The sequence below is a fragment of the Equus caballus genome, chromosome 11, assembly GCF_041296265.1.
Source record: "Equus caballus isolate H_3958 breed thoroughbred chromosome 11, TB-T2T, whole genome shotgun sequence".
NCBI lineage: Eukaryota > Metazoa > Chordata > Mammalia > Perissodactyla > Equidae > Equus > Equus caballus.
This window is the reverse complement of record NC_091694.1, coordinates 868833-939111: the sequence shown is the minus strand read 5'-3', so window position 1 is coordinate 939111 and position 70279 is coordinate 868833. Positions and strand designations below refer to the sequence as shown.

General features: G+C 52.6%; 1 protein-coding gene and 1 pseudogene across 3 annotated transcripts; both read right to left on the bottom strand.

Annotated features, from left to right (window-relative positions):
* Positions 1-18658: 18658 nt before the first annotated feature.
* On the bottom strand, positions 18659-21530 carry LOC100057153 (cardiolipin synthase (CMP-forming)-like; annotated as a pseudogene).
* A 1556-nt stretch (positions 21531-23086) lies between these two features.
* SECTM1 (secreted and transmembrane 1) lies at positions 23087-41511 on the bottom strand. Of its 3 annotated transcripts, XM_070226771.1 has the most exons (8): positions 41397-41511; positions 30622-30767; positions 30113-30427; positions 29119-29151; positions 28751-28902; positions 24648-24735; positions 24272-24405; positions 23087-23495 (listed from the first exon to the last, which is right to left on the bottom strand). In XM_070226771.1, the coding sequence occupies exons 2-8, from the start codon at positions 30707-30709 to the stop codon at positions 23388-23390; spliced, it is 918 nt and encodes a 305-aa protein (XP_070082872.1). In that variant the 5' UTR covers positions 30710-30767; positions 41397-41511; the 3' UTR covers positions 23087-23387. The 3 variants fall into 3 exon arrangements, with proteins under 3 accessions (XP_070082872.1, XP_070082873.1, XP_001490633.1); XM_070226772.1 differs by lacking the exon at positions 29119-29151; XM_001490583.5 differs by lacking the exons at positions 28751-28902; positions 29119-29151; positions 30113-30427; positions 30622-30767; positions 41397-41511 and adding an exon at positions 25968-26268 and having other exon boundaries at positions 24648-24968.
* Positions 41512-70279: the final 28768 nt, after the last annotated feature.

Sequence of the window (70279 nt, the reverse complement as noted above, 5' to 3'; positions counted from 1 at the left end):
ATCTGGTGATCAGGCCCCACTCCGATGTCACCTTCCCCGTTCCCTTCTGCACAGCACCCCACCTCCTCTATACCCTTTGCTTCCCATTCTAATCCTCTTGTCAAACTTCCTTTCTTCTCTGAAGCTATTGAACACCCCCCTTTAAAGTTAAACTCTCGGAGGGTCCGAATAAACCCCATATTTCTTATGTTCCCTGGACTAAAGCTGAAGTGTACACCATAGTTAAGCATTTCCCAAAAGCAACTGAAGACCCCCCATAGATTTGCTAAATTTAGTATAGTTGTTCAGACCAGTCAACTGGGGTTTTCGGATTTATCTCAAATAATCCACATGCTTATTGGTGAAGGTCAGGCCCAACATTGGATGAAGCTGGCCTGATAAGAACATCCTGAAAGGGACTTAGAAAAACAAACCTCTACCTTTTGGAAAGATGCTAGAACAGTCACTGGAAATCTCCAGCTACTCTGATCACAGTATCTTTTCCCAAGCCTGTCGATTGGAACTAAATTCAGGCTTGTGCACAAAAGCCTGATGAACCTGTTCATAACTATTACAGTGGGCTTCAGATCGCTTCCAAAGAAAATTCTGTCCTCCTCAGGGATGTTAAATCCACTCTAGTAGCTTTTAATTCTGTTTGTTAATGGGCGGAACGAGGACCTTTCCCTCGCAGTGAAAAAGACTCAGGTGGAATGGAAGACCACGTCCATTGTGGGTTTGGTCAGTCGAGCAAATTTGCTTACTCACACCCTAGAAGATTTGCAACAAAAAAAGAACCACAAAAATCCTTAGTTTTCAGCTTCAACCTCTGCAGGCCCCTGGACAGAACCAGAAACTTCCTGGTCTCTGTCATTACTGTAAAAAGCCAGGGCACTAGAAAAAGGGCTGCTGTAAACTAAAAGACTCCAGGAGTTTTCAGTCCCCTAACCAACCGCTCCAATACCTTCCTTTTTTTTCTTTTTTTTTTTTTTTTGAGGAAGACTAGCCCCGAGCTAACATCTGCCAAGCCTCCTCTTTTTGCTGAGGAGGACTGGCCCTGAGCTAACATCCGTGCCCATCTTCCTCTACTTTATATGTGGGACGCCTACCACAGCATGGCTTGCCAAGTGGCGCCATGTCCGCACCCGGGATCTGAAGTGGCGAACCTTGGGCAGCCGAAGCGGAACATGTGCACTTAACTGCTGAGCCACCGGGCCAGCCCCTCCAATGCCTTCCTAATCCCCAATGATGGGACTCCGAGGAACCACAGGGGCTTTTCCCAATGCTTCTCCCTAATCAACTTGGGGAAACCACTCTCCAGATTGGGGGTGGCTCTTTCCCTGAACGTGCTGACACTGGAGCCATGCTCTCTGTGCTCAGCCCCAAAGTGTTACTAAACAGCCCCTGCCTCAGAGTACTGAGACCGCTCAGGTAGGGAGGGGGTCTCAGACGAGCCTCAACAGGCCCCGTCTCTAAACCAAACCCTTTTGTTTGGGCCTTCTGAGGGACACGCACTCTTTTCTCCTTAGTTCCTCCGCTCCTATTTGTCTGTTAGGCTGAGATTTCCTGGGGAAATACCATACTGGTGTCTCTCTCGCCCAAAAGGAGGAAATAATTCTAGAATTTGATAGCAGCAGTGACAGCAGCAACCAAAATAGCGAACTGGACAAATTCATTGACCCTACAACATCTTTTATGGGCTCTATCTCTGACGATGTTAAGACTAATGTTAAGGGCACTAGCCGTCTATCCCTATTAGATCAGTCATGACCCTCCTTACGGGCAAGGTCTGCAACTGACATCGACAGAATCCGCAGTGCACCTCCTATGAAAATTCAAATGGATCCTTCAAAGCCTCTCCCTAAAATCAATCAATACCCTATAAATAAAGAAGCCCTCCAGGGCATTGGGCCGGTAAGAGAAGATTGTAAGGCCCAGGGGATATGGGGAGGCCCCTGTATCCCCTGTACCAGTCCTTGTAACACTGCGATTTATCTGCGAGAAAATCCAGTGGCCAAGGATGGAGATTGTCCAGGACCTCCAAGCAATAAATAACATTGTCCTCCCTAGGCACCCAGTTGCTCCTGACCCTCATACACTGCTGGCATCTATCCCACCCGAAAGCAAATTCTTTACCATGACCAACTTGTGCAGCATGTTCTTCATGTCCCAGGTGAGGAGGACAGCCAGTACCTGTTCACTTTCATCTGGGAAGGAAAACAATTCACCCGGACAATGATGCCTCAGGGCTTTACTGAAAGTCCTTCTGACTTTTCACAAGATCTGACTGTGGGTCTGGATGGTGTCCTTTCCTACAGGTTCTGCTTTGTTGCAGTGTGTAGACAATTGGCTTCTTTGTTCTCCCCCTCAGGCCTCCTCCTAGGAAGACAGCATCCGCTCACTAAAGCTTTTAGCCCTAAAGAGACACAAGGTCGCCAAGGAGAAACTGCAGTGTGCCCAAACCCAGATTTGGTACTTGGGCACCTGATTTTAGAACAAGGGCTATTCCTAGATCCAGACAGGCCTCATGGTTTCCTGAGCTTCCCCAAACCCCAAACTAAGCGTCAGCTCCAAGGTTTTCTCAGGCTGGCTGGCTACTGTCAAAACTGGATTCCAAATTTTTCTCTTACGGCCAAACCCTTGTACGTCTCACTAGAAAACAAGAACCACAACCTGAGATTGTGGGGAGAACAGGACGGCACAGCCTTTGAAGTCTTAAAGGAGAACTTCATAAACCCCCTGCCCTTGGGCACCCAAACTACCAGCTTCCCATAGATCAGAGTGTGTGTCAATGAACAAAAGAGCAGGAATCTCTCCTTGACACCAGAGGAGTTGGCTGACTCCACAGCCAAGGCAATTTCAGCTCAGCAACGGTCGCTTGACTCATGGGTCAAGGCAGTTTTGGATAATCATATAACCCCTGATTATCTACTTGGTGAGCAAGGAGGCATCTGTGCAGTGGCAAACACCTCCTGGTGCCCACAGACAAATGCCTCTGGGAAGACCCAGTTACATGAGATTAGACAGCAAGCACAGTGACCACAAGCAATTGCACCTGACAATCCACTGTCTTTTGATTGGTTCAGCTGCTTGCCTTCAGGTCTGGGCTCCTGGTTTAGAACCGTCCTGCAGACTGGCCTTGGAGTATTGGTCTTAGTCTTACTCTGTACACTTATTGTGAAGTTCTGTACCTATAAAATGAAACACCTACAACCTTGGAGAAACATAGACTTTAGATGGGAAATGCCTGAGAGTTCTCCTTCCTAACCTTCCTTTACTCAAATGTGGCCTAAATGGTTTCCAACTACTATGCACTTTCCCTCCAACATGGGACACGACAACCAGGAAAGGTCCTTCCTGGCACAGAGGGACAAGACCACTACGTGCAGTGAGCCCGACTGTTGATCAGCAATGCTTTCGGAGAAAGATCTTAATGAAAAGGAGTGTAGAAATTAATAAAAGAAACCTTAGCTAAACTGGAGTGGGGAAGGCCTGTAGAGGGAGCTCTCATGCCCCATCTCACATTGTCAACTACACCAAACAGGAAGAGACTTAGTCTTGCATCTCTGACAGGCAGTAGAACTACTTCCCTACTCAGCAGGAGGATGGAAGATTTCTCTCCCCACCTGGGAGCAGCCCAGCCAGTGAGAAACGCTTCGGCCCCACCAATGAGAAGCCCCTACACTTTGGACTCCCAGTTCCCCCCAGTGAGCTTGCACTTATTACACCCCCTCTCTACTCTCCCTTTTCCTTGTAAAACAGCTCCCCTCCTTTGTTCTCTGGATTTGCCTATGGTCTGCCATAGCATGCATGTCCTGAATTGCAATTCTTCTGATTATTCCGGAATAAATTCACTTTGGTAAAAGAACTGGTTGTTGTTTTTTTTTTTAAGTTGACACTGTCCACCCCTGTGGACCAGAGGTATCTACTGTTCTGGCTATTTCCACTATAGTTTTGTCTGTTCTAGGAGATCATCTAAATGAATCATACAGTACATACTCTGTGTAAGGCTTCTTCACTTAACATAATGGTTTTTGAGATTCATTCATGTTGTTTCACGAATCAGTAGTTTCCATTTGATTGTTGAGTAGTGCCCCATTTTAAACACATCACAGTGTGTCTGTCCACTCTATTGATGGATACTTGGGCTGTCTCCAGTTTTGGGCCGTCATGAATAAAGCTGCTACAAACATTCTTTTTGAAGTCTGTGTGTGGACATGTGTTTTTATTTCTCTAGGCAGTTACCTAGGACTGGGTCAAAGGATAGGAGTGTGTTTATTTTTACAAGAAGCTGACGGATCTTTTTTCTACCATGGCTGCTTCTATTTGCATGCCACTAGCAGTGTATGAACGTTGCAGTTTCTCCACATCCTCCTCAGCACTTGTTTTGTTTTCTTTTTTAATTGTAGCCATTCCCAGAAATGTGAAGTGGCATTTCATTGTGTTTTTAATTTGCATTCTCTTGATGACTAATGATACTAAGCACGTTTTTCTTCTTTAGAGAAGGACTAATCTTTGGCCACTTTTTTAAATTGGTTGACCTTTAAAAAATTTCCCCAACAGTGGCATTTTATTAGAAATATACTAGGGGCCGCCCGGTGGGGCGCAGTGGTTAAGTCCACACGTTCCGCTTTGGCAGCCCGGGGTTCGCCCGTTCGGATCCCGGGTGCGGATGTGGCACTGCTTGGCAAGCCATGCTGTGGCAGGTGTCCCACATATAAAGTGGAGGAAGATGGGCATAGATGTTAGCTCAGGGCCAGTCTTCCTCAGCAAAAAGAGGAGGGTTGGCAACAGATGTTAGCTCAGGACTAGTCTTTCTCAAAAAAAAAAAAAAGAAATATACTATCACAGATAATTTCCAGGAGGGCATTTTAAATGTATTATACAGAAAAGGAATTTTCAAATACCCAGCTCTGTGCTTAAAACTCTTGGTTAAGATAGCAAAAGTGTGGTTGGTCTAATGGGACCACCTAAACTTCTGTGTTGCAAATAGTACTGCTACAGACAACTTCTAGGACTCTCATAATTCTGGGCTGCACCCCTCCCTCTGCTAGCTTTAGTCGTGTTGCAGGGAGGGTATTTGACAATAGCAATAAGTAATAAGGTTAATAAGTAATAGTAATAAGGTTAGCGTACATTTTACTTAATCTTCTATCATGTAGGCAATTAAAATGTTACATCTGAAAAAGCACACATTCCAATTTCTGCCTAGAGATGTAATATGTTAGCTTACATCTGGATGCCTTTGCTTCGTGTCCTTCAGTACATGACATCTCCCAGTTCACCCTCGTGGGCTGCTTGGCTCTCCTCCTAAAGGCCCAGAGATAATAAACTCCAAACCATGGACTTGATTCCATAAAAGACAGTTGGTATTCACTGAACAGAAAATAAAAGACACACCCTGCTGTGTCCATGCTTTGGCTAGCCCTTTTTCGAATGTAGTCAAAAAAGCAAAAGTGATGGGGTCAGCCTGGTGGCGCAGTGGCTAAGTGCACACGTTCCGCTTCGGCGGCCCAGGGTTCACCAGTTCGGATCCCGGGTGCGGACGTGGCACCGATTGGCAAGCCATGCTGTGGCAGGCGCACCACACATAAAGTAGAGGGAGATAGGCACAGATGTTAGCTCAGGGCCAGTCTTCCTCAGCAAAAAGAGGAGGGTTGGCAGCAGATATTAGCTAACGGCTAATCTTTCTAAAAAAAATAAAATAAAATAAAAAGCAAAAGTGAGTAGGGTGGATTTTTTCAAGGGGGTTGTTTGACTTTTTACTACAGAGCAGTGGGAGCTCCCTATATATTGTGGGTACCAGTCCTGGTCAGATATTAGCTTTGCAAATATTTGCTGCCATTCTGTGGCTGGCTGACTGATTTTCTTAACGGTGTCTTTTCAAAACAGACATTTTTAATTTCAATGAAGTCTAATTTATCTATCTATTCTTTTACTGTTATTGCTTCCTGTGACCTTCTAAAAAACCTTCACCTGTCCCTAAGTCAAGAAGATATTTTCCTTTTTCTCTAAAACTTTATGGTTTTAGCCTTTACATTTAAGTCTATGACTTGTCACAAATTAACTTTTGTACACGATGTGACAAATGGTTCATTTTCTACCATATGGATGTCCTGTTAGTCTAGCACTATTTGTTGGAAAGACTGTCCTTCTCTACTGGATTGCTTTGACACTTTTGTAAAAAGTCAAATGGCATGTAAACGTGCGGCTATTTCTGGAATTTGTGAGCTGCTTCATGACCCGTCACTCAGTCTTAGGCCAGTACCACACTGTCTTAATCACTGTGGCTTTATACCAGGTCTTGAAGACAGATGGTGTGAGACCTCCAACTTCAAGACTGTTTTGGATATTTTAGGTCCTTTGCATTTTCATATACATTTTACAATCAGGGTGTAAATTTCTACAAGAAATCTAGCTGAGAGTAAGATTGGGAATCTTGATCAGTCTGTGCAGAATGTGATCTGAACAACATTGAGTTTTCCAGTGCATAACTACCGTATATCTCTTCACACGTTTAGGTCGTCTGTAATGTCTCTCACAAGTGTTTGTAGAGGTCTTTCATCAAAAAAAAAAAAAAGTATTCCTAAGTATTTCATGTTTTTTAAAATCTATTTTTTAGATCCTAATGTTTTTATTTTACTTTCAATTGTTAGATCCTTGATAAAATGCTAAGTTAGTTCTACCAGTTTTCCTTTTTGTAGATTCCTTAGGATTTTCTACTTAATCTCACCATTAAAGATGAGAGTTTTATTTATTACTTCCCCATCTTTTTGCCTTTTCTTCCTTACCCTTGCTTTTTGCAATGGCTAGAACCTTGACTAAAATAGGGATTATAAGGGTGAGACTGGGCATCTTGCCTCATTCCTGATCTTTCTGGGAAAATGTAACGTTTCACAATTAAGTGACCTTTTCTTAGCTTGCTGTTGCACGGTTTCTTTGTCTATCCTTTCACTTCCCGGCACCTGAGTCCTCGTATTTAAAGTGCGCCTCTCGGAGAAAGCGCAGTTGGAGGAACCACCTCCACCGGGACCTCTCCTGGGCAGGGCTCAGCGTGTTTGGTTTAGCTTCCCTCGGCGGGGGGTACGTTTACCTCCACTTTCAGACGAGGGCACGGCCGGCCTGGGCCTGGGCCACCACCTGGTGGGCACACTACCCGCCTGGTCTTCCACCCGCGCCTGGAGTGGGGTCGGTTCTTCTGCCCCCACCCAATCTGGGACCCTGCGAAGTCCTCATGAGAAAGTTCCCACGGACTCTGTGCCCCTACGAACCCCGCCAGGGCAGCTCCCCCGCACCGGCCTCCCCGCACAGGGCACTGGGCACCCCAAGGGCGCCCCTGACTCCACCCCAAGGACTGGGTTCTGCGGGCTTTGAAGCGGCCGCACTCGCGGGTCGCGGTGGGGAGGGGACGGGGGGGGGGGGGGGGTGGCCAGACCCTTTCTCTGCCCCGGGCTGGGGAGCTGGCCTCCGAGGAACCCCGGCTGCGGGGGTGGGGGGTCCGCGGGCGCACAGCCGTCCGGGGGTGCAGGGCCGCCCCCCACTTCAAAGGCGCCCCCACAGCGGCCGGAGGGACCCGACCCCCGCTGCCTTCGCCCCTGCTCGAGACCAGGTCACTCTGGCCGCGACTTCCCGCTCTCACTTCCCACGGTCCCCTCTCCCGCCTCCCCCAAGCCTTCCCTGTCCCCTCCTTCCGCCTGCCCTCCTGGCGTCCCTCTCCGAGGACCACCCCCTGGCGGGCGCCGGGATCCGGATGTTCCCTGGTCGCCCCACCCCTGTCGCCCCTGCAGCCGGTGACTGAGACCATTGCGGGTGCCTGGAGCTGGGTGGAGCTGGACGAGGCCAGAGGCACTCTCCACCCCTGCTGTCCCCCGGCTCCCAGGCAGGAGAGAGGACTGGGGGAGCGGAGGGCGGGGCGGGCCTGGAGGGGAGCCTGCCCACCTCTCCGTCCTGTCCCCTGCCCCTCCTGCCCCCACTCTCTGTCCTGAGCACCCCCAGCATCCTGCGACCGCGCGCCCCGCCTGCACTCCTGTTTGGTTTCCCAGTTCCTTCCTGCGTGAACCCTTGTTTGCCATCGGGGGCTCTGAACCATGTTAGTTTTGGAATGCCTTTTTTAGCATTCCACATAGTAAGCATTTGTAACTCTTTAGGACTGGTATTTCATGACTAATTCTTAGAGGTCTTCCAAAATACAAAGAACACAAAGTTACTTTTGTTTTTTTTAAAGAGAATAAGGAGCATCCTATCTTGCAATTACCACGTGAGCCCACAGGCCCTGTCACATTTTTTCTATATTTTGAGACATTTTGCTCCTTCATCATTCCGGGAATCCTTTCGTCATTACCCAGCAACTGCTCCCCACTGTGACCACAATGACTACAATAGTAAGTAAACGGAAGGATGACGCCATCAGCGGAAGGAAACCCTCGCTGGTTCCTCAGTTTCCCACAGGGCTGCCCAAAGTACCACCCTGTTTCAAGACTGGAGTAAGAGGGGCCTGCAGACCCAGCTCTCCCGAGACCCAGGTGAGGGTTCAGAATCTTCCGTTTGTGCCCATCAAGGCACAGAGAAGGAACCTGACAGAGAGAGAGGAAGGAGGAGGGACAGGCAGCCGGCTCCAGTGATGGCGGGAGAGAGCCGATCTTCAGAGGACCAGGTCCCAAACAGAGCATCCTCACGCAAGGGTCAGTGAGGGAAGAGGACGTCTCTCACCCAGTCAGTCCTTCAGCAGGACAGACATGTTCACCACAGCTGGGACCAGCGCCTGGACCATCTCGTGTGACTAAAAGGACCCAGGACAGTATTCATCCATCTTTTATGATGTCTGTGCTTCAGAACGTCCTTGACACAAATACAGAGAGGGTTTCTATGTTTAAATTCTTATTAAAATTTCTAATAAAGATTTTTATCATCCTTTTACTTTTACCTTTGTACATTGTTTGTAATCTGGGGTGAGGACCGCCCTCAGCGCCCAGTGCTATGCTGGGCCAGAGATGCCTGACCCTCCAGGCCCCTCGCCTCTGACCCCCAGGGCAGGGGTGTAGGAGTGTGTGATAGGGAATGTGTGTGGAGGGAAATGGGGGGGGTGAGGGGTGTGGTGAGTGGGTGGCTGGGTGGCGAGAGTGGGGGCCAGGTGTTGGCCTGAAACAGCTGAGAGGGGTGAGGTTGGGGGGAGAGTCATATAGGGCTGGGGGGGCATTGTGAAAGGGGGAGCAGGTACACATGCATAGGAGGTCTGTGGGGGGACATATTGTAGGGGGTAAGTGGGCTTGCCAAGGGGAAGTAGGCTTGGGGGACAGGCTGTGTGTATGTTTCTGTGAGGGGACAGGCTGTGTGTGTGTTTCTGGGAGGGCAGGTTATGTGTGGGGGCCGGCTGAGTGTCGGCACAGGAGGCTTATTTTGAGGAGAGGATTCCCCTGAAATACCCCTGCCTGGGCAGATTTGCGTTAGTGAGCGCTCTCCGCATCTACCAGGAAGTTGTGGGCTGGGATGATGACCTTTAGCCACGGAAACACTCAGCCCTACTGTACGCAGAAGCCGTGAGGTAAGACGACCCAGCAGAGCCGAGTCTTTACCATGACCTGGAGCCACAGCAAGTGTCAGCTGCCAGCCTTCCCGAGAACTGTGCTCCCCCACTGTGCACCCATTCTCCCGAGCCCCGGCAGGGCCCCCCCAGGGCTGGCCAGGTGTTCCAGCTGGAGCAGCATCCCCCAGGAGCCCCTTCACAGCCCAAGCAGGGTGGCATCTTTGAGTGACTCTGCTCAGTGTGACCCCCAGCTGTCCCCAGGCCTTTGTCCAGGGCAGTGTCAATCCCCAGAGGGGAGTAGTGGGCAGACAGGTCGGGGCAGGACGAAGTGTGTGGAAGGAGACCTACCTTTTTTGCCCTGTGAGCATGTCAGAGGCACCCAGGGCCTCAAAATCTCCATGCAGCCGATGCTCGATGCTCGTCAAAGCAGTAAAAGCAGGTTTGGTTCAGTAACTCTGCCAGTGGGGAAAGCGCTGAGCTCCGTCCAGACTTGCGCAGAGCTGACGGGGCATTTTAAAGGGAGAATGAGGCCGAAGGGAGCCAGGACGGCTCAACAGAGTCAGGAAGGTGAAAAATTACGAAAGCAGGGAGGGGCTGGTAGATGTGAAGCCCATCTGGGCTTGCCAACTGCGCTGGTCCAAGTCAGGTTCCTGCCCTCCCACAGGGGCTGGGAGATGGGGCCCTCTTTTCAGGTGTTGGCTGGAACCCCTCTCAACAGCTGGATGAAGAGAGGTGGTCAGAGGCGAGGGGCAGTAGGGTTCTGGGCCCTGGAGCAGAGTGTCTGGGAAGGGACAGCAAACCGTCCATTCTGCAGAGTGCTGGCTGCAGCCTGGGGAGACAGTCGCCACAGCGGGAGAGGTCCTCACTTCCCTCCAGAGGGGCCGGGGTTGGGGGGCAAGCTGGAGGTCTTGGAGATTGAAAACCAGATTGAAAGAGAGAGGGCTCTCCCGCTGTTGTTAAGACCCTTGACATTGGTGACAGGCCTTAACGCCCAGGACTTCACCATTACAGAATTTTTCACACCCAGATGGAGTCTCCAGGAATGGAAAGCCTGGAGTGGCCTCAGGCCCTGCAGGCAGGTCGACTGCAGGGATGTTAAAATCCCCCAACACTGTCTAAGGAGCCAAGCTCTGGGCTGAGTGGGTCTGGGAGGGTTGTTCAGAGGAGCAGAGGCTCCAGGAGGCCCTTAGAGGTTTAGATGAAATAAGAGAGTTGCTCCCGGCATTCTGCCTCCTGCCCTCGGCGAGGGGTTGGGGGCTGAGGGGGGGTGGGGGTTGTTGGGAGGGCAGGTGGAGGTCAGGGGGCACCATGAGCAGCTGGGCCCCACCAGGGAAGCCTCCAGCCTGGATGAGGTGGGTGTTCCAGGGGGAAGTGGACGCCCTCAACATGGAGCCAGGCACACCTGCTGTCCTTCCTTTCAGGCAAGTCTTGGGGCCACCGCAGTCGCCCAAGCTGCCCTCGGAGACTGAGGAGCTGTCCCGAGCGTGCAGCCTCGTTCAGGCTGGGCTTAGACCCCTGCAGAGACTGCTGTGAAATGAACCCAACAGTGATGCCCTGAACCCCAAGCCCCAACACCCCCATGGCCTTACTGCCCCAGGCCCCGGTGGCCCCCAGGGCCCCATGGTCCCATCCCCAACAGTCCCATTCTCCACGGCCCACTGCCCTGACAGACCCACACCCAGGCCCCCACGCCTCGACATGTGCTGTGCTCCGACCCTCCACCCGTCACCAGTCTGCGGGGTCAAGTGCCCTCTCCGGTGCATCAGCACCTCTGATCGTGGCCGGAGGCATGAGCCTGTGTGGACAGCCCAGGGCTTGGCTTCTGGCATTGCCTGGGGCACCTGGCCCCTGTTTCTTCTCTGTGAACAAGACCTTGTGTGTGAGAGGCTCTGCTTCCCACACCGTTGACAACACTGTATTACGGATTTCTGAAACTTTTGCTAATTCCCGTGTGAAACTTGCATTTGGTGGCGGTGCTTTGTGTTTCTGTAGTTGAGAGTGAGCCTGAGCATTTTCACGCGTATCTGCGTCGTTTGTTTGAGACCTGCCTGCTCATTTCTCTCCTTCTTGCTGATTTTGAGAGTTCGCTCAGTTGAGGAAATTGGCTCCTTGCCCTCTGCCCGCCTGGCTCCCCGAATCACTGACTCTGCAGGGTGAGCCCTGCTGGTCCTGACACTCCCAGCCTCTTGTTTGGTTTTTAAAATTCCCAAACCCTGGACCCCCAAACCATCACGGAGCATTGTGGGGTTGCTCATTTCTCTGGGAGGGGTGACAGCCTGGTGAGACCGTCTTACTTGTCCTCGACGCACAAGCAGCCTGCTGAGGAAGTCTCCTCGAGGCTGGGGCGGAACTCCATCTCTTGTCAAAGCCCTCTGCCATCTCTGGGCCTCAGTTTCCCCATCTGCTGAGCGGCTGGACTCCATGAACTTGGCGCTCCCTTCCAGGCCTTGGTGTGTCAGCCAGGAAATGCTAGCTGTGCCGGTTCCCTGCCACTGCCTGGATCCTGCCACCAGAGGGCAGGCGGCCCTCCTCGGAGCCCAGGCCGCCCTGTGCTAGGCATCATATGGCTCCGCAGGAAGGCAGTGGCCGCTGTGTGAACACGGATGGGTTAGGGCCCCATGGTTCCTGTAGGGGCTCGGATCCCCGGCTCAGCCACCATGCTGTATGAGGCTGGTACTGGGACACTGTCTGGGAGCTCATCACCTGTGGGCAATAAGGGCCGGCCCTGAGGATTCCAGCAGACAGAGGAGAGGGAGTCGCAGGCAGGGCACAGTCTGGCAAAGGTGTGGAGGGATGTGCAGGGTGTGCCTTGGTCACAGCCGCCCCTCAGAGCCCCTCCCTTGTTCGGACCCTGCCCCTGAGTCCCCAGGAGTGGATGGACAAGCCTCAGGCCCGGCAAATGGTCCTAGGAGCCACTAGAGGGTGGCCAGCTGATGTGGGCGGTGCCCAGGGTGCTGGGCAGAGAAGGCAGGAGGGCAGGGGCCAGGACCAGTGGGCCGGGACCACCCAGCAGTGGGTGCAGAGAATGGACTGAGTGCGGCCATCGGAGCTCCATCCAGACACCGGGGAGCAGGGATGGTGACATCTTAGGGGCAGATCTGACTCAGAGCGGGCTCTCTGGGTGAAGAGGGGGAGGTTTTCTCCTCTGGGTGTCGGGGCAGCAGGGGACCCTGAACAGAAATAGGTGAGTCGAGGAGGGGTGGCCTTGGAGCCCTCACGCTGGAGTGAGAGGTCTAGGCAGGGGTCCCGCGTGCTAGAGAGCTGACCTGGGGGACACACAGCGTCCCAGGGAGGGGATGAGAGAGGAGACGTTGCCTCTAAGCAGCTGTGGGATGCCTTAGCCTTTAAGAGAGCCGGAAAGTTCCATCTGACCAGGATAAAGTGGGGATCTAATGGGATGGGGAACCCTGGAGAGGCTAGAGGGTGTCCCAGCCAGCGGGGCACCTGGTGGGAGCCCCAGACCAAGGGGAGATGGTGGTTTTGGGGATAGAGAGAGCGTCCGAGGAGAGGCAGGATGTGGTCTTCCTGCCCCCTGTGAGAAAGAGGAGAGAAATAGAGAACCCGGCCTCTCATGGCATCAAACCGCAGGCCCTACCTGGTGGACTCAGCCTTGAGGAGCTATGGGTCTGGGCTGGGTCCCCGTGGGCAGTGCCCAGTGTCATGGGTGCCCTGAGGGGTCACAGATGAGGCGGGCCGTGTCCTCTGGCCTTTGGGGGCCTCTCCCAGATCCCCGAGCAGGCCTCCTCCATCTGGTATCCCCTGAGCTCAGCTCGGCTGCGGCCCAGAGGGCCCGCAAAGACCCGGGGACCCCGCGAGCTGCATCTGGCGCAGAGTGCCTGAGAACCCCCATGCCAAGCTGGCTGATCTCTTGTCACAGCAGTGCCCAGCAGTGTGCCAGCTTTGGGCAAGATGATGACTCAGAGGAACCCACCACAGGGTCTCCCGGAGGCTTTCTGGCATCTTCCTGCATGATCTCTTGGCAGGCTCTGATCTTTGACTCAGGAAACCCCGAGACTGTGCCGAGCTGTGAGCACAGAGAGGGTGCAGGCTGCTGCTCCCGGGAGCCATGAGGAAGGGTCCCCACTGCCGGGTCTGGGGGTGTGGGGGGCCTGAGGCCCAGTGTGGGAACTGCCTTGGCCACTTACTGTGTCACTGGCCTTCTGGGTCCCCAGGTTCCATTTGTCAAATGGGGAGATGCCTCTTTTAGGTCTTTCAGTGAAGTGGAGCCCCCACCCACCTCATGGGCTGCTCTTGTCTGAGTTGGGGGGCAGCAGTTTTGATGCTGTCCCTGAAATGCTTGTCCGGCTGGGGCCACAGGACCTCCACAGGGAGTTTGGGGTGTCCCCTGAAGGGAGCCCTCCTTTCTGGGCCATCCATCAGGGTGGGGATCGAGGTGGCCCAGGGCCAGTCACCCAGCCAGCTCCTCCTGGCCCAGGCTTGGTTTTGTTAAATGGGCTGGCAGGGCCACATGGCCCAGTGAGGACTAAATGCATTAAATGACAAGTGAGCGAAACTAACCGCTTGAAGCTAAGAGAGGCTGATGCTGGGGGGGGGGGGGGGGGTGTCTGAGGAACTGTGGGAGCCCAAGGACCTGGGCATCATCTGGCAGGCAGGCTGCCTGCCTGTGGTCAGTTGGTCCCCTGGGAGACCAGGGGAGTTTGGAGAGGCCTTGGACGCTGTCTACCCAACAGTAGGGTGATCAGAATCTGCAGAGCGATGTCATCCTTGGCCAGGTGACTAAGTGGGGGAGGAACAGGGAAAGAAAAGCTGTCAGGAGACAAATGGCAGCTGGAGAGGGCTGGCAAAGGGCTCCAGAGGCCTGGGCCTCTGGTGGAGGTGGGAGCAGCGCCCAGTGCGTGGGGTGCCTGGTCACCAGGACTGCAGATAGACAGCGGTCAGGCAGGGGCAGCACCGGGGGCAGGGCAGGGCACACAGGGGTCCTGGACCCACACTGGGGCTCAGCACCCCCAGGCGGGGACTCCAGCTTGGCCCTGGCCTTGAGGTGGCTGTGGGTGTTTGTTGCGAAGGTGGTGCTGGTTAGGGGAGAATATATTTTATTCACCTGCCAGTTACCTGATTTAGGCTTGTGGAAGACACGGTACCTGGATGTGGGCACCACTCATGCTATTGCCCCAGCCGTGGGTGTTGGGGAGGATGGGGTGGTGCTGGGTGGGATGGGGGGAGGGCAATGTGGGGAGGGTTGGGGAAGATGGGGAGCTGCAGGACTGAGCAAGGCTGGGGGCCGTGCAAGGTCTGTGAGGGTGTGAGAACTTGGTGGGGGATGCTGCAGGCGGGCTGCTCCTTCCTGCACCCGGACAGCAGCCCTCATTGGGGGAACCACAGCCTGGGTGGTAGGAAGACAAACAGGTGTCTGCGGGCAGACTGACATTTCAGCAGTTGCTCATCTCCGTGCCTGCAGGGGAGGGGTGTGGGGGAGGGAACTCCTGTGTCCCCCAGGCCTGCAGGCCTCAGAGTCCTCAGCCAGGGCAGTGAGGGGGCACCCTTTCCAGGAACCACCCTGGCCGGTGCTTGCTTGCAGCTCCCCATACTCAGGCCTCAGCCCCTGACAATGCCTGAGGGTCAAGTGTGGTGAAAAATTTGCTAAAGATGTTTTAACCACCTTGGTCCACTCCTCTTCTTCCACTGTGCTTGCCTGTCAGGCAGCCTCAGGCTGGCCTGGAGCCTCTCTGCAGCCTGGCTAAGGGGAAGTGGGGCTGGGGATGGATTAGGTTGGGTTTAGTGCGGTCTGTTTACAGATATGCAGTGGCTCAGAGTGGATGAAGTTTTTGCTAGTTATCTGGGAGAGGGCTGGTGCACTGGAGCAAATGGTGTCCCCCAAAATCCATGTCCACCCACATCCTGTGAAGGACCTTATTTGGTCTTTGCAGATGTAGTCAAGTTAAGATGATGCCACCCTGGATAGCCCTCAATCCGGTGTGAGTGGTGTCCTTATAAGAAGAGAGAACTTTGGGCACAGACTTGCAGACACAGAGAGGAGGCCACATGAGGATGGAGGCCGAGAGCAGAGTGATGTGGCCACAAGCCAAGGAATGCAAAAATCGCTGGCAGCCACCAGGAGCTGGGAGAGGCCTGGAACCGGTTCTTTCTCAGAGCCTCCAGAAGGAACCAGCCTATCTGATTTTGAACTTCTGGCCTTCAGAATTGTGAGAAAACAAATTTCTGTTGTTTTAAGCAATTTGTAGTAATTTGTTATGGCAGCCACAGGAAACTAATACAGGTTTCTTCCAGGCACACCCATTGCTCCTGGGCCAGCTCTCCAGCTTCACGACACACAGGTGCACACTGGGAGGGTGGACTGAGCGGTGCCCGTGTCCTCTGGTGGGCTGGGTGGCAGCGGTGCCAAAGAAGGAGGTATGGAGCGTGACATTGTCAGCGGAGACCTGGGGGCTCATCCACACCTGCCAAAGCACACAGTTTCACCTCTAGGACTGCGCTCCACGAGGCAGCCGACACAAGTATAACTGCACCAGCCCCCTTTTTTTCCTTTTTTGATGAGAATCTTGAAAAATAGAATTTCCTGGAATCGCTGTGTTTGTAGGGAGCAGAGACACACATTCTGTGCATCCCCAGCTAGCTGAGCACATCCCACTCACAGAGAAAATGGTGTCACAAAATCTCAGTTGTCTGAGGAGGCAACCAGAGAGGAGGCAGTGAAATTATGTAGCAAAAAGTAGAGTGATTGCTGGTGTCTGTTAAATTGTTTTGTGTGTGAGGAGGATCTCACGTCTGTTGCCAATGTTCCTCTTTTTGCTGGAGGAAGATTGGTGCTGAGCTGACATCTGTGCCAATCTTGCCAATCTTCGTCTATTTTATGTGGGATGCCGCCACAGCATGGCTTGATGAGTGGTGCTAGGTCTGCACCTGGGATCCGAACCTGCGAACCTGGGGCCACCAAAGTGGAGCATGCAAACTTAACCACTACACCCTCTGGCTGGCCCCTCGTGTCAGTTAATTTAAAAATATTGTTATTCCTGGATAGTTTTAACGCTTTTTAAAATTTGTAACTTCTTTTCTCATTCTGAATAAATATTTGCTTCTGAAGCTGTGATTTCGTGTTTGTTTCCTTAGAGTGCCCCCTCGATTTGCATAAGCTCAGGTTCCACTGGGCTAGGCGGCTTCTCCCACCTCGAGCGCTCTGTGCTGCTGCCCTGTGTGTTGTACTCCTCACCTGATGTCTGCAACGCTGTCTCCCTGAGCTACATCCTGGGGCTTTTTGTCCTGAGCTGGGACAAGACCCGGGAGCCCCTGCATGAAGTGGGCCAGGTGAGCCTGGGGTGGTGCTGAGGGGTGACCACATGGCCTTCCAGCTGGGTCCCTGGCAGAGGCCCCTTCCGATGGTCTGGTATAACTTGCAGCCCTCCTGCCCCTGCTCAGATGCCCAGGGCTAAGTAAATGATCATTAAAAAAAGTTTCACATATGCTGCACAATAATGCCGCTTTTCTGTTTGATGAGTGTGGAATTCCACATTAACTAATGCACGATTCAGATCCGAAGAGACACGTTAAAATTTAGGGTTTAGAGCCAGCCCTGACAGCCTAGCAGTTAAAGCAGTTAAAGCAGTCAGCGTGTTCTGCTTTAGCAGCCTGGGTTCGGTTCCTGGGCGTGGAACCACGCCACTCGTCTGTCAGTAGCCATACTGTGGTGGCGGCTCATACAGAAGATCCAGAAGGACTTACAACTAGATATACAGCTATACTGGGGCTTTGGGGAGAAAAAAAAAAAAAAAAGGGAGGAAGATAGGCAATAGATGTTAGCTCAGGACCAAACTTTCCCGGCCGAAAAAAAAAAAACTTGAGTTTAACCCTTGGTTAATCTGTTTCTCCCAGCGGTCACATCATTCCTGGCCTTACATATTTTGCCTGTTTATTTTTAGAATCATAGATGTTCACATTGATTACATATTTTTGTTCTATTGTTGCTTTTACCAGTACTCCTATCTTGTTAGAAAATAGGACTGATAACTCCAGCTTTCTTTTTTATTTATTTATTTTTTATTTTTTAAAGATTTTATTTTTTCCTTTTTCTCCCCAAAGCCCCCCTGGTACATAGTTGCGTATTCTTTGTTGTGGGTTCTTCTAGTTGTGGCATGTGGGACGCCGCCTCAGCGTGGTCTGATGAGCAGCGCCATGTCCGCGCCCAGGATTCGAACCAACGAAACACTGGGCCGCCTGCAGCGGAGCGCGCGACCTTAACCACTCGGCCACGGGGCCAGCCCCAACTCCAGCTTTCTTTTGGTTCATGTTTGCTTTTTATATATTTTCCGTCCTTCTATTTTCAACCTATTGATGTCCTTCTGTTAAAGCGTGTGTCTCTCGCGGACAACATATTGAATCTTTTCTTTTTTTCCCCAGTTCTTTTATTCCTTCAACATCTTAACAAAAGATTTCCCAACGTTTAAAAAGCCTTTGAACGTTATCCAGTTTTGTATTATTTACATAACATATGAGTACCGGTTCCAACATCACGCAAGCCTGGCTGCGTTAGAAACACAGTGGGAAGGCACGATGCCCCTTGCTGCCTCTCGGATGGTGTAGCTGGTGGGCGTGTTTTCAGCTACCTTTCTTGTTATCCTGATACATAAACTGTTAGGCACCTGAGAGGCTGGAAGCCTACTGGACGTGAACTTCAATACCTTCTATTTTGATCTTACTTATTATTTTCAAAACTTACTGCATTTTAAATCTCTTTACGAGTTTTTACTTCATCCACCACTAAGCTACCTTTATGGTCATTATCCTAAATGATCAAATATTAACCACATGAACTGTTAGTGTGTACACAGATCTAAAAATCAAACATAAAATTGTGTAGCCAAGTTGTGTAGGACATATATTTACACTCAGGAAATTCCCTAGTGCTTTGTGAGCAATCTCAATTCTACTAAAGAGAAGTGGCAGCTCTTCAGCTTCCATGCTCCAGAACTTTTTAAAAAAACATAGTAAAAAATGACTGACAATGATTGGAATAATTGGTACCTTATAAATTAATTAAGAAACCTAAGATAAAAAAATTCTAAATGACAGTTTTGTTTGTATTTAAAAATACATTGGAAATTTTGCATGCACCCATGATCAAACTTATTTTCAATGCACATTACTTAAATTCTGATGACATGGTTTGCTCTGATGAGTCCTTTTTCAAGCTGAACACCAAGCCAGGGAAACTCGTGGAGATGTCCACCAGCCACCGATGATGTATACTGCTTCCTCGCTAACAACGAGGGCTGAATTTCGTCTGCCTTTTATCACCTGAACAGTTTTCTGACCATAATGATAATAACTGTAAGCTGATGCAACTGTGGTGAAAACTATAAAAATCCACTGTATCTGAAGATAGATGCTGTCAGCACAATCGAAAACTGGAGCTGCCAAGAAGCTGTCACCAAGATAGCTGGACCTTTTTATTTCCTTTGCTGATGAAAGTTAGTTTTAACCTAGCAGTGGCAGAGCGAGGACTGGAACGCTTAGAAAGTGTTTGTGGTGTTGGAAGAGTCTGATATCTGACATAAAAAACAGCAGCAGTCAACACTGCATCTCTTGAAATTATCATACCAGTCAGTGGAACTGGAGTAAGGTCTGCATAGGACAAGTGAACATATAAGATACCGATAAGTATTTTTATCAACAAGTGGTTAGAGCATGTCCCAAAGCTGATTTTTGATTGGCCCTGTTTCTTTCTTTCTTTCTTTTTTTCTTTTTTGCCTTGAGCTAACATCTGTTGCCAATCTTTTTTTTTTCTTCTTCTCCCCGAAGCTCCCCAGTTCACAGCTGTATATTTTAGTTATAGGTCCTCCTCGCTCTGCTAGGTGGGACGCCCCCTCAGCATGGCCAGAGGAGCGGCTAGGTCTGCACTCAGGATCTGAACTGGCGAAACTCTAGGCTGCTGAAGTGGAGCGTGTGAACTTAACCACTTGACCATGGGGCCGACCCCTGATTGCTGCAGTTTCAAGCAATAAATCCATCCAACAAATCTGCTAGCCTGGCTAAAGCAAAAACTCCTGGAGCAATGTGCAAATCCACTTCAATAATCAAATTGCCCAAAACTAGGGCCAAGCCAATTGTCATCATTGACAATATATTCAGGATTGTCCATGGGTTTTCATACAGGCTGGTGTGAAGCCAGTATGGTGGGGTTGCGGGTGGGGAGAGCTCTGCAGCCTGGGGCCCTGGCCCGCCCCTCCTCCACTGAGGCCTCGAAATCTCAGAGAACCTCGGCTGTTTGGCTACTGGTTTTCAAACCCCAGCTGAGTCTTTTCTTTTAAATCCAGTTTGAGACTGTCTTTTAACTGATGAGTTTGGCCCATTTACATTTATTCTAAAAGTATTTATTGTATAATTATTGCAATTGTAATTACTGTAATTAGGGCTATTATAGCTGTTGTTGAATCAGGACTTTATTTCGTTATCTTATTTCCTATTTTCCTCTTGCTACACATTCTTTGCATTTATTTTTCCTCCTTTCCTATATCCACTGGACTGCTCTTTCTGCTGCTTTAAACGGTGTGTGCTGCTTTGTTTCTTACTGCAGCTTCCCTTAAGCCCCGTCCCTGTCCATTTACCTAGACTGATTTCTTAGTCTTGTCTTCATCTGTGCTTTCCTCCTCACAAGATAAATGCCTCAGCATGTTCTCACTTCCTTTGTCTCCACCCTCCCTCTCTCTGTTGTGTTGGTGTTATCTAGAATTTTAGTTCTAGATTGGTATATAGTTTGCACATAGATTTTACATTGTATGTTTATTTTCTTTGGTCATTGTTTCTTGGACAAAAGTAAGCTCTACCGAGTTACTTGATTGCTTCTTATTTCTCCTGTGTTGGGTCTCTTCTTGAACACTGCCTCCAAGAGCAATTTCAAAGTCAACTCTTGGCGGAGTGTCTTAAGACCTTGTATGCCTGAGAATATCTTTATTACGTCCTTATATTGAAACAATAATTTAACATTTGGGGTACAAAGTTCTTTTCTTTCAATATTTAAAGGTATTATTCCATTGTCTTCTTGAATTCAGAGCAGTCATTGAGAAGTCTGATGTCATCTGGGCTCTAAGATTTCTCTCTGCTTTTGATGACTTGTAGTCCCCAGACAGTCCAGGTGTGGGGTTCCTTGTCTCTCCTGGCTGGATGTGTTTCTCCTTCTATTACCTGTGTCTCTCAGGCTTCTTTCTCTCTCTTTTCCTTCTGGGAGACTTTCTCAGTCGGACCACAGCCCTCCTCCCCGTGCTGGTCATTCCATTATTATTTCTTGGGTCAGCAATTATAGTTTCATCCCTAACATTCCCACATGCACGCTTTGATGACTCCTCTTTCCTGCTTCCTGTACTCTGAGGATGTTGGTTACTCTGGCTTTGGCTCTGGTGCTGCTTGGCCCTGCTACAAAAGGTGGACATGGCCCAGTTGGCCGTCCATCTCCTGGAGAGGCTGCCCTGCCCAGGACGCTAGGTATCGGGCCATGAGCCTTGAGGGGGCCCAGGTCTGGTCCAGGGATTTTGGGAGACAACCTGGAGTGGGGAGGGGGTGAACCTCTGGGCAGGCTGAATACCCCTCCCGGAACCCTTAGCCACCTTGCCGACCCCCTCCCTGATGGCTGCCCTCCCTGGCTAGCTCCTGTGTTGGAAGCTTGGCTTTCACGGGAGGCTCAGTGGCCATCCTTGGGCTTTGGGGGCCACTGTGGGGAGGAGTCAATGACCTCAGGTGTTTCCACTGCTGCGCTCGGCCATCCTGGGCCAGGCTGACCTCTGTTTCTTGAAGTCTGAAAGCCCCCCACCCCCGGGGAAACCCCCAAAGCTGTGGCCTAGGGTGGGGGCTGTTCCTCCAAGTTTTTCCCCTCACAGTCAAGGCTTTTGCCTCCAGCTTCCATGGTCTCGGTCCACAGCCACACAGTTGATGGGGCGTTTGCTCTGCGGAGGCCTGCTCTGAGGGTTCACCAGGTATCTCACTTAGCCCTCACGGCACCCCCCAGGCAGGGCAGCCAGTACCCTTGTTTTACAGACGAGGAAATCAAGGCCCGAGAGGTCATGGTGACTCCCTGCCCCAGCGAACACACATCCCACCACCCAGAGAGAACCAGTGTCAACATCCCTTGTCTGTTCTTCCAGTATGTCAGTGGTACAGACATAAAAACACAGCCATGTAATTACACAACCACGTACACCCATGTGTATTTTATAAATGTGGGGTCATACACACATTCTGCACCCAACTTGTACCATTCGTGGCGTCTTGTGAAGATCCTGGTAGAGCTAGATTCTTCATGGCGCCATGTCTACGCCTGCTGCATGTGTGCGCCAAAATCGATAGAGCAGTTCTCTTATTGGGACACTTAGGTCATTCTTCAGTTAATTTTTGTATTGAAAGCAGCACTGCAATGGATATTGCTGTAGTTTTGGGGTTTTTTGCTGGGAAAGATTCACCCTGAGCTAACAACTGTTGCCAATCTACCTCTCTCTCTTTTTTTTTCCTCCCCAAAGCCCCAGTACATAGTTGTATACTCTAGTTGTAAGTCCTTCTACTTCTATGTGAGCCGCTGCCACAGCATGGCCACTGACAGACGGGTGGTGTGGTTCCACACCCAGGGAACTGAACTTGGGTGGCTGAAGCACAGCACCCCAAACTTTAACTACTAGGCCATCAGGGCTGGCTCGATATTACTGTAGATTTGCTTCTGTGCCCAAAGATCACTTCCCGAAGATACAGTTCTACAAGTGGGACTTCCCAGTAAAAGCGACCTCATACTTGAATGACATTTTAATCTTTGCAAACCCAGGGGGTGAACGGCTACCTCATCTCAGTTGATGTTCCATTGGTAACTAGCAGTTTGAATGGTTGCCTATGTCCATCAGTCATTTTTGCTGTTTGTACATTCATATCCAAGTATTCATCTTCTTCCCATTGATTGATAAGGCTCTTTATAAATTAAACGTATTAGCCCTTGTTCTATAATTATTTCTCAAACATCCCCTCCCTGAGTTTGTAGATGCACGTCATTTATCTCCGTAGTGATTTTATAGAGACAGGTCTTAGGAGTTTCCGAGCAGCCGATTGTGTTCGTTTTGTCTTTGCAACTTTGATGGAAGATTCCTCGGTACAGGATGGGGCAGAGCAGGAAGCACAGTCTGCTGCTTCTGACCCAGAGTCCAGGAGGACACCCACCACCATTCACACTACGCAGGCGGGCGACTGTTGCCCACCGGGAGGCAAGTTCCCCATGGCTCCACCTCCCGCACCCCTCCCATGAGCGCACACAGGGAGGGCCCCTTGTGAGGACACCCAGGTCACGGCTGCAGCTCCCCTTCCTCCATCCCCATCTTACCCTGTGGTGGAGGCAGGTGAGGGTGGGTGAAGGGGGGTGGGGGTCGGGGTGGGCAGGTGGAAGGGCGAGAGGGGGGCCGGTGAGGGCTCCAGACTGTGGGGCGCCCTCCAGGCTGGAGGGAGGAAGTGCCCATTTCCTCTCTCTTCTTCTCACACGTAGTCACACAAGCTGCAAACGTCCTAGGAGACCCTTGGGGAGGGTGCCAGGCAGGCCTCTCCCTCCTCCACTCTGAGCTGGTTGAGAAACAGACACTGGGGTCAGAATAGGGAGACGAGAAGCACTTTATTTCTGGCAGTGGCTGCCCCCTCTCCCCCCCGCACCAAGCTGCCTGCTGCCCCTGGCTGCAGCAGGACAGAGAGACAGACAGACTTTCTCCCTGGTAGCTTCAAGGAGCCAGGGGCAGCTGGGCAGGGAGAGGAGGGCAGGAGGCAGCCAAAGAAGACTTCTCAGAGGAGGTGCCCAGAGCCTGACTGCTGCAGGAAGCTGCCCTCGCGTTGGCACTGGCTCCGCTGGTCTTCCCGGAGCTCTGTTCGGGCAGAGGGAGGCCCAGGGGGCCCACGGGGCTCATTGGTACGGGTTGGGGGTGGACACTGTGTTGCGGCGGCTGTAGGACATGTCCTCGTACACCACACACACCGAGTTCTTATCACTGGCCCAGCAGAGTTTCTTGATCTGAAAGATAAAGCCTGTCGTCTCCCTACAAGGGGCCAGCTCCCTCTGGGGACCCTCTTTCTTCAACGCACACCCCCTTAGGAAGCCTTTAGATTTTAGCCTTGAAACGCCGCAGGGCCTCTGGGCCTGCAGCCCGCCCCTCAGTTGTCCTGAGCTGCCCCAGGCCTGGGCAAGGGGGTGGGGCAGCCCAGGGGGCAGTGGCAGGGAGGTTGGAAGTGACCTTGCCCCCAAGGACCTGGACAGGGACCAGAAGCTCGTGAAGCTGGGGAAGGGCGGGGGTGAGGGGCAAACATCTGAGGGACCAGGGGCAGAACTGACCGATTCCTGGCCCCTGTCTCCGTCACCTCCTTCCCCTCCCACCTGCAGCACATGTTCACACACGCTCACATGTACACGCGCACTCACATACGCACACACATCACACAGGAAGTCACACGCAGGCATCCCCAAGCTCTCTGACCGGTCTCTCTGGACCCTCCTCCCACCCTCACCCTCAAATTACTGAGCAGCACATCCTGCCGGTACCCCGGCCCGGCCCCGGCCCGCCCTGTATCCTTAGGACTTGGTCTGGGCTCCAGTTCTTGAGTTTCCCTCCCACCTTCCACCCTGCCATCCAAACCCTTGGAGCTCCAGGGGAGCCTGATGGAGGGGACGGGTGGGTGCTGGGGTTTCCCGTCTGGCCAGCTCTCTGGCTTCACCACTCTTCTTCCCTCCCTGCTCTCCAAGACGAGCCAGCTTATAGGGACGCAGGTAACAGCTGGGGCATTCATACTGACCTGGGTCCTCCTCAGCACACACACCGCCCCCAGTCCTAGCCCGATGAGGAAGAAGCCCACAGCCAGGGCCGTGGGGAGGGCAGGGTGTATCAGCTGAGCCTCCCGGCATGTGTTCACTGCTTGGGACAGTTTGTCTGGGAAGAAGGAACAGAGAGAGGCACTTGGCAGGTGGGGGATTCCATGAGAGCTTTTGGGGTTCAGGGCAGGGAGGGGACCTGGAGTGGGGGACAATCCAGGAGGCTTGCTGGAGGAGGCAGGCTTGAGCTGGAAGGAACCACTCAAGCAAGTATAGAGGGAAGGTCCCCAGACAGTGGCAGGCAGAGGCCAGCCTGGCCAGCATGTAGGTGGAATGGTCCTGGGGTGGCACGCTCCCTACCTGTCACCACGACTGAGGTCCCGGGGCCCTGGATCTCCCTGATGTTCTCCATGATGGCCTGGCAGGTGTAGATGCCGGTGTCAGCCAGCTGCAGGTGGTGCACAGTGATAGTCAAGTTGTCTCGTGGCCCTGAGAAGGTGACGCGGTCCGAGAACCGTTCGTCCACGGTAGTCTTCCTCTCACCCTCATAATAAATCACGTTGCTGGGCTTCGGCCAACTTTGCTTCAGGTGGAGCCCGAGCAGGGTCCCGCTGGTGCAGCAGGTGATGTTGATGGAACTCTCCTCTGGGGCGATTATGTAGGGAGGGGACTGCTGCACCTCTGCAGGGAGGCCCAGCCACCGTCACCACCTGCCTGGCTGCAGGAGCAGGGACTTGTCTGTCTGCAGGGGACGGTGGTGGGATGGAGGGGCCCTGGGACAGCCCGCTGCTGACACATCACCCTGGACGAGGCACCCTGTGGGAGCCTTGGAGCAGCTCAGGGCGCCAGCACCCAGTGGCTACACTTGAGCGCTGAAGGGGCCACAGGGACCGGGCCATCTTCGACCTCTCCCCACCCTGAAGTTCCAGGGAAGGTGGAGCTGGGCTTCTTCCTTCCAAACAGCCGGCCCTCCCCTGGGGGGCTCTGATCACTCTCCCTGACTCCACACCCTCTCCCTCCCTTCCAGGACAGTCCCTGAGATAGCAGGAGGCACTGTCAGTCTCCCTCTCTCTTTCCAACGCTGGTGCCTCAGTTTCCCCATGTTTCCAGGCACCTGGAGCTGGTGGCTCTGTGGGGTGGGCACATCCTGTCTTGTCTGTGGGACACCAGAAACGTCCCCCCTCTGCCCAGCTGGGGAGCAGCGGGACCAGCTTCCTGGTGCAGACGCAAACCTTCCTTAACCTAATGCAAACATCAGCTTCTCCCCAAACTAAATTCTGCAGCTCTTTCTTTCTCTCCTTTTTTTGTTTTTTTGCACAAGAATTGTGCCGGCTGATCCCCCCACCCTACTTTATGTCACTGGCCTTTCCATCTCACTGCAGAACTTCACACATGTATCTGTTTTAAAAAGCAAACTAAAGGGCAGAGTTCTCTCATGACAGAGGCCACCTTGCTAACTGTAGAAGAGAATCTGGACATTCAGGTAAAGAGAAAAGAGAGCTCGAAGCTGGTGACTCTGCACCCAGACGTTACCAACGTCTGCTGCTCGTTGTTTTGTGACAGGTGTTCAAGGTCTGTGGGGGGCTCTGCGGGAAGGTCATGCTCAGCATCCCCAGACCACCCTCTTCCTGGGAAGGAGCATCCGAGTCAGGGGCAGCAGGGCAGCTGGGAAGCGCTTACCTTGGGCGGTCAGGGCCCTCAGCAGGTTGTGGACAAGGGCCAGGAGCAAGGGGAGCAGAGAGAGCCCCGGGGCCATGCTCGCTGCCACCCCACCCACCGTGGACCCAGCGGCAGGCAAAAGGCAGGATCCCTCACAGCCAGCCGCAAGTCTCTTCCTGTCTGCAGCACCCAACTGTGTGCGCCTCGGAGGCCCCACCCCAAAAGTCCTGATGAAAGGTCACCTCCCAGGGGTCCAGGCAAGGTGAGACGGAGTAGGAGGCAGGCAGAGAGGGCGGCAGGTGGTGGCTGGGACACTTGGGGGGAGGGCTTCTTGGAGGTGGAGCCATGGGCGGGGGGAGGCAGACCTGGCTGAGTCCCACTGCCTCACTGGGTGCCCACAGGGTGACCCTTTGCCCTGGTTCCTCACCGTTGCTGTGTCTCCACAGGGCACATAAGGGGAGAGGAGAGAAGAGGGTGAGGCCAGGGGATAGGAGTCAGGATTAGGAGAAAGACAAGGGGGCCCCCTGGGTGGGGCGGGTCAGGCTCCAGCTGCCCTCGTCCTCTGGGACACTTTCTGCTGGAACCTGATTTACACCCAGGAATCTGGCTCATCACATCAGTCACCTGGCAGCACTGGGGCAGGATGGGGCCGGGGGTGGGGTGGGGTGGAATGGGGGGAGGGTAGCAGGGCCTCGAGGGCCTTGTGAGAATGCAGATGCCATATTTCCTTCCAGGTGTCCTGCCTGGGGTGTGCAGGGAGCAGAAGGACTTTCGTGGGCCCCTTCCACCTTGAGATCAACAATAAAACGACCTTAGATATCACTTTATCTGCCCCAACACTTTTGGTCTGTTTCCAGTGAGACAGAATAGATCTCTGCAGCCCGCAGAGCATGGAGGCCCTGGTGCGGCGCCCGCTGTGTCTGGCAGGTGTCAGCCTGGCTCTGGGATAGGCCTGCCTGGCGGCGGCACATGCCCGCGGTCGCAGTGGTCACCATGCACCACATGGGGCCTCCAGTTTGTGGTTCCTCACAGTGAGCAGGGGCTTCCAGATGTCAGTACCTTTCAAACGCCTCAGGACTCTTTATCACTTTAAGACATGAAGCAGCTTCTTTTAGATTCTTATGTTTTCCATTTAAAAAATATTTTATTTCTCAGCTCATTTGATGATTTACTGGTTGGTTTTTTTTTTAAAGATTGGCACCTGAGCTAACATCTGTTGCCAATCTTCCTTTTTTTCCTTCTTCTCCCCAAAGCCCCCAGTACACAGTTGTATGTTCTAGTTGTGGGTTGTGCCACGTGGGACACCGCCTCAGCGTGGCCTCAAGAGTGCTGCCATGTCTGCGCCTGGGATCCGAACCAGCGAATCTCCGGGTCGCCGAAGCCGAGCGCACGAACTGAACCACTCCGCCACGGGGCTGGTCCCGCTTGGCTTATTTTATTCACCTCGAAAAAGCCCTATATGTATGTAGTAAGAATGCACGGGGATTAGGAATACTGCTGCGTGAACCGGTGTGGGATGGGTCGGGGCCAGCAGGGCGGACGGGGCAGGGCAGCCGGGCGAGGGAGGCGCGGGTGGGACCCGCCCGGACCGCCCAGCCGCCCGTGGGTCTCCTCAGGGCCGGCGCCGCGGCTGCGCCCCCTGGTGGTGGGGGCCGACGCACCACCTTAGGCTTCCCGTCCCCGCTCTGGGCCTCGCCGCTGCTGGCAGCAGGGTCCCCAAAACCTGTTCCTGCTCGTAGTCAAACGCCAGGAGCGTGCCCGAGATCCACTTAAGACCAAAACCGGGCGCGTCTGGAGGTTACCCGCGTGCCCCTCCTGCTCCTGGGGCGGGAGCGCGCGCAGGAGGCACCCACCGCCCGCAGTGGGCGGGCCCACGAGGGAGAGCGTCCCATCAGGTCAACTGCTCTGGAACTTAGATTTTTGCATTTCTGGCCAAAGGGTGAGGGAGCCAAGAGAGCTGCTGAGGACGTAGTGGGAAGGGCCTGCGTGGCCTGCCTTCCCAGGAGGCCACGGTCTTCACCCTGGGTCCACTCTCTGCGTGGGACCCAGAGTCCTCACTCGGCTGAAAAAGCCGCTGCCGAAGACCGCACACTGGGCAGGTCTCCGGGCCAGCAGACCAGTGCTGATGGGTTCACAGGTATCTGTCAGCCGGGTGGGGGAGACGGGGACAAGCAGGCCTCCACTGCTTGGGCTGTGATCACCCTGTGCTGGCAGCCTCTGGGTCAGGGTGGGGCTCCTGGGGCTTGATGCCAGATGCCCAGAGGGCTGGATCACCCTCCCAACAGGCCCATGTTCCTGGGGCTCTGAACCAACCCCTCTGGGGAGGGAGAAATGACAGCTGTGAGCAGAAACCAGTGCACATAGACACTCAGGCACACACCCACCCACCATCCACACTCACACACATGCACACACAGACACACCCACCACACACGCTCACGCACATGCAGCACCGCTCCCGCCCCCGTACCCATACATCCTAGGTCTCCTGGAAGGAGCAGGAAGTGCAGCCTCCCCACCCATGCTGTCCTCCCGGGCACCCTGGGGACAAAGTGAGGCTTGAGGGACAATGGGAAACCAGAGGCCTGGCTGGGAGTGGGGTACACAAGTTCTGGGCCTGGGACTGCCATAGCCAGCTAGGGTCCTCTTGGGGAGGGGCACTGGCTCTTTGGGACCCCACACTCCCACTCCTCCCCCTAGCCCCGGTGGGTGCAAGGCCAGGCGGCCGAGTGTCCAGGCCAAGTCCGGGGTGACCCCCACCCAGTCCCCCTGCTGGCCCATAGACAAGGAGCAGGGCCTCGTACCTGCGGAATATTTGAGAGCTTCAGGGAATGGCGCCTTCTGCACCAGGCCCACATGCCGAGCACCAGGATGAAGAGGATGACAATGACAGGGATGACAAAGACCATATCAGACTGGCTCCCCACCTCATGCAGGGGGCGTGGCGACTCTGGGCCTGCCGGAAAGTGGGCGGGAGGCCTTCATCATGCATTCCTGGAGCAAACCTGGGAGGGGACATCACTTCCCGTGGCCCAGGGTGGGAGAGTGGGAGGGGTGATGGGGTGTGCAGGATGGGCCTGGGTGCCAGGCACAGAGGGCTGGGAGACCCGAGGGGGCTTCCGGGGGCACAGGCTCCTCGCCTGCACCTCGGGGTAAGGAAGCAAACACCCACCTGGGTAAGGTGTGAAGAGTGGGTCCTGGGGCTCTGCCGAGGAGACACAGGCAGGTTAGGGGCCTGTCCAGGCCCAGCCCTGGTGCAGTCCCCACCCCCAGTCCCAGGTGTCGGATGAGACCTGGATACAGGAGTCCATGAAGGGCTCACTGGGTCCCCCTCCCAGGGCCTGGCCAGTGTGGGGCACGGGTCTCAGCCCCTCTCCCTGCCCCTGGGGGCGGGGGGCAAAGCTGAACCACTGCTCCCTGCCCCTAGTGCTCAGGGTGACCATGACTGGGTTAGAAGCGGGTGTGGGGGGCGGTGGAGACTTGCTGAGTTTTACAGCAAAGGAAGGGGTGGAAGAGGAGCAGTGGGGTGGAGAGGAGGGTTTAGGGGTCATTGCCCTTGTGCAGCAGGTGGGGGTCGGGGAACATCCAGGGCCCAAATGCAGGGGCAGCCCAGGGGAGGGGACTTGTGATCCTGTGGGAGGTCATGGAGGGGGGCCCAGAGGTGAGGGGGAGGTGGGAGGGCAGCTTGGGGATGTTCTCTGCTAATTGCTTCCATTTCCTCAGTGAATCAAATAAGTAGCCGGATCCTGGGCGAGAGTGAGGGGGCGGGAGAGAGGGCAGAGGGGCTGGTGAGTGGAGCAGGGTAGCGGGTCACTGTGGCCACGGGGGTGTGAAGGGGGCGCCGTTAGATGTAACCAGCGTGTCCTGGAGGGGGTGCGGGGACAGGTGCGAGGGGAGCTAGTGGTGAAGCTGGGAGGGGGTGGTCAGAGAGGGGTCCTGGTCTTGGGAGAGTGCTGGCTCTTTGGGTGGCTGGCGCCCAGGGTGAGGCTGCGGGAGTGGGGTGCTGCTGGAGAAGGCAAGGGGCCCACGGGGTCTCTGGGTGATGGCAGAGCTTTGTGTGGCTTCGTTTTGCTGGAATCCAGGCCTGCCCTCCCAGCCCAGCCACTGCTGAGCCCCTGGGGGGCAGGCAGGAAAATGCCTGGGGGGTCGAGATGCCCCTCCCCCACCTGAGACATTCAGGGTGGTGATTCCAACGTTTATCTGGCCTCCTTGGAGACGCCATTTGTACTGGCCAGACTGATTGTCCCAGGCGTCCTCAATCACAAGCTGTGCCATGCCTCCTTGAACCCGCAGGTGCCACCCATCCTGAGAGGTGTTTCCTTGGGGGGCATTCCTGAAGATGTACTGGCAGTCCGTCCTTGCCGCCACACTCAGGCAGATGGTGATGTTGGAGAAGGGGTTGGAGATGTTGCAGGCCATCATGGCACGTGCCCCCCTGGGCACAGACACCACGCCCTGGGTGCAGGTAGGGTTGTCCCAGCCTGTGCGGAGGGGAAGGTCACTCACGTGGGTCATGGCTGGGGCTCAGAACATTCACAGACTGCCCGCCCTAGGGTTATTGACATTCCCTGGGGCCTCGGCCCCTCCTGGGCCTGAACTCAGTCTGCTGCCCCCATCCCTGGCTTGCCCCCACTGAACCCCCCCCCGGCAGAGAGAGTGGGACCCTGAGACTTACTTCCTTTCTGAGCACTGAAGGAGGCATCCAGGAGCAGGAGGGCCCAGAGCATCCTAGCAAGGAGGACAGGGGATGCCAAGGTCAGCATGGTCAGCGGACAGGCCTCAGGGGTTCAGCATCTTCCTCCACGGTTCTTGGGACACTCCCTGGAGGAAGGAAAGCCGATGGGTCAGAGGCCCCCCGGGCTGCTGCAGAAGTGAGCGGGAGCGGCTGCAGCTTGGGCAGGGGCAGGCAGGGGTCTGTGAATGCTGGAGCCTCCGCCCACCCCTTCTCCGTGCAGCCTGCCCCCGGCCCTTCTTGGTGCCTTTATAATGTGCACAGTGCTGGCCACTGTCCAACAAGACAGGAAACAAGGCACTGGGAGATAACCGTCCGCCCCTCCACCCCCAATCTGGGTTTATCTTTCCAGTTTCATAGTAAAACCTGCAAAACGGCCTGCGTCGTGTGTCCTATGGAAACGGCTGGTGCCACATAGACTCTGGGGCCCACTCTGCATTGACACTGTCCTAAGACCCCCTGGATGCCCCCAGTCCCCACCCCCCTTGTGCATTCTGTGGCTGGGCGCACCAGCTTCACTTCAGGACCTCCTTAGGGATACTTGGTCCACTTGCTGAATTTCCTTATCAACAAAGTCTTCCTGTGGAAGTCACGCGTTAGAATCCGGAAATCGTGGATTTTCACTTCCTCTGAACAGGCCCACCTCAGGCTCTTGGGATCACTCGGCCTTCATGAAACTGCCATTTATCCTGATGCGTTTAAACTATTTAAAAGTATTTTAAAATTGTTTGCCAGACCATTTGTTGACCATTTGATTAATAATAATGATAATAATTGGGGCCGTGTTGCCTAGTGGTTAAGTTCGTGCACTCTACTTCAGCAGCCCGGGGTTCGCAGGTTTGGATCCTATACCACTCATCAGCCATGCTGTGTCAGTGTCCCACATATAAAGATTGGCACGGATATTAGCTCAGGGCTAATCTTCCTCAACAACAACAAAAATAAAAATAAAATAATAACAGACTTTTCTCTTTTGTTTTTGAGCAGTTTTAGGTTTATGGAAAAATTGGGCAGAAAGTGCTGAGAATTCCCCTATGTTGGCACCCCAGTTTCTCCTATTATTAGTGTCTTGTAGTAGCATGGTGCATTTGTACAATTGATAAGCCAGTACTGATGTGTTATCATTGACTAAAGTCCATAGTGTACATTACGGGTCACCCTTGGTGTTGGACATAATGTGAGCTTGGACACATGTATCCACATTATGGTATCACACAGACTAATTCCACTGCCCTGAAAACACCGTGTCCCCCTCCGTGTCCCTGATCTCTTTACTGTCTCCATAGTTTTGCTTTTTCCAGAATGTCATAGAGTTGGGACCCTTTGGTTTTGAGTTCAGCTGTTTTTACTTTTTTTTCCAGTTGGGCAAGGGGATGGGGTGGAAGGGTAGGTGGGCCTCCTTTTGCGATGTTGTCTGCCCAGCCTGGGTGACCCGGCTGCAAGGAGACAGCTGCAGGTCCTGAGATATCACAGATGCAACTCACCCGGGGGGCTGAGTCCCGTCCAGCCACGCTGGGGGCAGACTTCCCCAGCACAGCCTCCCCGGGTGTGTCGGTTCTGAGCTGGTGTGGCCGGTGCTGCTGCCTCCAGGCTTCCTCTGTTTGATTTTCTAGACTTGTTTCTGTTCCTGATTTATTGTTACCGGAGGGCAGCTTTTTTTTCTCATGATATATGTACCACGTTTGTGAAACAACAGCAACCGACAGAGAACAGCCGAGGATGGAAGAACCACCGGGAAGACATTACCTGAGAGAGGCGGTGGGCACTCAGGGCCCCTCTTTCAAGTGTGTTCTTGTACACGCGTGTGCACGCACATGCATGTGGTTTTACGTAAGTGGAATCATATTAGATGAGATACTTAATCACAGGTACTCCGCCGCCCCCCGTCCTCCCTCCTTTCTCCCTCTGAACCGTATGTCCTGGGGTGAATGGTGGCCCCCAAAGGACATGTCCACCCAGTACCTGTGAATGTGACCTTATTTGGAAATAGGGTCTTTGCAGACATGATTAGTTAGGACGAGGTCAATTGGAGTAGGTTGGGCCCTAAATCCAATATGACTGATGTCCTTATAAAAAGGGGGAATTTAAACACAAAGAGAGAGACACTCAGGGAGAAGGCCACGGGGCGACGGAAGCAGAGAGTGGACTGATACAGCCACAAGCCCAGGAACGCTGGAGCCACCAGAAGCTGGATGAGGCAGGAAGGATGCTGCCCCGGAGGCTTTGGAGGGAGCACAGCCCTGCCAACAGCTGGATTTGGGACTTCTGGCCCAGAACCGTGAAATGAGAAACTTCTGCTGTCTTGAACCCCTCTGTGTAGTCCTTTGTTACGGCTGCCCCAGGACATGCAGACACTGTTCCCTCCCCTAACCCCACAACCGTGCCCCAGTGACTACGTGACCCAGCTTCCTTCTCACTCACACATAATCACACACAAACCCCAGACACATGGAGGGAGCATTTTGGGGTCGCGTTATGTCCATTTCTCTGCATCTGGTTCTCACTTTGCGGTGAGTTGGGGGTGCTCGATTTCAGCGACTGCGTGAGGGCCGCCCCTTCCCCACAGCCCCCAGTGCCGCCTGCCCCCTCACCTAAGCTTCTCCAGGTGACACGAGACTCCCTGTGCCTCACAGGCGTGTCCCGACTGCAGAGGCACCGGCCATCTCATCCTGTTACTGGCTCTTTGGGTTTCCGTGTTGTCACTGCCTTTGCAAACCTTTTGCCCATCTTTCTGAGGTTGTCTGTCTTCTCCTTACGGGTTTAGAAGACTTTCATGTCTTAAAGAAACTGTCATTTGTGAAGCAATTGTGTTCCCCAGTCGCTCATTTCTCCCTTGATCGTTTCTGGAATAAAAACTCTGCATGTTTGTATGGTATGTCTGGTCTGTCTCTGCCTTGAAAACTTCAAGGTTTTGTTTCAAAAGTATTTTTTGTTGTTTGTCTGAAGTGTCCTTTGGAAAAGGCCTCCCAGACTGTGGGGAATCCACGGATGGCCAAATCTCATCTATTTTTATCTTCAAATCTTGAATCCACGGCAAAGTCGTTCTGCATGGACGTGTGACGGCCGGCTCTGTGTCTTCCTAAGGAGGGCACACTGCACCCCAGGCGTTGCTTGAGTGAGACTCCTTGTCCCGGCCCACAGGGCGCTCGGGACCTGCTGATGGACCTCTCCACGCAGGACACTGGCATGGGTTTCAAGCCGTCTGTGTCTGTCTTCACCCTGGGGAGGCAGCTTCTCCCTTGTTGCTCTGTTAGTCTTTCCTTAGATGTTTGTTTTCCACAAGAACGTTAACATAATTTTAATCAACTTTTTTTTCTCTGAACCAGGAATTTGGTGACTGAGTGGAGAGGGATGCCTGCCCTGATCCTGCCTGAACCTGCTCAGATAATGCAAAACAGGCTGAGACCTCACAGCTGGACACAGTCCAGTGGCAGCCTTTCCAGTTTCAGGACCTGTCAGCAGTCGCCAGGATTGGGCATAAACAGCTCATCACCATTAAATGTTGCTGGAAACCTTATGTGGATGGAAGGTTCTAGAAAGAGGTGTCACAATTGCCCATGCTGGGGCTTATCCTGGCACCTCAGATAAGATCTGATCAATCCTTTTCCTGAATATTTTTACAAAATATCTTTTCCTAAATTGGAAGCTTCTGACACACCCGAGGGGCCGAAAGCCATACTTGCTGATCATTGGTGGTCACTCCCGCCCCCTGGCCAGAGCCCTCTGTGCCCACCTGAAGGGAGCCCCTGCCGGGCGCGGTCCTGCTCCTGACTCTGGGTCATGCACGAGCTGCACTTTGCAGGATGTGGGCAGAAATTCACCTTGTGTGGTCTCACCTCTGGCCACTGGCCGGGCCCTGGAGGAAGCCTTGGGAGGCGCCTCAGTGTTTCCAGTTTCTTTCTGCCTCAAGAACAGTCTGCTGGGAACTTTGCAGGTCCTCAGAGGTCTCCCAGGGACTTCCCAGGGCTGCTCCCTTGTCACAGGATCCAGGGCTTCCATGGGGTTGCACCTCCCTCATAGTGGCCTCAGAGGACACCACCTTTGTCCCTCAGCCATCAGCAGACACACAGCTGTCTCTGCTCTGCCGCCTCTGGCCGACCTCCGCACAGCCTTTGGCATCCACACTTCCGCAGCAGTCCAGTGCGGGTCCCGGTTCCCTGGTCTCTGGGGGCAGGAGGAGGCAGGCCAAGCTCGCCCCCAGCCAGTGATGTGGGAGGACACGTTCCCGGGGAGGCAGCATGCTGATCCCCAGGACTCCAGCCCTGCCAGGACAGGTGAAGGCATACCTGAGCCAGTGGGCAGGTGTCCTCAGGGCTGCACGGAGGATTCACATCCAAGGAACCTAAACCAGAATGCCACCCAGGTGGCCACCCCTGTGCCCTGGGCACGGAGTGAGCTGCAGAGCTTCCTGTTGGCGGCCCGGTGCACCTACCAAATGCCCAGCTGCACAGACACACCGCCCCGAATCCTCTGTCCAGACACATTTGTTTCCACCACAGCAACCTCGGGACTCAGCAGGAAGGGCAGGCATGTCCTCCCTGAAGGGAGGGGCCCAGGGGCCTGCAGCATCCAGAAGGAGGCCCTCCTGGTCGGACCATCCTCCTCACACACCGTCCTCACTGTGATCGGGTGTTTATCCTTCCGAATAAGTTTAGACTCGTGTTTCAAGTTTCAAGTAAATTTCCTGGATTGTTGCTTGAGAGTAAATGACTGGATGGATTGTTTCAGTCCTGGGCCTGCAAACCTGTGTGTGCGAGGGCCTCACTTCACGCAGACATGGCGACAGACAGATGCTGCAGTAGATGCTCTGTATACAGCAGGTGCTCAATCCCTGTGGACTGTGCAGCCTCCTCACTGTGAAGGGCTCGGTCAGTCCCAGCAGCAGTGGGCCCTCGGTAGGCCACTTCAGCCCAGCTGGATAGGTCAAAGGTCAGCCTTGGTCCTCACCTGGGCCAGGTGACACGGGGAGGTGGTGACCTCAGTGAAGACGTATTTATGTGCCACGTGATGACCTGCTCAGCTGGACTTTGAGAGGGAGGGTGTGTGCTGACAAGTGAAAGGAAGGCAGCCCAGCCTTGGGGGTGGGGTAGGGTGGAAGCCAGGCTGAGGTCTGAGGTCTAGCTGTTGCTCTGGGAGGATGCCAACCTTCAGTTTCGAGGGCAAGGCCCCCTGGGTGGGGGTGGCGGTGGGGGTGCTCCGGCCCTGAGCTTCGATCACTCCTGGCCTGGCTGCCCTTTGCTCTGGGGCATTTTGTCTGCCTGCCAGGGTGGAGGGGGCAAGCTCCCCAGATAAGGTCAGCCCCACCAGACCCCCGGCCCCATCAGCCTCCCCAGCTGACAGCCACCGAGGTTTTCACCACACCACACACCCTGAAATCCTAACAGTTACTTTACACTGACTCATTTTTCAAACCTTATTATCTATTTTAGCCTCACCTTGAGAAATGCGCATCTGTAAGTCATTGATGGACGTGCTATATATACCTATGTTTTTCTAGTACGCAATGAAATGACCACAAGACAACTAAACCAGGAAGTGCCACGGACCCCTACCACTACCTGGTGGCCTCCGTAGGGGTGCAGCCTCTAGAAAGGTGGCCCCTGGCCATCCTCTGTCATGTTCTCAGAGGGAGGCCAGTGTCTGTTCCCGCTGAGAGCTGGCAGGGATGCCAGCCTCCTCTTCCCGATGCCCAAAGCCCCCAGCCTCCCCTGAACCTTCCCCCAGACCCCGGACAGCCCTGTCCTCAGCCACAGGCACTTCCTGATGGCTCTTTACGCTCTCCCTGTGGTCCTGCCTCCCACTGTGAAAGCCCCTGGGTGGTTCCAGAATCTGGACACAGGGATACCCGAGTCCCACCCCTCTAGATTCCCCCACTGCATCCACCTTGGGCTGGTGCTATGGCCTCCATCACAACCCCTGTGGCACTGGGTGGCACGGAGAGCCAGCTGTGCATCTCATCGGCATCTTGATGGGCAAGAACATTGGCCCAGCGCCAGAAGTCTCAAAGGCCACAAGACTGACCAGACCCCTGTGGTGAGGACAGCAGGGGGCAGCAGCCAGTTCCACGCCCAGGGCCTGTCTGTAGTGCTGGCAGGGGTGGGGAGGTCCCCTGTTCTGGATTGAGAACAGCTGCTCAGGGCAGCTCCAGTCCTGGAACGGAGGAAGGACCGGGCAGAGGGGGCCGCAGCTTCCCCCTGGGCTGGGGCCAAATGTCAGGTCCACGCTTTTAGAACAAGAGGACCTAGGACTCCCCCTCCTCCAGGCAGGACTCCTCAAGGGGCGAGGAGTCCACCAAAAACGCAGAGCAACCCCCAACAAGGGTAGTCCTATAGAGCTGTGCTGGGCTCCCCACCAGCAGGGTCAGAGCCTGGGGCTGGGGACATCTCCAGCTTTGGGGCATGATATCCAGAAACGGCCCAGAACCATGGACAAGTCTTAACTCATCTGAGCCAAATCTGTAAAGGAGAGACACAAACTTCTACCTCATAAGAGCACAGGGGGAGCTGCCTGCCAAGAGCTGGATTTGAGATGAAAGCAGCTAGGCTGGAGAGAGACGGAATGGGGCTGGAGATGAGGAAGCTCTCCAATGTCTTCACACACATCCTGCTGCCCTAGCTGTCTGGGGCTCCTACAGCTCTGCTAGGTTCCACCTAGCCCTGACCAATGGCCTGGCGCTTTCTCTTTGGACCCGGGCTTAGATCTGAGCCAGGCCCAATGCTCGGTCACCAACGCTCAAATCCAGGCTTATCTGTGAGGACAGTGACCGGCACAGCTGCCCACTGAGCAGTCCAGACCCACAGGTGACTGGCAGGGGAGCCAGGTCTGCCAGTCAGGGGCGCCCCTCCCTGCTCACTGCACCGTCCTGCCTCTGCCACCACTCCCACTCCTGGGGAATCCCGCCCTTACCTGGAAGTCAGGAGATGTCTCTGAGACTGTTTTGGAAGTGCTGCCAGGGACTTTGGACTATCAGTCTGTGATTGAGGCACGAATGGCCACTGTCTGGGCACGGAGTCAAAGGCACCAGAGGCCCCTCAGAATGCTATTTCCAACCCCTCCCATCTGGCCTGCTGACTCTGTCATCCATTTATCCATTTGTGTGGGGGACATCCCTCCTTACCCAGCACGGAGAGCTGTGCCCCTGACCAGCTCTCCAGTGGATGATGGAACTCGCCACTGCGGAGGCCTGCTTGGCCTCCAAACCTCAGTGACCCAGTCCTGGAGGGCCCCGAGGGTCAGCTGCACATGCCGGGCCAAGCTCTTCCTGCCTGGGCAGTGGCTATGTGCACTGGCCTGCCCCCACCGGCCCCTGACTGCCCCAAGATCCTGTAGTTGTTCTGCATTTGATATTAAGAGCAGCCGAGCGGAGGGTCTATTTTCTCTCTGCAGCTGTCAGCACCGAGCTGCTGAGGTGGGCCCACCGTGCACGCCCTCTCACCTCCAGCAGGGTTGGGGCCACAGAGGGCCCAGTGGGAGGCGAGGGTGGCAGGAAGGAGAATCTTCCTCTGGCCTCCCTCTCCTCCAGGTCCCAGCTCCCAGCGGCTTTGTAATGTGAGCCCTGACAGTTGGGGTTTTTTTAATTGTAATGCAAGTGCTCGCTTAAGCTTTGACTTCCAAGGGATCCGCTTCAAACAGGGCTGTCTCTATCTTCAGTAGACGCAGAAAGACCAGATAAAGAGCCTCCCACAAGTTTCCTTTGCTCCAGAGATTTCTGGGTGACTTAGATGACTGGCTGTGTGGCCTCTTGTCCTTCCCTTCCCATGCCTTAATTCTCGCCCTTATGTTTTAAATTCAACAATAAAGAGTGAACCGCAGGGACCTGCCAGGGGGCGCAGCAGTTAAGTTCGCACATTCTGCTTCTCAGCAGCCCGGGGTTCGCTGGTTCGAATCCCGGGTGCGGACATGGCACTGCTTGGCAAGCCATGCTGTGGGAGGCGTCCCACATATAAAGTAGAGCAAGATGGGCATGGGTGTTAGCTCAGGGCCAGGCTTCCCCAGCCAAAAAGAGGAGGACTGGCAGTAGTTAGCTCAGGGCTAATCTTCTTCTTCTTCTTCAAAAAAGAGTGAACTGCAAAACCTTATGCCCCCACCCTGGACCCCAGTAAAAGTAGAACCCCAGGCCCACAGGCTCTCTCACTCTTCCTGAGACCTTGCTGTGGTCTCTGGACTGCTGTGTACTCTCCAGGCCTGTGAATCGTAAACCTTGTCTTCGAAGTTTCCTGACGGTTTATTGCTGAGAGCAACCGAGAGCATCTTGCAGTAGCGTCTTGCAGTCATAATGAGAACCCTGTGGGCAGGTCCAGCCACAACATTGATTCCAAAAGGGGAACCTGGGCCCAGGGGAGTGCCCCCAGGCTCTGTCAGTAGGCTGAGACCAGCACAAGACAGGCCCAGACCCTGGTCCAGCAGGAGGTGAAGGGTCTGCACGGAGCACTGCCCTGGAAAGGTTATCAGGAGCTACCCACTCCGCCGAGCCCACCGGGCAGGCGCAGAGGAGGGTGTGCTTCCAGCTACAGCACCAGACTTCCAGACTTTCCACTGCGAGTACGCTCAAGCTATTTCCCTGTGGGCCACTGGCATGAAGCCACAGCACCTGCAAGATGGGCCTGGAAACCTACTGTCCTTGCTTTGAACTGCGAGGCTCAGGAGACGCTGGGGTAGGCAAAGTGGCGGGACTGGTTCTACCCTCTGCTGGGACCCTCAGGAGGCCACTGAGTCCGCAGACTGTGAGGGGCCTGGCTCCGTCTGGGCAGCGGCCTAGGATTCGTGGCAGCGGCAGGGCCACCCCGTGAGCAGCAGCATGCAGTCATTGCAGGGAATTTATCAGGAGGAAATCCACTCTAGTGAATCAGCCTCCTCCCTCAGCTTGCTGGGCACAGTCCAGACGCCCAGGTGCACTGAAATTTCAGATACGTGACCGATCATTTTGTAGTATATGTTCTACGCAATGTTCGGGGCATACTTATATTTAAAAAGTGACTCATTATTTGAAATCCAAATGTGTTTGTAAGTCTGCTGGCTCTGCTGCTCTGCCTGAGTCTCTCACTTGTAGCCAACGCTGCAAAGGACAGAAAAACCAGAGAGAGAGGCCAGGGTGCGACAGGGCAAGTGACATTGAGAAGCAGAAAGATTGCGTGCATGGGGCCAGGACCAGAAGGCAAGAACACCTGAGAGGTGGGAAACAAAGGCAGCAATTCAGGTTTTTCCCAACTCGCCAACACAGGAATTGTATCTGCATACATTAAGATCCCAGCGAGACAGCCAGAGTCCCTGACCAAGGATGACTCTCAGATTTGGGAGCTGTTCACTTACAGGAATCAGGGACACACTTTGGAAAGTGTATGCTGCTGCCAGCACGTCGGCCCACTATGGGACTTTGGGAACTCTGAGGGAGCCAGGGTTGTGACAGCGTGGGTGTCCGTGGGGCCAGGTACAGAGGCTCCTTGGTTGGTGCCAGTCTCCATTCCCACAGCACTCCAGCAGCTGGTGCTGCTTTCCTACAGCTCAGGGGCCTCAGGTGCCTACGCTGATGTTTACGTGGAAAGGCTGCGCACAACACTGACCCAGGTGGCCTTTCATCAACACTGTAGAGAGAGGTGACGAACCACCACAAGAAGACAGCTGCAGCCTGTTAAGGCTGTGGAGCCCCAGCCTGAGCTCAGCGGAGGAAACGCCCCCGTCCAGGGTGCTGTTGCCCATATCCTGGTCCCTGCTGCTATCGCCAGGAGGGGACCCCAGCTGGGCCAGTAGTCCTCAGGCCAGGGTACAAGCAAACCCTTGCTGCCTCACAGCCTTTGCACAGGATGTCCCCCCTGCCTGGCTGCCTCCTGTTCTTGGCGAGCCACCTCCTCCCCCACCGCCAGTCCGGTTGCCCGTGCCAGCCCTGCCCTGGCCCCTGCGGCTGGAAGCACATCTCCCATCACCCTCACCGTTACTGTCCCCAGACAGGAGGTCTCCCAAGGGCTCTGGCTCCTATACCCACAGGCACAGAAAGTGTTTTTCAAACTGCAGATCATTAACCAGCTGACGGTGGTGAACTTAACTTAGAGATTGCTGCTGCGGTCAAACCAAAAATGAAAGGAGAATGTGGAAATGGACTGTAGAGTGCTCTCCCTGGTTAGGGGAAGTCTTGGGCATTTCATTTCTGCTTTACAAAGTTTGTGAGCGCAAGTGCTGTGTGTATGTGAGTACGTGTGAGAGCATAATGGGAATGCGAGCGTGAGTGCTCGTGAGTGTGTGCGCATGCCCCTGCGGGTGCACACGAGGGTGAGTGCCACCGCGGGGCACTGGGCCTGGACTTGAATGCATTTCACCCTAGTTGTGGTCAAGGGGCCGGAGGGGGCTCTGTCCAGACTCAGAAGACCTGGGGAGCCCAAGATGCCACCTCTCTGCCCCTCCAAGAGTCGAGCCTGGGGGTGCCCTGCAGAGACACAGGTCCCCTCTCCGACCTGCAGCCCCTGTCCTCACCCCTCCCCTGGCACGCACCCTGCACCCCCAGCCCCCTGGCTCATGGACCCCGGCCAGCACTCCGGGCCATGTCTCTAAAGCGAAAAGTGGCCAGAGCGGGTGAGGGTCGGGGAGCTCCACTCTCTCGAGTCTCCATCCCTGCAGATCCAAGTATGCGGAGCCCGCCAACACCAGAGTCCCACTGTCAACCTCTGAGCCACCCACCATGTCCCTCACCCCTCCTGGCCTCCCCTCCCTGCCCGCTTGCCCCTCACCTGCGCTCCTGCTCCTGACCCGTGCGGCTCCTCCTCACTGGCAGCCGCTGCTTGTCTGTGCTCTTCCCTCCTCTCCGTCCGAGAGGAAAACTGAGCCACCGAGGGCGGAGCCAGGGGAGGAGGCGGCAGTACTAACGATTCAGGATCCGCGGGAGGTGTGGCACCAGGTCCGAGATAGAGGGAAACCCGAGTTATGGGAAATCACTTGAGTCTCAAGAACTGCCCTGAGTCCACAGGAAAAGTTTATGACTTTCTTGGTACAGAATTCCTTATTACATTTTTATTAGAAACACTTCATTAGATTGTCCTTCTAAAGAAAACAGGAAAAGAGCAGGAGGCACTCTTCCGGGAGAGCTGATGCCCGGAGCTCTCTATGCTCAAGCGCTGATGCTTCTTTGCAGAGCTGGGTGGGTTCACGTCCCTGCGAGGACCCCACACGTGCACGCACACCGTGGGCCCCCTGAGCCCATTGAGGGCCGGCAGGAGCCTGTTAAGGCTGAGAGTTGTCGGAAATGCAAGGTGGATCCGTGTGGAGGCAGCGCCAGGCGAGCAGACAAGAGTGAAGGGCAGTAAGCACCCGAGCCTGTACGGGGCAGAAAGTTGAACTGCCCTGAATTAGGCCTTGAGCTGAGGGGCCCCTCCTCTCAGCTTGCTCCCCACTGAGGGTCCTACTGGGTGGGTGTGCAGACACACTGTGGACAAACTCAGGCGTCCCGGAGCCCTGCCTGTGAGAGGTCATCCCCAGAGGGTGGAGGCCAACACACGCCAACCATGGAGAAGCATGCTAAGTGGGGAGTTCATTACCAGATTTGTTTGTTCCTCAGGTACAAATGGTTTTGGTGCTTATTGTAAAAGTCACCGTGATGAAAATTTTTCTTTGAGTCCCTGACAGAGGGAACAGGGAGGCACGTGTATGAGCCACCTGGGTGGCCAGGGGGGAGGTGTTGGTTTCACTCCTCCTGTGACTCTGTGACTGGTTCTGTCTTCCAGGTCGCTGGAGGGAAGCGGCTTGTAGCCTTGAATCCTTAATCTCTGGTCTGTGTCTGGCCTCCCCAGTTTTCCGTGGCTTGCCAGCCTGGGCCCAGCTGTAATTAGTACAGACCAAGAGGTGGCTGCTTGTCCTTCGTCCACACCTGTCACTCCCACTGACCAACATGCTTGAACTCTCCAGGCTTCAGCTTCCCCATCGCAGAGGGGCCAGTGTGCAGATCCAGCCGGAAGACAGTTCCTGTCCCGTGAGCTTACACCTGGGGCAGCAGAGCCATGAGTCAGATGACCACAAGGACCAAGGAGACCCTGTGGGAGCAGGAGCAGGGGCCCGGCCTGGCTTCTTGGGGAGAGAGTTCCAGCAGAGGGGCTAGGACAGGTGGTGGGCTAGGGGCCAGAAGACGGGTTTGGCTCCAAGCAGAGTGACCTGGGAAGCTGATGGGCAGGGATGCCTCTCATCAGACCTGCACTTCCAAAAGCCCATGGGAATGCGGGGTGGGGGGCAGCAAGTCTGGAGGTCCTTAGTGTGTCCGTGGCTGGGTGGGAAAGGCCCAGAGGCGCATGGAGGCAGGAGAACCCACAGATACTGGCAGTTTGGATGTGGGGTAGAGGGCCTGGTGGACCCCAGTGCCAGCATATGGGCAATTCCCTTGCACTGGAACCCACGGTGATACGCTGGCAGGGTGGAGTGGAGTAAGGGACAAAGAGGTGTCTCTGGAACACCAGGGGAGAGGTCCCCACGGCTGTGGGCCCTCGAGTGGGCAAGTTCTTGTCAGGCAGGCAGTGAGGGTATCGGGGGTGGGTGATGCCCCACTTTCATGAGAAGAGAGGACACAACCAAATTCTGGAGAATCCTTGAATTTTAGTGGTGGCAGAGGAGGAGCCCGGACAGGACACGGCAGAACGTCCCAGTTACCCCACAGGAAGAGCGTCTACACCTCCCAGGCAGTCAGAGACAGAGAGGGGTCACCTCACCAGCTGGACTTGGGACCTGAAGGTCAGCCAGTGCCCCAGGGTCTGGATCTGGGCAAAACAGATCAAAGTCCTCTGGGACTTTCCAATGAAGCAAAAGCTGCCTCGTGGGCAGATGAAACTCAAAGTTGATTGTCCTCACAGGAAGATGTGCTGTGGTTAGTGTGAAATTCAGCACCCGCACAGAGGGCACGGAGGCCAGAAGCTCGGCCCCACCCAGAGGGCCAACAAGGCACTAGAGAGAGGCCCCACCCAGACTGGGGACCGAAATGCCAGCCCCCACATCCTCCATGCCTGTCCCCCAGGCCCCATGCCATCCCCTGGGCTGGAAAGAAGGGCTTGTCGCTGGGGCCACATCCCAAATCAGTCCTTCCTTCTCCTAGGTTCTCTTTCTCAGCAGGGGCTCCTGGCAGCAGCTTGTGGCCACCAAGTCCCTGGGGCATCGGGCTGTTCAGGCAGGAGGGGAGGAGGGTCCTGCATGAGGAGGGGCCTTGAATGTCAGCTGAGGGCACAGTCTTTCCTCCCCATGCAATGAGATGCCATTGGGAGTTTGATGCCAATACACACACTGGTAAAGTATTTACATATCTTGAAAATGAAACTAGTTTGTTTATTTCGAAACTAATACAGAAGCCTTACAAACCACTCAAATGTTATAAGAAGATACAGTGAAACAACCTGCGGTGTCTCATTGCGGCTCCTCTTTCACTCCGCAGAGGAAGAGCTTGTGGACGCTTGCTTCTATAACTTTCTAGACATTTATCTGTGTGTATACAAATGCACACCCACCTCCAATGTGCCTATCTTTTCCCGTTTTTATACAGTCCTGAAATCTCCTCTTCGGATGGCCCTCAGCTCCTCCATTTTCTGCCTTTCTCCTTCTGTGGGATGTTTAACCTTCCATTTTCATGAATCATGGCTTCTGCTGCACATGTGATGCCCAGAGTTTCATTTTCTTTCTGTTCTAGGACTATGTCAATTTCACTTATGACTTCCTATTTAACCAGAAAAAGTTATTCAGCATCGTATTCTTTTTTTGGGTGAGGAAGATTCACCCTGAGCTAAGATCTGTGCCAGTCTTCCTCCATTTTGTATTTGGGATGCCTCCACAGCATGGCTCACCAGTGGAGTAGATCTGTGCCTGGGATCTGAACCGGTGAAACCGGGCTGCCAAAGTGGAGCGCCAGGAACTCTAACCGCTTGATCACAGGGCTGCCCCAGCATGGTGTCCTTCATATTCCAGAGGCACTAAAATGTTTCATTTTGTAACCAATTTGTAACTTCATTCTGACTTCTCTCTTCATTCTTGGGTTCCCCCATTGAAACTGTTGCTGTTTTGTGCATACCCGACTTGTCACACACTGATGGATTGTTGTAAACGTCTGGTGTGTCCCTGAGAAATGCGCGTGTTCTCTGATGGTTGAAGCAGTGCTAAGTGTCAAGGTAGTTGCTGGTGTAGTACAGATCCTTTATGCACTTGCCGGTTTTTATCAGTGGGAGCTATCAATAATCGAGAGAGGTGGGTTGGAATCTCTCTCTCTGCTGGGGGATTATCAACTTTTCCCTGTAGTTCTAGCAATCTTTAGTCATATATTTGGAAGCTATTTTATTAGATGAAAAATATTTTAAATTGCTATATCTTCTTGGTAAGTGGAGGCTTTATCATTACATAATGACCCTCTCTACCCTAATCACCCTATTTGTTTTAAAGTCTCTTTTGTCTACTATCAGTGGAGCAACGACATCTTTCTTTGGTTAGAATATTTCCAATAGATCATTTTCCAGACTTTCACTTTCAGCTATTGTGTGTCCACATGCTTTAGGTACGTCTTTGTAAGCAGAAAATATCTAGATTTTTATCCAATCTGACAATCTCTGACTTTCACCAGGTAGTGGGGCCACTTCCATTCATCAGTTTATTGATAATTGTGGACCTGTTTCTACCACGTCAGGGCATGACTGCAGTTTATCCCACTGTTTCTAAGTGTCTTTGTTAACCTGATCTTCTTCTTCTTCTTTTTTTTTTTTTAAAGATTGGCACCAGGGCTAACAACTGTTGCCAATCTTTTTTTAATTTAATTTATTTATTTATATTTTTAAGGATTGGCACCTGGGCTAACAACTGATGCCAATCTTTTTTTTTTCTGCTTTATCTCCCCAACCCCCCCCCCCCCCCGTATACAGTTGTATATCTTAGTTGCAGGTCCTTCTAGTTGTGGGATGTGGGATGCTGCCTCAACGTACCCTGATGAGCGGTGCCATGTCTGCGCCCAGGATCCGAACCCTGGGCCGCCGCAGCAGAACGCGTGAACTTAACCACTCGGCCACGGAGCTGCCCGTCTTCTTTTTTTTAATGAGGTCGATACCTCTCCCTCAGCGAGACAAGAAGTGCGGCATACGGTCACATCCTTTGGTCCATGGCAGCCCCCACCCCTGCCAACAGCCATGCTATGTTGACACAATGAGACTTCAATTCTGTTCATTATGGACAGTCAGCTTTCTCAGGGCGCTTGGTCACCCTCGCTCCACACGTGTTAGCTGGTGTCTCTGGGCCCCCGACCCTCTTGTGTTAGGGCAGGTCTCTGGGTTGCAAAGCCTCTGTGGGTTCATAGACGTGAGGGTGGGTTTAAATACACCTGCACGTTTGGATGACATGTGGCTGGTATACAGTTCTAGAGTCATGGCTTCTCATTCCTGCAATACTTTCAAAACACTATTCCAGTGTCGTCTGGCATCCAGAGGAGCTGAGGAAGAATCGGATAGTTCTTGTTCCTTTACACATCGTCATTCTGGGGAAGATTTAAGAACTTTCTCTTGTCTTTGGTATGCCTACACTTCACTGTGATGTGTTAGGGGAGGGAAGCATTTTTCTTACTTCCTCTCCTTGGTTCCTGTGGGGCCTTTCAAACAGAGATGTTTCTTTCTTTCTTTCTTTCTTTGTAATTTCAAGAAGCGTCTTTTCCTGAGCCAGCCATGATGGTCTAGTGGTTAAAGTTCGGCACTCTCACCACTTCTGCAGCCCAGGGTCGCTTCCCAGTCATGGAACCACACCACCGTCTGTCAGTCTCCATGCTGCAGCTGCAGCTCACACAGAAGCAAAAGGACTTACAACTATAATATACAACCATGCAATGGGGGGCTTTGGGGAGGAAAAAGAAGAAAGAATTGCATTTCCTTCCTTTTCCAAGTCCTTCCTCTTCTTTACTTTAGTTGCTCTCTCTCTGGACTCTTTAGTGCATCACGTCATATCCGTTTCATCCTCATTTCCTTCTTTCTTCCAGGAGGCTTCTCACCCGAGTTCTCTACTTCTCTGTCCTGCTATCTCGCTCCTCGGCAGCACCCGGCTGCTATTTATCCATCTCTAATGTTCTTCAGTTCAGCTTTTTTTTTTAATCTTAGATTTTTGCTTGGTTCTTTGTTGTTGCTGATTTTCGGTCTTGTTCTTTGAACCTAATCTAATTATAATTCATCTGTTTTAGAAAATTTAAAAGTTTTAAAATTTAAGACAAATTTAAAATTCTTGATGCATCTGGTATGTCTGCTTCTGATGGAATCCACAACGCAGTGTGTTGTTTTCCTCCTGAAATGGCCGTGTTCCTCAAACGTCTGGTTGTGTTGTCCTGAGCCACCCCGCCCATCAATGTTCTTGGGACTTTCCAGGCGTTATAGCTTCATTTGAGAAAGAATCACATTTCTGATATTAATCCTTCCCAGCCAAGGCCAGGAAAGCTCCCTCTATTTATCTGAATTCTCTTTTATTTTCTTCAGAATATTATATGATTTTACTGACCTAAGTGCTTCACATTTCTTACTAAATTTGGGAGGTATTTTTGTTGCTGCTTCAGGGGACACATCCGTGCACTCAAGGCCCTGCCCTTGCTTGTTGGTTTGGTGACACTGTCCAGAGAACCTTACTCCTCAGTTGTCTTCCCGTCAGCTCTTTACAGATGCGCAGTGGCAGCATCTGAGGGGACGATAATGAGGTGTGTTTGGGGGCCCACTGGTGGCCACGAGTCCCGGATGGGCAGTCCTGCAGGGCTGTGCCCACAGCTCTCTCCAGGGTCCCTGGTGCCCTGCTGGTACCTCACAGCCCAGTCCCAGCCATAGCTGGAGCAGGGCAAGTGTGGACCCCGGCACAGCTGGGCCTCTGTTGACTGGACCAGGGGCGAGAACTGTTCTTGCCCACATCCTTTCCTCTTGGGGAGGCGCCCGGCCAGTACACCCGGGTGTCACCTTCCTGAGGGCGCACCAGGAACAGAGATGGGTGGCTGGCAGCCAGTGGGGTGGCAGCTCTGCCTGGCAGGGGAAGGGAGGACTGGTGAGGAGAAGGGCCAGCTCTCCAGGACACATCTGCCTCCGTCCCTCTGGTAGTTTTAAACATTAAAGCTCTCTCTCCTCCTTATTGTGATAAGGTGTTCACTGTGGAAGATCTACGAAATGTAGACCAACAGAAAGCTGCAAATAGCCTGTGATGGTGCCCCAAGGGGAGACTCTGGTGTGCTCATGTGCACAGTGAGTTTGACTTACATGACGACAGGGAGACACAGTGACCAGGTTGGTGGCCCTCTCCCTCCATGTGCCCTGAGTGAGTTATGGGCCCTTTAGTGAGATGCTGACTGGCAGCACTGACTGTCCACTGTTTGGATGCCCCTCGAGGCATCCCCTGGGCAGTCTGAGGAGGTTGTGTCCTTGGAACGGACAGGTGCTCTCACCTCCTCCACTTCCTGTCACCTGGGCACAGAGAGCCCCTGCCTTCCCCTAGCTGGCTGGCTCAGCCTCCCTCTGGTCCCCAAACAGAAGACCCCCTTGTTCTGGTGCCTCTGAGCTTGGTGTGAGTGTCTTGCCCCAGACTGGGCCCAGCTGGGTGTGCAATTGTGAGGGCTCATCTCACACCACTCCCAGCAAGACAAGTCAGATGAGGGGGCCCCTGGGGACAGCAGGAGCATGAGTCCAGCCAAGGGCAGCATGTCCCTGAGCCCACTCAGCCTCTCCGAGGGCCCGGACAGCAGGAGGATGGGGCCAGTGGCTCTGCCCCTCCTGGGGGCCTGGCCTTCAACCCTGGTTGCACCAGCCCTGAGGGAGCGCTGGGGGGTGGTCAGGGTGCAGGTCACCAGCAAGGAGCATGGCCTTCAGACTCACCCCTCAGGGTCCTTGCCTGTGAGGCCAGGCATCCTCTCTTGGTGTTTTTGGCAGCATGACATTCCTTCTTATGTCCTCAGTATTTGTTGGTTTCTTCAAACGACTCTGTTCCAACACTGGGGACTCCGTCTCGGCTCAGCTGTCGTCTATGCAATAAACATCTGCGGGGGGCTGAGTGGGAGCCAGCATAGGGCGGGTGAGAGGAGACGGTCCCACCCCTGCAGTCCCGGCCCTGCAGCCATGTGGTGGGGTAACTTACAGCTTTTGCTTCTGACGCCTCCCTCACCCTGTTCACCCTGAGTCACCCGGGGCTGGGGGGGGCAGTGGGAGGAGACATTGCACCCTGTCCTCTCCCTTTGGCTGCCTGCCTCCGATTTCCAGAAATCCCCTGCCTCCAATTCCCAGAAATCCCTGAGAATCAAGAATCCGGACACTTCCCTGGGAAGACTCTAACCCCAAACTAACTACAGGGTAGACAAGGGTGGTGGGTCCCCCAGGCCTCGGGCTGGGATGAGAGACAGCAGCTCCTTCTGATACCAGGCCCTTCCTGGGAGACACCCTCCACCAGCCCCCTGGGAAGAAGATGGAGTTTCTGGGAGGCATCTCAGAGGCGGTTCTGATCAGGGAAGCTCCTCAGCTGGACCCAGGAGATGGGATGAGAAAGACCTTCGCCAGGGGCTGCTTGCAAATAGAGGTCAAGAGGAGGGGCCCTGGGGTCTGCCTCTGCGGGAGAGGGGCTGGGGAGGGGCCTTCCCCAGAGACCCGCGGTGGGCACTGACCTGGAGGATCTGGGAGCTTCTCAGCCACTAGAGGCTCAAGGCTGCGCTCAGGTCGGGGACGGCCCTGAGATGCCCGCCAGCTGAACACATGCCTGGACCGATCTGGGGAGCAACTTGGTAAAATCAAAGACCAATGAAGACCAGCCTTGAAGATTCCCCGAGCAGACAAAATGAGTTTAGTCATACAAGCAAAGCTGAATTTAGCTTATTTTGCGAGACTACCTTGACCTGGGGCATCTCTTGCCAGGGCCTCTGAAAGTCATGAGCCAAACTTGAACTCTCTCTGAGGTTGATGGGAGGTAACCACGGACAAATTCCCTATCACCTAGGAATATTCCAATTTTATAACAGTCCCGGGCTCCTCGCTGCTTCAGCTGCTTGGTAACGATACACCTGGAGCCTCCTGCCATGTTTTGGTTCGAATGCTCCCAGTTCGGGAACTGTCTTTTTGGTGTGTGCAAAATCAGCTTTCACTAATTGCTGCTTCAGTGATTTATTGGCTTTACTTCTGTTATTTCTGAAATTTTAACAAACTGGAGGGGCCCCCTGGAAGCCGGGGCACCGCTGATGATGGTGTCTGGGTGTCGGCTCTTACTCCTGCTGCTCCCTCTTCTGTGTTAGCCTTTACTGACACGTTCTAACTCAATCAGATGTTTTCAATTTTTTTTTTTTTTTTTGAGGAAGATTAGCCCTGAGCTAACTGCTGCCAACCCTCCTCTTTTCGCTGAGGAAGATTGGCCCTGAGCTAACATTTGTCCCCATCTTCCTCTACTTCATAAGTGGGATGCCTGCCACAGCATGGCTTGCCAAGCAGTGCCATGTTCACCCCCAGGATCCAAACCAGTGAACCCAAGGCCAATGAAGTGGAATGTGCACACTTAACCTCTGCACCCCCAGGCTGGCCCCTGTTTTCAACTTGTATGTGTCTTTTATTTTAGCTGTCCTTCTTGTAGATGGTATAAAGCAGATTTTTATTTGATCTTTTTTTTTTTTTTTAGCCAGATAAGACATCCTGTGTGTTTAGAGGGCAATTTATTTCATTCATAGTTATTGTGGTTATCTGGATTTTATACTATTTCTATACTTCTAACAGATACTCTTAAATTTTTAACAAAGTAAAACAAATAATAGTTAGAAAATAAATGTATCCATTTGAATATATTCTAAACACGACCCCTTCGAGCATTCTGTCTCAAAGCCCGGTCCTCAGGAATGGGGGCCCCCACGCCCAGAACGTCGGGAAGTTCTGCAACACTGAACCACAAGTCTTAAAACGTGCTTTTCTGATGGTATCCAGGTTTAATCAGAATTTACAACTCTATTTACATCAAGATAAGACCTTACTATGTGACCCCTTCCCTCCACCCTTTCCCATGTGGATCGTTTGCCACTTAATTTCCATTTGTTCTTGGATTTCCAAAGTGCCTTTCAAACTGCCTGAATGCTGCACCTCTCTGGTTCAGCTGATGAAGGGTTTGAAAAAGATTCAGGGCTAAAGGAATGTGGGGAATGTTTGATCCTAAAGAAACAGACTTGGGCCAGCCCTGGTGGCCTAGTAGTTAGGTTCAGCACACTCTGCTTCAGCAGTCCAGGTTCAATTGTCAAGTGTGGACCTATACCACTCATCAGTGGCCATGCTGTGGCAGTGGCCCACAAACAAAATAGAGGAAGATTGGCACAGATGTTAGCTCAAAGCTAATCTTCCTCAGCAAAAAATAAAACAAAATAAAGGAACAGACTAACCAGGAATCTAGAAAGTCATCTGGATATGGGACTTTCTCGTCACTTGTTCATCCCTGGCTGGCTTGCTGGTGGGGGGCACTTGTCCTGTGGCAGAGGGTTGTCCCTACTTGGAAGCCAAGCTAGCAACTGCGTGGAGGACCTGGAACAGAACAGCCGGCCCAAGGAGGAGCCCAGCCTCTGCCTCTGTGTGCCCCACACCGTTGTCCTGCTGCAGAGCCGAGACATCTGGGAGGCGTGAAGGAAGATCTCCCGGCGTTGGGACGGTGGCAGGATGAATTCCTGTTCTCCTTTTTCCGGGAATCCTCATTAGCCGTTGTCACTTCCTTGTAGGTTCCCAGGGAGCAGAATCTCTGCCCAGCAGGGTTGGGTCAGCCTGGGCATCTGCTTCCTGCTACCTGCTGTGTCTTACAGGCCCATTGCATGGCCCCAAATGTCGCCCAGCTTTCTGGAAGCCGGGTCGACCCTTTCTGGGAATTAGGGGTGGTCCAACAGGTGTCCACGGCCCTCAGCCCTTAAATCAGAAAGAACTGGAAAAATTGGTGCTTGCTCTGCCCAAGGAGGCAGGTGCTGGTGCAAGAGCCAAGGGCCAATGGGGACCAGGGTCATCTGAGGAGGCCCCTGCCCGTCCAGGCTGGCCTTTGGGGTGGCTGCCGTCCAGGGAGGGGGTCTCATTCTGCACTTGGCCCCTTGTTGGCAGGTCGGGGTCAGCATGCTCGAGGGTGCTGGGCCCCAGGGGCTGCTTGCACTGAGCAGACCCACATCACCAGAGGCTGGTGTGCAGGTGCTGGCCTCGATGAATGCCTGGCCTGCTGGCTGCTGGCATGTAGGGGAGGGAGGTGTCTACACAGAGAGCCACATGTAACCAGTAGGTGATAGGATCCTGGTCCCAGTGGGCCAGCTCCCTGTGACGGCTTTGGGGGTGCTCTGTGCTCACCTCCTCATCTGGCCTCCACAAGCAACCGCCTCTGCTCAGAGAAGGGGACTTCAGGGTGTCCCTGCTCCTGTCCCTCAGGGGCCCAGGCTGACAGGGGCCCCACCTGTGGAGTGCACCCATGGAGAGCCCACACTTGGCTCACCTGCCCTGGCTGCAAGTGTTGCTGTCACTCCTGCCCGCAGCCCCCTGGTCTGCAAGGTAGGCTCGTGGAGTTTGGGAGAGACTGTCTCCTTCCAGCCCAGATCTGGATGGACACTTTGCTCTTGTTAAAGACATCAACGTAAGGGACATTTCTCTTTTTCTTCTTTTGTCTAATGGTCACCTGTACAGCTTTGGGAGCCAGCGGTGCGACGTCAGCGGAGTCCTGGGGCAGGGGGCAGGCTGGAGCTGGTCAGGAAGGCTCTGCGCATGGGAAGCGCTCTTCTGCTCCAACTCATAGACGTTCATCAGCCGGCCTGGGTGACCATCACCATTGTCCTCAGCTCAGCTTGTCCCTCCCAGGCCAGAGCCAGGTGAAGGAGATTGTTTCAGGAAAGTACCTCCTTGCCCCTCCCAAGACCGCCAACCTCTCGACCTCCACTGCCTCACGCCCACCGCAGCCTCACCAACCCTCCTGGTCCCTCCTGACTTCCCACCTGGGCGGGATGCAGCCCCTTCAGTGAAGCCCTGGTTCTCCCAACCCCAGAACATCTTCCCCACAACCTCTGTCAGCCTCACAGACCCCAGACCATTTGCTTAGGTTACTTTAGGGACCATGGTGGGGGGCTTTTCATTCTTTTCAGAGTGTGGTTTGAACCAGAGGTCAGGCAGATAGTGAAAAGGAACGTGACTGCACAATTCTGCTCTTTCATCCTGGTTCTCTGGGTCCTGTCAGACCTTCTTTAAGCACAGGTGGTGGGGGTAGGGAGTAGGGTCACCTCTGGGCAGAGGGCTCAGGCTCTGCAGGGGGCCCAGTGGCACCCCAGGCGGCCAGAAGCACAGCCATTAGAGGCTTTTGTGCTTGGCCAGGGCACATCCAAGGAAACCTCAGCCCAGAGCCAGGAGGGGTTGGGGTGGGTGGGGTGATGTTTCATTCTGGGTAAAACCCTCTGGCTTTCCCACATCTGGGCGGGAGTGGGTGCGGGTATCTCGGTGTGAGCAAGCATGTGCACGTGACTGTGGGAGGTGCAGGTGTGAGCACGAATGTTCAGGAAAGAGCTCCAGTTCCAGGAGGAGGGAGCTCTGAAGGGGATGTGATCAGACGGAATGTCGTCAAGGCAGACGCCGCTTCCACACTCAAGTGTGAGGTACAAGCTCGCCTGCCCCACAGCCGACCACTGAGGATGCTTGGGACCCTGAGAAAGTGGAGGTGACCGCCCAGAGAAACCACCCTGAGTGGGCTGCAGTGGGGACACGGCCCAAGGAGGCAGGCGGCCAACCCAGGAGGAAGGGCCAGTTCTTCTTGCCCCTTCCGGCCGCCTGCCCAGAACAAAACACATGGAAACCTCAGAGTATCACTAGTGAGCATGCAGACACGCACGCGCAGCCTCACCATGCACATGCTCATGTGTACACTCACACACACGGGCTCACATACACTCACACATGTACACCTGCACCGACAGGGGCACACACACTCACCCACACACACTCACACTCACCGGACCCCCGGGTGTGGGGGTCTGGGGGCAGTCACTGCTTTCCTGGCATCAAGTGATAAATAAAGTTCTGTGGCAGATTTAGGTTTAAAAACACTCAGAAGAACTTTTAGTTTTAAAATGAGCCGTTGCCAAAGGGATGAGGAGACCCTCTGCTTGTAAGTAAAGGAGACAACACCAGACTTCAGCACAGTACCTGGTGCGAACGACCCGGTCTCCCACCTGTGCACACCTGGGTACCTGGGCACACGGAGGTGCTGGTTCTGCAGGTCTGGGCAGCCGGGATGCCACGCTGCCCACTAGCTGCCGCTGCTCCTGGACCACACGGGGGCCAGGGATTGTGAGCTCTGCCACACACCTGTCCACACTGCACACAGCTGGCAGCCACAGAAGTGTCGGACATCTCCGTTTCAGGTGGGGGCAATCAGCTCTGCGGCAGCCACGGAAGGCCGGCTCACCCAGCGGGAAAGCCTTCCCGGTGGCTAGAAATGGAGAGGGAGGCGTCCCCAGCTTCAAGGGCTGATCGGCGTCAGAGCTCTCTCTCTTTTTCCCCTGGGACACACAGCAGACATGTCACAGCTCAGCTCCAGAAAAACCGAGGCACATCATCCCAGAAGACAGAAGACTTTACGTGGTTTTCCTTTTGATGGGGTTCAGGGCAGGCGGCCCCAAGATGCGCCACTCCAGTATGGGGATTATTTCAAGCTGAAGACAAGAAAGGCTCAAAAGACTCAGGAAGAACATGTGGCCTTCCCTCAAATTGCCTAACAGGATTTAAGACAGAAGGCCTGATCCAGGAAGGAGCTAATACCATGAGATAACTACAGTATAATGTAAAATAAGTGTGATAAGAAAGCCACCAACAAGCGCATCTTATCGAAATTCTGTCTCTCAGGCCACATTCTCTGTAGGGGGCCCAGCAAACAGTGGTCTAACAAACGTTTCTTTTCCATCTCCATGTGAATTGCCTTCCTCCCCCTTGAGTCCCAAACCACTACCCCCAACATCCTCTCTTGTCTTTAGTTGAGATGATGTTTAAGGGGGCATCTTTGGCCATTGTGGTGAGTTGCTCAGTTTTCCTGGGTTTCTCCCACATATACATGTTATTAAACTTTATTTTCTCCTGCTAACCTGCCTGTCTAATTATTTGACCAGCCCTAAGAACCTTAAGGAAAAGGCGGGGGAATTCTCCCACTTCCCCGACAGTTTTGGCGTTGTCGGCAGGATCCCCACTGGCTGGCAATTTGCCTTCTCCAGCTGGAAGACCTGCTTCCTCCTGGGACCACTGCAGATGAGGAGATCCTGGGTCACCTGACAAAAGCCGGCAAAAGGTAAGATTTCTTACCCTCTCAGCTTCCCAGAATCTCTATCTGTGGGGTCCGGTGGAAGCAAGTGGTGAGAATTTTTTTCTTTCTAAATTTAGGTTGGCAGGAGAAAATATTTGGGAAACTAGTTTCTTGTGTGACTCTGGTAAATTTGGTAGAGTACTCTTGGCTTTATTGACCCTTTTCCTCCCAGAGATAGTCAGTTTTCTCTTTTGTCTCTGACTTTTGTGTCATGTGTCATAAGAAGGAAATACCACAGGGTAGGAAGCAGGCTTAGGCCCTATAAGCCTGTTGTCTGGGCTGGCCCCACCAGCTTGGTGAGTTTGCGGTCTCACCTGATTGGCATCTATTTAGACAAACTTGGCTGTGGGTTAATATGCATATGAGGTGAAAGCTGTTGCTAGGGGCATCTTGGAAGCCAAAATAGCCGCAAATTTGGTGGGCGCAGGTGGAGCAGTTAAGAGCCATTAGTGAGCTCACCACCTCAAGGAGTTGCCTGTGGAAGGATAAGTTGGTTGCGGAACGGGGTAGATGACACAGGTCCCCCGCCAACTTCAAGAAAACGTCCGTGCAACGATGAGGCACTCTGTAAAGCACACACGATCCCCACCCCATGGCACCCCCCTCCTGGGTATTATTCCGGCTCCAAGAGACCCAAGGCTTAGCTAAAGCTGTCATTGCACATATAAGAAAAAAAACCAGATGAGGTTTTTCCTTCCGTCTTATTCCATGTCCTGAGAACTTGGCTTCTTGACCAGTGAGAATATTCTCCTTGGTCTCCACCATACGGAAGGTGCATTTACCAGGGTGCACCTTGGTGGCCAGTGTAGGGGAGGAAGACATTTCCTCTACCCACTCTGGGTCCTTCCGGCTGGACAATGAATTAGATTCACATGAGATAGAATAAAAGGAGAAAATTAAGCAAAGCTTTATAACAGGTATACATGAGAGAGGCTCGGGAAAACTGAGCAACTCAGCCAACTGGCCGAGGCTGCCTGTTTAAATATCTTCAACTACAGACAAGGAGGATGTTTGGGGTAGTGATTTGGGTCTTCAAAAGGGAGCAAGGCAACCCACATGGAAATGGAAAAGCAAATGTTTGGTAAATAGGACTTTGATAGGAATGGGCTTAGCAAGGATCCTCCTAGTCTACTGGAACCCAGAGTTATCTATGGTGATGACCTGCCCTGGGGACAGGCCTTTATTTTAAATTTGTTTTAGGCAGTAAGGGGAGAAAGGTCGAATGTTCTTGCTGAGTCTGAGCCTTTATTGTCTTGAAATAATCTGCATACCAGAGTGGCGCATCTTGGGGCGGCCTGCCCTGAACCCCATCACCAGTCCAGTTGACGGGGGTTCTGAGCTCTCTCTCGGTCTGGCTGTGCCAAGTTCTCAGGCGAGTTTCTCATAAAGGGCCTTTGTTGTCTCAACCTTCATTGCTTGATAGTGCTGGAAAAATCCTATTCCAGTCGCACCTGCCTGGTGTCATACAGTAGAGGATCTGTGCCTGGAGGCGTCCAACGCTCTCGGGGGAGACTGGAGACACCGTTTTCACTGCATCACCCTTACCACCTGTGCAATGAAGTTCTTTCCTTTCTCTACCTTTGTGGTCATGGGGCTACATCATCTGCGCCCTCTCCAGGGATGCCTCTTGCATCCATGGTAAAGATTTATTCTGAGCCTGAAAAGTTACCTCCAGATCTTTCCTTAAAAAGCCTTATTGGGTTGAGTCACTATTGGAATAAATATACAAATGGAGATCCTACTCATCAATAGCCAGGCTGTGGATCTTTTGAATTGGGAAAACTCCTATTTTGGAAAAATATTTTAGAGAGCTCTCATCACAAGCAGCTGCTGTATTGGCATTTATGGCAAGATCAAATTGAAAAGGAAACGCCAAAAAGTATGATGGCTAGCCTTAGGGAATCTCTTAATAACATGAAACAAGAGAAGTCAGACTTAGATAAAAGATTAAAATGCAAATTTAATGGAAATTCCCCTGTTCCTCCCTCCTGTGCTCCTCTATATCCCCAGCTCCCTGTCCCTGATTCCCCAGAAGATCTTTTGGGTCTCTGGGCCCCTGGTTCAAACCCTCCCCTTCAGGACTTGGCTCCTCAGCCAGTTCCGTTACATCCTAGGATTCCAAAAATGCAAAAGGCATTCAGCTGCCTATTTTAATTTCTCTCTCTCCAGAAGACTTACAGGAGGCTCTCAGGCCTGACCTCTAAGCAAGGGGCATACAGGTTACTTGCATAAATGCTGAAAGCCAGGAAGTGAATTTAGTAGAAACAGCCAGGAAAGGCAGGAAACCTGGCTTTGCTGTCCCGTGTAAGCCGTCCTCCTTTCCAGGGCTCTGTTATCAGGCTCTGCCAGCTTCAGGGGTTTCTATGCAGTGTCCATTGCGGATGTAGCCTGGACCTCCGCTGCAGAGAATTCATGTCCCCTGGACAGGGGCCGGTCTATTGAATTACAAAACTCTCCTGCCTCTGTTACCGAGCCAGGTTTGTTTTTGGCTGCCACCCAAAAAGCCAAACACCGAGACGATGAGACTACAGCAGAGAGACAGTTTACTCACAAGGCAGCCACGTGAGGAAGCGAGGGCATGAGCCTCAAATTTGCTTCCCCAAAAACAGGGACTCAGGGATGTTTATGGGGTGGGTGCAAGGTGGTCTGAAATGTGGAGACTTGATGGCAGGTGAGGAGAGGGGAGGTCGTTGACGATCTGTGCAAACGGAGTCAGACTCCACGCCTCTTCATAGGACCATGTTCACAAAATGGCGGTGTTAGCACGATCTGAGGTGGAGTTTTTAGCCTCTTGACATCAAGAGGTCGCCTATCGGACTTCTGCAGGGGCCCAGTTGATGAGTTGGTGGTCTCAACCAGCCTGAAGTGGACAAGGAGTTCTAATTCCTGAAAAACAGCTCACACACCCATTCCCATGGTGACCCAGGCTCCAGGGAGACGTTATCTATAGGAGCCTAGTGGGAGTCAGATTGCATATTGCCTCAGTAGCACAGTTAACAATGGCTGGGTTAAACAGCTAAAAGCTATAATCAGTAATTGCAAAAAGGAAAAAAAAACTTTAGTACCTAGATACTTAATCGTCAATGGCTGTTTGCCAATTTCACCTCCATCGTCAGAAGATCCTACCAAATTTAGAGAGGAATTAGAAAGATTAGTGGCTGTTCATAACCCCACCCACTGAGATCTTGACTGGCTGCTGAAGGGTGTTCTTCCAGCCCAGGATTACACTGTAGTTAACAGACAGGACAGATGACCCCTGGAGAAAACCCCCTCGCTTAGTGAAGAACCTGTGCACAATTCTTGGAAAAAGAATGCACTGTGTCCATCAGTAGCCCAACACCCACTCTCATTAGACCCAATACCGGTAAGAGACTCCCTTTTGCAACAAGTTTGCTGTTTTTTACTTCCTCACCCTGTGACGCTCCAATCTTGCCAGTAAAAAACGAAGGCAAGTTTAGCTCAAGCGGGAACCAAATCTATAGATTTGTACAAGACCTCAGAGCCGTAAACTCTTTTGTAACTCCTCCGCATCCTGAGGTCCCCAATCCAGCTGTCATCCTGGCCTCAATTCCTGCTGATGCAGCCTGGTTTACCAGGCACTGACTTCTGCTCAGCTTTCTTCTCAATCCCATGGCACTCTGACTCACACTTTCTTTTTGCATTTACATTTGAAGGGAGACAATTCACACGGACTCCCATACCTCAGGGATATTGTGAGTCCCCATCAATATTTTCCCAAGTCCTTAAAGCTGACTTGGATTCTGCAGCCTTTATTCAAGCAAGGCTCCACTCCTGTTCAATACGTGGATGACCTTCTGCTCTGTAATCAAACTGAGCAGGGAGCCCTCACAGACCCCTCACCCTCCTGAAGGCACGAGCTGAACGAGGCCATAAAGCCTCCAGATCTAAACTTCAGTGGGTGCAGACGAGTTTGACCTACTCAGAGTTTGACCTACTCAGGATGTGAGATATCTCAAGGCATTCCATAACTCACCCTCAAACGCCTTGAGTCAATTTTGTCCATCTCTCTCCCCAAAACGAAGAAACAGTTACCCAAATTTCCAGGAGCAGCTGGTTACTGCCGCCAACGGATTCCTAATTTTGCAGCCCTTGCTAAACCCCTATATGCTCTTCTCCGGATATCACTACAGAGCCTGTTTCCTGGCCTTCAGAGGCAGTAAACTCCTTTGAAGACTTAAAATGAGCTCTGCCCACGCCTCCAGCTCTCGGTTTACCTAGTTTTTCTTTTTTTTTTTTTTTCTTTTAGGAAGATTAGCCCTGAGCTAACATCTGCTGCCAATCCTCCTCTTTTTGCTGAGGAAGACTGGCCCTGAGCTAACATCCGTGCCCATCTTCCTCTACTTTATATGTGGGACGCCTGCCACAGCATGGCTTGTCAAGCGGTGCCATGTCCATACCCGGGATCCGAACTGGCAAACCCCGGGCCCCAGAAGTGGAACGTGCGCACTTAACTGCTGAGCCACCGGGTCAGCCCCTCGGCTTACTAAGTTTTGATGAACCTTTTCATCTACACTGTCATGAAAATAACGGAATTGCTGCAGGCATCCTAGGACAGTCTTTGCCTCTCAAATACATCCTAGAGCATGTTTCTCATGCCAACTAGACCCTGTGGCGTTGGGTATGCCCCAAGCTTACGTGCAGTAGCCGCAGCTGCCACCCTGATTGACAAAGCCAGTACTTTAACATTAGGCTGTCCCATTCATCTCAATGTTCCGCATGCTGTGTCCACTATTTTGCAAGTTCACATGACAGAACACCTCTCTACACGGTGACAGACCACCTATGAGCAGGCTCTTTTAACCAACCCTTCCATCATGTCACATCGTCGTAACACTTTAAATCCAGTTACTTTACTGCCCCTCCCTGATGATGGAAAGCCTCACTCCATCCCACATGATTGCCTAGCACTATAGAAATGGTGTCAAAGCCACGAGAGGATTTCTCGGACATCCCTTTAGACAATCCAGACTCACTTCTGTTTTGTGATGGCTCCTGTAAACAAAAGTTCTGGGGAAACATAACAACTGGTTACGCCATAGTTTCCCCACATGAAACGCTTGAAGCTTATTCTTTGCCCGCTGTAAAATCAGCCCAAGTTGCTGAACTCATAGTTCTTACTAGAGCTTGCACATTAGCAGAAGGAAAAACTGCCACTATTCACACAGACTCCAGATCTGCTTTAGGAGTCTGCCATGCTGTTGGCACAATTTGGAAATCCCATGGATTCTTAACTTCTGCAGGAACTCCTATTGCTAATGGACACTTAATTGCTGCCTTATTACAAGCTATCCTCTTCCCTTCCAAAATTGCCATTGTTCGTTGTTCAGTCCATACTAAGGAGACTGACGTCATATCTTTAGGAAATGACAGGGCTGACAGAGCTGCTAAACATGCAGTGCACAACAGATCCCCTTATCCTTTTTCCACTCAACTTTTAAACCTGCCTTTATCACTGACTGACATTATTAACTATCAGACAAATGCCCGACAATCTGAAAAAGACAACTGGATACAAAAGGGTGCCAGACAATTGCCAGATGGATTATATATTGGGCCAAAGGGACTTCCTGTAGCTCCTTTTCTTTTGACTTTTTGGTTTGCACTTATCTCCCACCATATGGAACATATGTGCAAATGGGGGACAGTTAAGGAACTAAAAGACAATTGGTTTTGCCCTGGCACCCATAACATTTCTGACCAAATTATATCCCAGTGCACTACTTGCAAATCTTACCAAGCTTCTGGGAGAAATTAGTAGACCCCAGGAAGTTGTCCCAGGCCCACATTGCCCTTTGTGGGGCTCCGAATGGACTTTATGGCCCTGCCCCCAGCTTTAGGCCACTCTCACTGTTTGGTTACGGTCGCGTGTTTAGTGCATGGACTGAATGCTATCCGACTAGACACGTAGATGCCACAACCGTGGTGAAGAAATGAATGACTTGAAGTTGCTCCTCGTGGCATTCCTTTATGGATTGAATCAGACCAAGGAACTCATTTTACAGCAGAGGTAAACCACTTGCTTACAAAAATTCTGGGGTACTCATTAAAATTTCATGCCCCATATCACCCTCAGTCATCAGGGCAAGTAGAATGTAAAAATCTAGACATAAAAAGGACTTTATCTGTCAAGAAGCTGGACTTAAATATCCAGAACCTCTGCCCTTGGCCCTTAGAAAGATTCGAAATACTCCAAATAGGAGGCATGGATTGACTCCTTTTGAAGTAGTTTTCGGACACCCGACACCTACTGGTGTCTCTAAGCATTTCATCCTTGGATTAAGTGAATATTATGGGATGGAACAATTTGAGGCTATGACTAGCTATATACAAAAATTAACTAGTATGCTTGAAGCATATCGTCAACAAGTAAAAGAAGGCCCCCACCTTCCGACAAACCTTGTCGTCCTTTGGCACCAGGAGATCGGGTGTACACCAAGGTCTTTAGAAGATAACGTGCACTGTCACCTCGCTGGAAAGGACCTTATGCAGCCCTACTGACCACTTACACTGCTATCAAAACAAAGGAAAATCTTCCTGGATCTGTATAAGCCACGCCTAAATAGATCCGGGACATTGCGCTCAAGACACCTGGGAGACAGTCCCCACAGGTGACCTTAAACTAAGGATTTCCACAGTCAATACCCAGGGCCCAGAAGCAGCCATCACGAGGTAGACATCTTCTCCCAAGATCACAGATCAAGAAAACTCACGTCCACCTATTTTCTCCCCCTTACTTTTTAAAACTCCCTACACACACACATGCACACACACCTATTAATTAATATATACTCCTTTTAATCATTTATTAGAAAGCTGAGGGAGAGCACAGGTCTCTATCCTACTTCTCTCTAAGTCTCCACTATGGGCACTTTTCCAACCTGTCTCTTGTTTTTACTAACTTCTCTTTTTCAACAGGTCAAGCACAGAGCAAATACCCCCCTTATGCCGTTTACCAAACCCTGGCCACACGAACTAATCAATCTGACTATTGGTCATGTCAATAGCTAGCTAGCACAAAGAACCTGAACTGGCCTCTCTTGCTGCTGGTGTGAACACCTGGTGGACGAAGTGCAGAAGATGCATGAACGACACGGTCTGGTGTCCAAGACAAGGGAAACTTCACTCTGCCTCTTCTCCTGGTGAGACACTGGGGCCCCAGAAAACCTCTGGAGAAGCTCCAGGACTCTCCCTTGCCCAGGTAAAGACAATAGGTGAAAGTTTTTCCCTCTGCTTTGAAAGTAAACGTGATACTGGACCTCTCCTGGGTGACATACCGGGACAACATTGCAATAAAACTCTGTGGTTGGATTCCACAGGTGGCATCTTCAAACCTCTCAAGGGAGTCATAAGTGACTCCAACACTGCTCCCCTTGGCACAAACATCTGCCAAATCACCAAATGCTCTGGACGGCTTACGAATCACCCATGTACAGCTTGGAGTATTGCAGCTGCCCACATGGTTAAGCTGCCCAGTGCCATGAACTATATATGTGTGGATCAAAAATCTGGACTCACTCAGTCAGGTGACAGGACCAGGCTTTATAGCTGCTGAAACCACACTGCAAGCCTTCTGTGCCAGCTATTCCACAATCTGTTCTGTTCTCACAGATTGACAGGAAGGCATTGAAAATGGAGATGCTTAGGCACTAACAGTTCCAGTGGCATAGGTCATGGAATATTCCAGACCATGGGAACTACAGATTCAGTTCTAACCTTGTCTATAAACCACACTGGTCTTTTTATCTTATGTGGCGACAAAGTATATAAAGGATTCCCACCCTATTGGTCAGGACGCTGTGGACTTGGATGCCTGGCCCCTTCTGTCACTAAATACTCCACACTAAATGCCAGCCACATTGCAAACTTGGGTTCCTTTGTTCATAAGATTGTGCCACATAAGCGTGCCCATCGGGAAATCGTGGAGAATCTGCTTGTGTATCACAACTCCAAGTTCTTTTCAGCACTGAGTCTTATCCCCCAGCTTTGGAGATTACGAGTTGGAAAAGCGATCTTAAATCTCTCCGTGGTAATGGAATAAGAGTTCAACACCACCATGCAAACTGTGAAAATACTCCACGATGTGGATCAAGGCTGCCCCAGGGAGAGAAGCCACAGGTGTCCTGGCCTACATGCCGATCTATATGACCTGATTCATTTCTAAAGTTATACGACCACACAATAACCAGACCCCACCCGCACTGATACCATTTTAATGACTTTTTACATCATCTTTCCTTTGTCTAGTAAAAATAAGTCATGTACCCATGCCTTAAAAATTTAGCCCTAACCCTCAACATATTGCAACTCTTCACCGCCCATGGGTCCTGTCCCCATGCCTACAGCCCTTCACTGCCCCTGGGTCCTGTCCCCATGCTATTCTCTGAATAAAAGAGCACTACTACCAGAACTTGAGAGTCCAAGAAATCTTTCTTTCGATTCCTCGGCTCGTCAAGCCTGCATCACTCCAGTCCAAGATTAATAGCCTAATCTCTGCGGTACTCCAAAATCAACGTGCTCTGGATACACTTGATGTGGGGTCCGTGAGCCGAAGAGTCGAAAGAAAGATTTCTTGGACTCTCAAGGTCTGGCAGTAGTTCTCTTTTATTTAGAGAATAATGTGAAATAGCATGGGGACAGGACCCATGGGCAGTAAAGAGCTGCTGCTGCAAACACGGGTTGAGGGCAGGGCTAAATTTAAGGCATAGGTATGTGAGTTCTCTCTTTACAAGACAAAGGAAAGAATATGTAAACAGAGTTGTTAAAATGGTATCAGTACCGCTAGGGTCTGGTTACTGGGTGGTCCTATAACTTTTAGATAAGAATCAAACCGGGTTAAGTAAATGGCAGAAGCCACCACCCTATATATTATCCTCAGCTAAAGACAAAGGAGGATGTTGGTGGTGGAGGGAATCAGCTACATGAGGTTACCAGACAAGTACGATAACCAAGATTTAAGTCTTTGCTGTCCCCTGTTAAGAGTTTCTAGAGATAAGCTCATCCCCCCTTCCTCCTGGTGCAGAGACGGAGATACCCCCCACAGCTGGAGACTTCCTTCACAAATGCAAATGCCTCTGATCAAAGGGCAAGCAAATTCCACTACTCAGAGCCTCCTTCTCATCTGCAGTTTTTAACAGTAACCAGCCTAAAATAATCCTCATCATACTGACCGCCCAGCAAGGAGGGCCTTATGTAATCATCGGCAAAAAATGTTGCTTTTATGTGAATCAAACAGGGCAAGTAGTATCTAGCTTACATCTGTTAAAAGAGAAGATCGACATTTTCCATCAGATAAACAAGGCTCACACATTTTATTGGATTGACTTATTTCCAGGATTGGGGAACTGGTTTAATGGAGTGTGGGAAATGTGTTACAACTTGCTCTCTTCTGCCTGTTTATCCTCCTTCTAATCTATGTTCTTTTCTCCCTTTGCAGATTTCTTAGCACTTGGCTACTAACTCAATTTTTCTCCCCACAATCATCAGTTCAGCCTTTAATACGTGAAACTTCCAGGGAAGTTTCAGAGGAGGGAACTGATGGGGTTCAGGGCAGGCGGCCCCAAGATGCGCCACTCTGGTATAGGGATTATTTCAAGCTGAAGACAAGAAAGGCTCAGAAGACTCAGGAAGAACATTTGGCCTTTCCTCAAATTGCCTAAAAGAATTTAAGATAGAAGGCCTGATCCAGGAAGGAGCTAATGCCACGAGATAACTACAGTATAATGCGAAATAAGTGTGATAAGAAAGGCACCAACAAGACCATCTTATCGAAATTCTGTCTCTCAGGCCACATTCTCTGTAGGGGGCTCAGCAAACAGTTGTCTAACAAACGTTTCTTTTCCACCTGCAGGTGAATTGCCTTCCTCCCCTTTGAGTCCCAAACCACCACCCCCAACATCCTCTCTTGAGATGACATTTAAGGGGGCATCTTTGCCCATTGTGGTCAGTTGCTCAGTTTTCCTGGGTTTCTCCCATGTACACATATTATTAAACTTTATTTTCTCCCGCTAACATGCCTTTCTAATTGTTTGACCAGCCCTAAGAACCAGAAGGAGGGAGGGCGAGAATTCTCCCACTTCCCCTACACTTTCATTAGAGCTGACGCCTTCCGACTTTGTTTCCCTTGGGGGCCTCTTTTATCCTGTTCCCATAGTGGAAAGTGGGATTTGGGTTTCTACTTCAGTTCTGGGGCCCAGTGGTTGGAGGGATGGAAGACACTAGAGCCCGAGGCCTCTGAGGCTGCACACAGGGACCTGGAGCTGCAGGAGAGGAGGACAAAGGTCCCTCCAGAAGCCTCTCCTGGGGTTCCTTGGACTGGCCAGCGCCAGCACCCGGCCCTGGCTGTCATCTTGTAACTTTCTTCATCTCTCCTCCCCAAACTCACCCATCCCCACATCTGGTGCACCTTTCTAAAGCCATCTATTCATTGTCAGTTAGCAAACCAATGCTTTTACTTTTCAAAGAAAAAAACTCCGTATTGGTTAATTTAGAGCTATAGTACAAGTGAAATAAATGTAAATTTTCTTCCTTCTATTCAGAAACCCAGCCCTGAGTTGGAATTACGTCATTAATAATAAAACAGGTGGGACGCTAAGCAAGCTTTCCACCAAAAGTGCTACTGCTGCTCATGACTTTGGGCCAAATTCTCCGTGAGTCACCGACTAAGCGCCTGGGAGACTCAGAAAGAGCATCAACACAGGGTGAGGGCTTCCCGTCTGTGCTACGGGATGAGTCTGTGTTCCCCCAAAACTCATATGTTGATCCTAACCCCTACGGTGATGTACTGGGAGGTGACTAGCTCATGAGGGTGGAGCGCATGAATGGGACTGTGCCCTGAGAAAGAGACCCCAGAAAGCTCCCTTGCCCCTTCTGCCGTGTGAGGACACAGTGGGAAGATGCCGTCTACGATCCAGGAAGAGGCGCCCATCAGACGCAGAGTCTGCTGGCGCCGTGACCTTGGACTTCCAGCCTCCGGGACGGTGAGAAATACCTCTCTGTTGTTCATACCAGTCTACGGTAGTTCATTATAGCAGCCTGAAAGGACCAAGACTCTCTGAGTGAACAAAGAAAAAATCCAATTTTTAAAAATTACAAAGGTGCAACTACATGTTCACTGTAAAAAATTTGGCAAATTCAAAGGATTGTGCTTGAAGACATGAAATACTCAGAACCCTTGCAGCTAAGGGTAGCGTTTTCATTCCATTCATTAAGCCGTGAAGCAGTTTTTGAGCACATACCCTGTGCCTAGCTCTATCAACAATTGGCATTTTTCTTTCTGGACTTTCCCTACCAGGTCACTATATTGTGACATCCTTTTGTACGGCTTCCTTAGGGGATCCTCAAGGCCATACCTGGCCCACAGGTGAGCTGCGCTGTACCCACAGGCAAGGCAATGGTGTGTGAGGGGTCCCGCCGGCAGGTGGCTGAGACACTCTGGTGACAGCAGCCCAACTACACAGGTGTGGAAGGGGCTCAGCAGACAAGGAGGCGCCAGGGCGAGATTCTTTGGTGGGATCAGAGTGAAAAGTTCAAGGTCACAGAGCAGAAATGTAGAATTCTGCAGCCTATTCCAAAAGTATCAACTTTCTCCTCCTCCTGAAACACAAGTGTCCAAAATCGGTGGAAAAGAAAAGCTGATAACAATGAGCCATCCTCCCACCCAACTCTGGTCAAACAAGTGCCTGAAGTGTCAGGTGAAAACAACGCAGTATGTCGCGCTTGTTGTGTACCAGTTCACCCAAAAAATGTGGGGTACAAAACAGCATCCACCGTTCTCAAATATGCACATGTTTAAGCCAGTGCTGTGATGTGATCTCATTGTTGGCCCTGCTCCCCACTGGCCTCGCATTTCTCTACATCCCACAACCAACCGCTCGGCCTTGGCTTGTCTGTTCCACCGGTGCCGTGGCCTCTCTGACTCCTTGGTTCTGTGTTGAGGGATTGGTTCCTCTGCAGCCCCCAACATGTCCTTTCTGTGTGGTCATCTCCAGCCTCCATCAGAGCCTTGGATGCCTGAAGAAATTCATGTCTGAGCAAAGGCCAGGAGGCAGAACCCTGGTGCACTACTGGTGGGAATGTAAGATGGGGCCGCCGCCGTGGAAAAGAGTGTGGCAGTTCCTCTAAAGGTCAGACTGGAATTATCACACATACAACCCAGCACCCAGGGACGGACTCAAAGGGACGGAAAACAGACACCTAAGCAAAAACCGGCACACAAACGTCCACGGCAGCATCATTCAATATCCCACCAAAAGGTACACAAACCTAAATGTCTATCAACTGATGATGGATAAACACAGCATGGTCCATCCCTGCAACAGAATATTACTCAGCCTTAAACAGGAATGAAGCACTGGCACACGCCACAACACAGACAAACCTTGAAAACATCTCAGTAAGAGAAACCAGACACAAAAGACCACATAGTGTATGTTCTATTTACATGAAACATCCAGAACAGGCACATCCAGAGACAGGAAGTAGACTGATGGCTGCCGGGAGAGGGAGATGGGAAATGACTGCTTAAGGGGTACAGGGATGCCTTTTGGGGTGATGAAATGTTCTGGAACTAGATGATAGTGGTGGTTGCACGACGTTATGAATGCACTAAATGCCATGGAATTGTACATCTGAAAAAAGCCCGATGGGCTGGGTGTCCAGCAGCCCTTGACCTTGAGCAGGGCCCACTCCCCCGTCCTCTGCGCCTGGCTCTGAGTGGAGCTGAGGGGGTGGTACAAACCCACCTCTGCTGGGTATGCCCAAGCTCCCTGTGTGCACACGCCCAGCTCTGGCCGGGGTCACAGCCATGCGCCATCCAACGTCTGTGGGGTCCTGACTCAGGTCCTCCAAGCCCACCGGAGAGATGCCAGGAGGCACAGGAGGACAGCACCATCCTCGCCCTGGGCTGATGTCCTGAGAAAGGCCGATGTCCAAAACAGAGCTTTCTTCACGGAAAAAGTCCAACTGCCACACATGGAGAGAACAATAAACCCGGAGCCCCTCCTTGTCCGGTCTCCACTCTTGGCATCTTCTGTTTCCTTCCCCAGCTACTCACAAGCAAGGCCCTGGGGCCGGTTCCATGTGGAGGGTGGGAAACAGCTGGTTTTAATCAGAGTGACTCCATTACCTCCTCCCCCACCATGTCCCTGGCCCCTCGCTTCCCCGACTGTAGCAATACCAGCTTGCCTTTGGGATTTGCACACCACTTAGATCTGTAGACCATGGGCATGAGCTTAACAGTATATTTCTTGGAGGTTTTCTAATTATAAAACTGAGAATCGGGCTAACGTCTTCTAAGAGATCAGTCCTGGTCCCCAAACCATTGATATAAAAGACTTTTAAACTTGGGAATTTATGTTAACGTCCACATAGATTTCCTGTGTCATCTGGCGCTGAGGATGCCATTGCCTTTTAGCCTAAGTGTCCTGAGAGTCAAACATCTAGAGTTCCTGCTTTTCAAATGGGAGCAGAGTTTTCTGCTTTAGCAGAGGGCAGAGCTTGGGGTGTCTGCCACGTGGTACATCACCTCCTCCACGGGCAGGCCAGACCCAGCCGCGGGGACAGCATGTCACTTTCCCACATTGCTTGGCATCTTCAAAAAGCTCGGATGTTAAGGGGTAGGGTGTTTTAAGCCGTACCAGAATGACCCTGGAGTCAAACCCTTTCAACATGAGATGAGCATTGTGTCTGGCGTCCACAGGCAGCCTCCACTTCTTGGGGCCTCTCTCCAGTTCCCCTCAGAGCACATGGTTTTCAGGATGAGATGCCTGGGGCACAAGCCAGTCAACGTCAGGTCCTGAGTGGGCTGCACAGACGTTCTGCAGATGAGGGTGACCTTTGACCTGGGATGTGGTGGCCTGGACTCTGACACAGCGCCTTGAGTTTCTTCAGTTCTCAAGGGACCTCACCCAGCCGTGGAGGGTCTGGGCCTGGTCAGCCTGGCATGAACTCGGCTGTTTGAGGCCTGAGACCCTTGAGGAGGAGCCAGACCTCTCAGCGCTGGCTTCACCCTGGCTTGGGATTGAACGCACCTGCATATGTGCATGTATGTCGTCCAGGCCCTGGCACAGTGTGAGCCCCGGGCAAGCATGACCATTTCTGGAACTTTGTTACAAAGACCAGGTCTGGAGCCTGATTTGGAGCTCCTCCGTCTGTTTGTGGGAGTCGATGCTGCCAGCCACAGCCTGTTTATTGGGAACAATCTCAGTTGTCACAGAAAGAGGCACAACAAGTAAAGATGGACTTATCCCACAGTCCTCGATGATACCACGATCATCAGGGTTGGGGCCTCATTCAGCCCTGTCTGGGTGGCCTCGGGGCCGGCTGACACAGAGCCCAGAACAGTAAGGGCGCCCGGCACCCCTTGGCCCCCCACTCACAGGGCCTCTGCCCGGCTTCAGTTTTCTACCTGCGAGGGAAGGTTGGTTGGGTCACCTCCTTGGCTACTCTTAATGCTTCTCTCTGGCTCTGCCCAGCCTGGACTGTAGACACGGCTGCAGACAGTGTGAGAATGTCACAGCGGGTTGGTTTCCTATTTCCACAGTAGTTCAAGTGCATTTTAGAAGCCATGGAAAACACAGACAGGCAGAAAACGTGAATGTCCCATGTCATCCCAGCCCCAAAGGTGACCTCTGCCAACGTCTGGTTCTCAGTCCTCTAACTGCCTGGTCCCTGCCTTTGGGGCCAGGCCCTCTGCACCCCAAAGTCCTGCGATTACTAATCGACTCTTCCTGTTTATGTCCATTCCTCAGATGTGGCTGGGGGGGAGGGCACTCAGGAACTAAGGCCCCTGCTCCGAGGGTCCGAGGATGTGCCCATCAGCAGACGCACATGTCTGCACACACTCAGACACTGCACGCCCACATTCACACGTGCACACTCACCAGTGTACACTCACAGGGGGCTCCAGGGCTGGGGCAGGTAGCAGAACTGGACTGAGGCGAGGGAGGGAGCTTGCTGGAGTGGCTTAGGCGCACCCTCTGCCTGGTCTCAGTCTCTGCCAGGAGAGGACTCAGGACCCCAAGAGCTGTCGGGAGCCCACGTCCACCGTCCTGACTTCACAGATCAGAAAACAGAGGCCAGAGCAAATCACAGAATTGGGAGTTCTTGGGAAGCTCTAAAGAACTGGTTGGTTCTGGTTCTTCCTGGAGCCAGGCCCGGGACTGGGGCTCCTTTACATGAGACAACGATTTGGGGAAGCGCCAGAGTCCACGCAGCCTGAAATGGCCACAAGGGGGTGCCATTGGCAAACGGTAAATCAGTGCCCCAATCCAAGGCCTGGAAAGCGATGCTGCAGGCCCCTGGCCCGCTCCCCATTGTCCCCGGGATC

Bases quoted from the DNA above. Each gene is read 5' to 3' on its own strand.
- SECTM1 (XM_070226771.1), bottom strand. From the start codon at position 30,709: ATGCTGACCTTGGCATCCCCTGTCCTCCTTGCTAGGATGCTCTGGGCC. The intron at 28,903-29,118 runs GTGGGTGTTTGC...ACTTTCCGGCAG, and splicing joins ACTCTTCACACCTTACCCAG to GCCCAGAGTCGCCACGCCCC. The intron at 23,496-24,271 runs GTCAGTATGAAT...TTTATCTTTCAG, and splicing joins GTGTGCTGAGGAGGACCCAG to ATCAAGAAACTCTGCTGGGC.